Source organism: Talpa europaea, assembly GCF_964194135.1.
Source record: "Talpa europaea genome assembly, chromosome: 15".
Classification (NCBI taxonomy): Eukaryota; Metazoa; Chordata; class Mammalia; order Eulipotyphla; family Talpidae; genus Talpa; species Talpa europaea.
Window position 1 is genome coordinate 42,182,105 of NC_140083.1, and position 60,948 is coordinate 42,243,052.

The following is a 60,948-nucleotide window of genomic DNA, read 5'->3' on the forward strand; positions in this document are numbered from 1 at the left end:
GAATGATGCTCAGTTAAATAAAGTCAGGAGAAAGAAAAATATGAGAGGAGGAATATAAGGAAATCAAACAAAGGGTCAAAAAAAGGAACAGGTTTTATTCTATGTATCTTAAGATTTCAAGTCTTACATCTATGTCTTTTATCCATTTTCAGCTGATTTTCTTGTATAGTATGAGATAGTAGATTCCTAGGAGTTGAACTGCTGGATTATATGATAGATATATTTTTAATATTTTTGTGAAACTTCCATACTGTTTTACATTGGGTCTGGATCAGTCTACATTCCCACCTTAGTGTAAGAGCATTCCTTTTCCTCCACACCTTACCAACAATATTCTTTTTTTTTTTTTTAACGTGGGCCATTCTCACAGGTGTGAGATGGTATTTCATTCAGGTTTTGAGTTGCATTTCCCTGAAAATAAATGATTATAAGAATTTTTTCAAATGCCTGTTGGTTATCTGTGTGTCTACTTTGAAGCAGTGTCTCTTTAGCTCTTCTACCCATTTTTTTTTTAATGGTGTGTGTTTTTAAAGTTTCCTTGTGCTGTTGCTGAGTTATAAGACTTTCATAGATTTTGGATATTAGCCCATTGTCAGATATTTGATATGTACATATCTTTGCACGTTCAGTCTCTTTTTATTTTACTGATATTTTCCTTCACTGTGCAAAAGCTTTAGTTGGATCTAGTCCCATTTGTTTATTTTTGCATCAGTTTCCCTTGTTAGAGTTGAGTCCCCAAATACATCAATGAAGTCAATGTCATGTAGTGTTTTGTTGTTTTCTTTTGTGTATTTTGTGGTTTCAGGTCTTACATCCAAGACTTCAATCCATTTGACTTAGTTTTTGCACAGTGTGAGAGAATGGTCTAGTATCATTCCTTTGCATGTCACTACCCAGTTTTTCCAACACCATTTGTTGAAGAGCCTTATACTCCTGGGTATACTTATACTCCAACATATACTCCTTGGTCTTTTGTCACAGATTAACTGTCCATTGATATGGGTTTATTTACGGGTTTTCAATTCTATTCCATTGGGCTGTGTGTCTATTTTTATTCCAATACCGTATTTCTTCGAAAACTATAGCATTGATTCAGGGACTGTGATAATCTTGTTCTTCCTCTTTTTTGACAGGATTGTTTTGGGATCTTTTGTGTTTCCATATAAATTTCAAGAATGATTGTTCTATTTCTTTAAAACGCCATTGGAACTTTGATAGGGATTGCATTGAATCTATATAATGCCTTGGGTAGGAAGACCACTTTAATAACATTATACCTCTCCAAATATTTGTACATTGTATTTTCATTGTCTTATAATTTTCATTGTACAGTTCATTCTCCTCTTTTGTTAAGTTTATTCCTAGGTATTTAATACTTCCTGATGCAATGGGAAACGGAATTGTTTTCTTGATTTTTTCTCTTCTAGTTTTTTTTTTTTTTAAAGATTTTTTTTTTTAAATAGAGGCATGTTTTATTTATTTATTTATTTGTTTGTTTATATATGCACTGGGTACAGTCAGAAGCGCGGGAGGGTGAGAGAATTCACCAGAGGCAGAGCGGGGAGCAGAGCAGGCAGAAGGACGGAAGCACACTGCTGAGGGGAGCAGCGGGCGGCAGGAGAGGTCTGCGCACCATGTGGGACCCTCCTCTGGTGGCCGGGGAGCAGCCGGGGATCGAACCTGCGTCGCAGAGGCTGCGGGCAGCTTTGCAACCCAGCGCTCAACCGCTGCGCCACCGGGGAGGCCCACTTCTTCTAGTTTGTTTTTATAGATAGGAATGCAAGTGATTTTTATACATTGATTTTGTAACCTACCACTGCATAGTACTGACTGTTTTATTCTAATCTAACCCTTTCAGCAAGATTTAATTGCTGACCATTCCTGCTTTCTGGAACGCTCCTCTATCAGCCTCTGTGTATGGTCTCCGAGTATGGGGGCAGCTTCTCCTAGTGATTGCCACCTCCTGGTAGTGACACTTTGAGTCTGGACTCGACTTAGGGACTTGCTTCTAAATGAAGAGAAAATGGCAAAAGTGATGAATGATACTTCTGAGATTAGATTACAAATAGACTTTGTAGTCTACCTCATTACATCTTGTTTACTCTTTCATTTGATAGGAGGTGGCTGCCATGTTGTGGAAAGGTAGAGAGCAAACAGCAAAAATGCTAGCGGGGCCCACAGTGAGTGAAGAACTGGATTCTGCTGAGGAACACCGGGCGAGATTGGAAACAGACTATCTCTAGCTGAGTCTCAAGGTGACTGCAGTCCTCAATTGCAGCCCGTGAGAGGCTCTGAGTCAGAGGACTGCATGAAACTGACCTGAGCCTGGAGTCCTAATACAGAGAAGCTGAGAAAATAACTTGAAAATTATGCCACACCATGTCACTGGCTGAACTGAAAACAATGTTTTCTTCAGAAGTTTTGTATATGACTCTACTTTCCAAATAAATCAAAGTTGTGAAACAATAAGATGGACAGACTAAAACAAACAAACAAACTTTAAGGATTAATTTTTGTTTATTTATCCAAAAAGTTTATTATATTTTAAATAAAGCAAATTCTCACCAGAGAAACGACACTCTAAAGCAAGGATATTGACACACCCAACTGTGGTTCAGAGAGCCTGGTCTCATGGCCTTAGAGCACAGCCTCACAAGAAATTAACTTCTTTGTATGCGCTTTATAATTCTGGCAGTAAATATAAAAAGCTTATTGTTCATCTGAAGGGACTCTGGTGTCAACTTTTGGGAATATGACAAAATTCTTTATGTAATGTGTCTTCACTTTTTAAAAAATACTTCTTCTTATTATTATTTGCACAGAAGAACTGGGGTGTAGGCCAGAGAGAATTCACTAGACACAGAGTGGGGAGCAAAACAGGTAGATCTACTGAAATCCACTGCTGAGGGGAGCAGCAGGCGAGTCAGGAGAGGTCTGCTGTGACCTATGTGGATCCCTGGTCAGGGATCGAACTCAGCCCTGATATCGCTGAGACTTAACGCCTAGGTCATCAGGGAGACCCAGTCTTCACTTTTGTCTAAAGCAGCAATTCAGGTCAAACTTTAAAACTCTGTAGGATTTTGGCATGACAGAATAGCACCTGTGACTGTGAGGACACGGAGAAAATGAGAAGCAGTTGAAAAGACAGCGGATGCTCAACAGCTCCCCCAGCAATTTCCTCAAAATCTTTCAGTGGTGTCACATTTCACTTTGGGCAAAGCAGGACAAGTGGAAAAGTGGTTAGAAATGATCAATGAGCAAGTAATGCCAAAGAAACTGAATGGCCTGGAAAGAAACTGGGAAGCCTCCCAGTTACAGAAGAAAGTCAGTAAAATAGAGTTTGAAGGTAGAATGCAGGGCACGGAGATGAACAATGTCCCAGGCATGGCAAAATAATACATAAAAAGCCAACAGGGCCAGCCAGAAAGGACATGTGCAGGAAAAGCGGGACAATAAAAGCTTGAGTCCTGCCAGATCAAAAATTGAAAACATATTTATAATGCCTTTCTGAGGGGAGCCAGATTTTTGAATTTATTTTAAAGGCCCATGGTTATTTGGTGATGGGGTGGGAAGGTAGGATTGGGAGAATATTTAAGAAAATATATAACTGTGTAGCATTTAACTGAGAAATAAGTGCTGGAGTGATGGAAGATACCCAAAAAAATCCTAACACATTTGTACACTTTTCTTTGACAATTTTCCTCTCTCATTTAGGATTAAGATGTAATCTGATGAAGGCCCTGGAGTGTGAGTGGGTGGACGGTGAGGAGAATCTACTCAGTTAGCAATTAGGAAATATTTTTTCTCCCTATGTCACTCGGCATGGGTCAGATTTCTAGTATGTTACTAAAGAGGCTATAATGCTTCCCTTGAAGTTTCTCCATATAGTTGAGATCAGAATCCAGCTCCTCAACATTCAATGTTTTCTGATTGTCGGAGCAGGACTCAGAGGCTACCAAGAGGACTCAATATTCCATCCTGGATCTTGTCATCCAGAGGCCACGGCACCCAGGGTATGGCCAGGTTCTCTCCCCACCGGGCACAGAGAGAATTCCAGAGAGAAGAAATTAGGTGATCATGAAGGAACAGGGAAGAGATTCATACTCCCTAGAGAAGTCCAGTTCTTAGTGGAACTCCTTGAAGCATGTGTATCTAAAATAAAAAAGACTTACCTATTTGTTGTATTAATTTATTATCGATAGAATTTGAGGTTCATTAATTAGACATGTAAGCAAGAGAACCACAAAAATAAGCAAAAAGATCTATGGTGAACTAAGGAGAGGATGGAGATGAAAGAATAACTGGGGTGTAGGCCAGAGCTGTGAGGGGTAATGCATTCCCCAGACACAGAGTGAGGAGCAGAACAGGCAGATTGACTGAAATCTACTGTTGAGGGGAGCAACGGGGGAGACAGGAGAGGTCTGCTGCACCGTGTGTGTCAGCTCCCTGGCAGGGAATTGAACTCAGGCCTTAACTCAATGGTGACAGTGCTGAGACTTAACCCCTAGGGAGACCTCACTGATCTCTGTTTTCCTTGCTCATCTCCAATGTGATTCTCCACTTCCTATGTTCAATCACTTTTTAACTTTTCAAGACTCATTTTAGGGAAGTCTTCCTAATTACAAGTCCTCTAACAGATGTTTCTTGCACTTCTCCCTCACTGGACTGTGAAGTCCTACAAGGTAAGGGCCAGACCTTCATTATCTCTCCATGTTCCCAGGATTATATCCCACAAGTCTTCACTAAATAGGAAAAGGTTCAGGAAAGATGGGGTGTATAATGTGACTAAGTTAGTTTGTTGACTAGAGTGGATGAACAGTAGTGTACACAGACCCTGCGAATAACCCCCCTCTCATTTAGCAGCAGGTGAGACAATGGACTTTTAAAAAGCTTTAGAGAAATCTCATGTAAATGAAACAAAATCAACCAATTCACTTGAAGGTAAATTTTTAAAAGGAAATTTACTTCACTAGCATGGCAACTCCAGCCAGTTTTTCAGCGAACTTAAGCCAGGGACCAAATTATTTTTCTGGAAAAGAGGAAATCTTTACAATCATGTGACTGCAGACTTTGCATCCATCCTTGAAAAAATCTCTTCTAGAGAAATTCATCTAAATTTGCTCAGGAGAGTTGCAATGGCAAGTGTTGACAGAGAAGTCAGTTTTAACGCTTTGTTGGTTTCCAAAGTGAGGAACCTGCAAGTTGCTTTGTGGTGAAAAGTACTTTTAACACACACACACACACACACACACAGAGCTTTTTCACCATTCCATTCTCTACTTAGCAGACTGTTAAACTGAAAAGTACCCAAATTTCTAGGGGAAAAGAAAAAAAAAAAAAAAAAAGAACAACTTAACTCTTCAATTAGTGTTGTCGTCTCCCCCTGAGGTAGGACCCAACCACGGATGGTCGGAGAACTTGGGGACGGTTTTTCTTCCAGGCTTTGACCCTGATCCTCTGCCAGTTGCCATTAAGCCAACTCCGCCTAAGATCCACTTCTCTAGATCAAAATCTAATAGAGCCCGTCTTCAGAGTGGCTCCGAAATCAAATCTCATGAATAAGTGAATCACTAGAAACAAATTTCTTAAAAGGTATTTCAGGATAAGTTCTTTCTTTTTCCCACAAAAAAATGGGGCCGCATTAAATACACCAACAACAGAATACTTCCCACGTGTGTGACATAACAGTCTCAAGCAACACTGACTTTCTCTGCAAACTACAGTCCTTCCTTTCCGACACAGGGGACTCTGCTCACTTCCCCCGGGTGCCGGATGGTACTGGCAGAACTGACATGGGCATGGAGAGCAAGGATGGCCCAGGCCAAGCTGCGCTAAGCTAACCGCTCTCGGGATGGGAACGCCGCCTGCCCTCAAGGCGCTCGCCTCGCTGGTTTTCAGGAGCTCTGGCTCCCGGGGCAGGCCGGCTCTTGGGAGAGGGCTGCAGTCAGCCCCGCCCCGGGAAGGGGGCTACTGCGCCCGAACACAGCGCCTCGGCGCCAACCTCCTCCTCCCGCCGCGCGTCTCTCCCCAGGCCAAAGCGCAGTCCCGATTGTTGCTGGCTGCGTCTGCCACATTGTGGGCCTGGTGACATGAATGAATGGACTGGACACACCTTCCAGCCTTCTAGAGAAAAACTCCTTCTCGGATCTGCATAGCGAGCAGGAGGGACTCCCCCGGACGCCCCCAGAGCCCACGCGGTCGGGTTAGGGAAACACACAGCTTCCCCCTCCCACTCTCCTCCCATCCCTTAAAACCGCCCAACCCAAATAAATAATATCCTCCCCAGGCTGCCGGCGTCCTCGGTGCCCTCTTCTCCCCCAGCTGGTGCGCTCCAGCCCCGCGGGAGGCGGCGGCGCAGGCGGCAGCGCCGGGCCCGGAGCCGGGCGCGAGGGGCGAGGCGGGCGCGCAGCCGGCCCGGGGCGCCACATCATGCTCCCCAGCGCCGTGGCGGCCCACGCCGGTGCCTACTGGGACGTGGTGGCCTCCTCCGCGCTCCTGAACCTCCCTGCCGCGCCGGGCTTTGGCAACCTGGGCAAGAGTTTCTTGATCGAGAACTTGCTGCGGGCCGGGGGCGCCCCGCCGCACGGGCTGCAGCCGCCTGCGCCCCACGGCCCGGCGGCCGTCCTGCCCCCCACCGCTGCGGCCGCGGGCGCACAGGTTCGGCCCCTTCCGGCCAACCCGGTACCTCTCAAGCTGTGCCCGGCGGCCGAGCAGGTCAGTCCGGCCGGGGCGCCCTTCGGCACGCGGTGGGCTTTCCAAGTGCTCAGTCCCGCGGCGGACGGCGCCAGGTTGCCAGGCCGGGCTCCAGGGGACCGAGACTGTACCTTCCAGCCTTCAGCGCCAGGTGAGCCAGAACCTCCCTCGGCAGCCGCCGCGCGGCACCTCCCAGCCCGCTGGGCCCAGCATCTGCGCGCGCCGCGGTGCGCACTGCGCCCAGGGCGCCCCGGCAGCCGTGCGCCCCAGTCAGCGCTGGCCCGGGACCTGCCTAGCACAGCTCGAACTTTAGTGGCGATGCCGTTTAGGGATAAGGAGGTGATTGCTGTTCATTGCGACCCCTGCCTCCTTTCTGTCCCCCTTCTTCCACCATCTTCTTCTCTGCCCCCTTGTTTCAACAAGTGGAGAGCTACTTTTTCTGGCTTTTCGGGTGCAACCCTTGGAGGTACCTCGTGTTAGTAGCAAAGGGCAGCCCCTGACTCGGGATGTTTGGATTCTCTGTACCAGTTTCTCTCTGGGTTTCCCAGGTTCAGCATGTCTGTCCGCCGGCTCCGGTTCGGGAGGCCGCGCGGTATCAGACGGGTGGAAAGTTGTTGGCAAGGTTAGCTTCGTGCCGCCGGTTCTGAGGGCTTTTGTCTCGCCAACTGTTAATGACAGTCGCAACAGTTCAAAACGATCTTTGGAAAGGAGAGTTGCAAAGCGTCATGACTTTCCATGTTTATACTGTGAATTCCTAAGTCGGGAGGAAAAGCAAGGCCGACTTTTTCTTCTTGCTGAAATGGCTGAGTTGGCACCTGGAGTGGGAAGTTCACTGATAAATGGGAATTTTCCAAAAGAAGGGCATTTTGGATTTGTTTTAATTCCTAGAAACTTAAGCAGTGTCACTGGGATGCAGGCCGTTTAGTCAAATATTAACTGCCGAAGTGGGAGTGAAAACGGGAAGAACCTCTTAGAGACCCAGAAACTAAGATACACTTGGATTTTTTTTTTAAAAAAACTTTGTCCTTAGACGATCTTAACTAATTCTTTTAATCCCGATGGGTTTGTCCGGAATGACTAAGAAACGCTTTTTCAACAGATTCCATTGTCCCAGCAAACTGTCGGATCAACTTTTTTCTTTTTTTTTTGTTAATGGTTTTATGGAATTCAACATGTTTCGAACTTGTCCTGATCTTTCTGGTTGAAGTGGTTACTGAACAAAATGAATGGAACAAATAGAATTATATGAGCGCCTTTCTTATTCACATAGTGTAGAACCTAAACTCTGGAAAATCCTTTTTGCATCTTGGGAGAGGAACAAATACAGTTATGGCAAAATGTATGTGCTTGGAAATTTGTTCCACTCTGTTCTTTTTGACTTATTAGAAAAATTAGAAATGTATAAAGTAGACAAGAGTTAGTAAATAATGTTTCATAAAAATAACCTTTTGAAGAACATGTGGTGATTTCAATAACTTTGGAGGGCTTGGTGTTGTATTCATAGGAGTAATTTTTCAAGGATTCTTAACTTTGCAGATTTTACAGATACAGTTTAAGTAAATTTAATCAAGTGTGGGTATTTCAATAACTTCAAAATAATTTTGTATACGTACTTATTTCATCCAATATATTGTAACTGTTGAGAAAGTTTCCTAACTACATTCTTTTTATTTTCAAGAACATGTTCATTCTTGTACCCTTATTAAAGTATTAAAATGCAAAAATGATTTTTTGAATAATTAAGAGGGCATAAGAATTTACATTTCCCTTTGAAGTATTCCAATATAGTTTGAGCATCTATTTTTCCTAATAACTTATTCAGTCTTCATGGAAGATTTGATGTTCTCCTGGGTTCATTTTCATTTGAACAAATAACCTTTTTATTTTTTTGAAATCATTCTTATCAGTAGTGCATTTAATTTTTTTAAAACTAGAAAAATATTTTATGCAAATTAAGACCTGGTAAATTTGTGTTCACCAGTATGCTGCTTTAAACCAGCATTTCCATTACTTTATTTTAATAATTTGGCAAAGAATGCAGTTTTCTAAAGATTGCTCTAGTTTTACTTAAATGACAGTCTTGCCCTCCCAAAATGCTTGGATACTGTTTTATATAGAATTAAAATGAATATTCACTGTCACCTGGGGTTTAGATGAGGATGAAATAGTGACTGAGGGTCTATAGCAAGCGCAGAGGTTATGGAAAAACGACTGTTTTCTGAAATGCTAATGAACAACAGTTCTGATTCTTTAGATTCTAACTTGGGAGTGGGTCACAAAATGTGAATTTTAAGAACTTCTCATATTGACTAACTCTTTTTTTTCTCATAAGTTGTTGAGTTCACCAGTCTAAATGTTCAATAAGAAAATCAGATTTTTTTTAGAAAAGCACATTGATGAAAAACAGTATCTTTTAATTAGGTACTTTATGCGATTGCATGTGCTTAGGGGTTTTAACTTTTGTTACCCACTGTTGATTATATCTTATATTTCATTCACACCTCTTTCCTGGGTCAGTCTCTGTTCTAGGCCATTGGGACACTTGTGAACAAAACAGAGGGCATGCTCCATGCAACTGACATTCCTTGTTAGCTACTGCTTTATGGTTTATCTAGCATTTTCGTAATTGGCCATTTTTTTCTATAATTTTTCCACTTGCTGATTTTGTTCCTGTCTGATGTATCATTTTAAACATCTCTGAACTTGTCAAAGAGAAAAAAGATGCCTCAACTCCTCAGGTCCCCTAGATTAATCTCCTTTTGAATATGAGAGATTAATGAGGGATAATGAGAAAATCAATTGTATGTTATCCCAATAACAAATCAGATTGTGATTTTTGTATCTGAGTTCAATAGGGAAAGAAACTGGCTTCCCTTTCATCTTCTATGAGATGGGTCTGAGGGGCCTGATACTCCAACAGGAACGAAGATTTATAGGTTAGGGATGAAAGTATAACTGGTTCAAGTCTTGCAGGATTGTAGAGGAGAAAGGGGACACCCCACAACCATGCCCTGTCATTTGTTTATATAGGGTAGTTTGAAAATATTATTTTCAAAATCAAAGGCATTCCTCCATGTGAGAGGGCACACTGCAGTAGTAGGCAGTATTTAGATGCGCCTGCAGAGAAGGTAGCTGAAAAGGGAAAAAAATAAGGTCTTCGGTCTGCTATAGTTTTTTTAATGGAAAGAAGGTTTGCAAGTAAAGCCTTTTCAACAGAGATCTTTCCACAGAAGTTGATTTATATTCTTTGATGAATATTGTGCTAGATTAAAATACTCTTGCTTTTATAAATGAAGGTCTTGAAATGTAAAAAGCTGAACATTTGAAATCGCTAGCAGTTTATCAGTTTTATTCAAAGAAGTGGGACAAATAGACTTACTTTTTAATAGTATTTGTTATTTTCAAACGTTTTGCAAAATGTTTGACATAAAATGTTTCCTGAATACAATTTTCTTTATTGATTATTAAATTTACTCTTTGTGTTACAGAGAAAAGGGACTGGGGAGAAAAGTTTATTCTGGATTGATGAGTTGAACTGTTCATTTTTTTAAAATTAAAGTCATTTTGTCCAGTAGTCTGTGATGTGTAGTACAGAAATGCAACCAGATTCATAATACATTTTTCTGGCACCTGTTAGGATCATTTCTAACTATTTATAGTTTTTGTGCTGTCAAGTTTTCTTGTCCATCTCCCAGTCCCAGTTTTACTATTGGTTCATTTTTCCTTGACTGGGTTAAACAACTTGCACTTAAGTTTTGGGCTCGAGATGTTTTTCCTGAGATGCACTTTTGGCACTTGGGGAGGGAGAACAAGACAGAGCTGTGCTTCAAGTGTGGATTCCAGCCTTAATTTAGGAAGACTCTGTGGTTTGATTTATGAAGCCAGAGTTTGTCACTTATTTTTGCTAACTCATGCTCTAGATTTATTTTGCAAACTAAAATCACAGAATCTTGCGATGGGCTGTGCTGACCCAGAAGCAGGAAAATAAGAATGGGGTATTTATAGAAAAGGGTAATGACGGGACCCAGCCTAATGGTTTCTTGTTCAGCCCATCTCCCTTTCCCATCCTTCAGCGGAATTTGTAGATAGTATAAAATTGTATTCTTACTGCATCTGTGTATTTTTAAAAATCTCCTTAACACAGTTTTGGAATTATATATGAACACGTTAATGATTTTTCTGTAGTTCATGAGGAATCCGTTCTGCGTTAATTACTCTCGGTCCCCAAGTTAATGAACTCAAGGTTCAAGGAGTTCTTGAATTGAAGAGAGCCAACAGAACTAAGAAACCATCCCTTTACTTCTGTGCTGGTTGCATTAGCCAAGCTCCTTACAAAATAATGATGGAGTTGGAACTATATCAGGGTAGCAATTTACATGCCTTTCATTGATCCAGGCACCTGGGTCACTCCCAGTCTCTAACACATACCTCTCTGCTTGGCTTCCCCAGCAGGAATCACAATCCCTTAACATATATGGACGTTATTGAGGTTTAATAACAAAACAGGAGTGAATGCAACAGGCAAGTAGGAACATTTTAGAACTCTTCCCTGACTTTTGCTGTCGGGATTTGAGGATTATTTTAAGAGGCACAATGTTTGAACGCCCAGGAAATTGCATATGGATTTATGCAGAAAGAATACAGGATTTAGAGCGTTCAGAATTAGATACAGGAGGCCAAAGATGTCACATATTATGGACAATTTTATAGGATTGTCAACAGTGATTTTATCTATATTTTCTTGCCATAAATGTGCCTCAGATGTTGGAATCTAAGCTGTGCATTAGATTCTGCTTCTTTTCCTTCCTGTTCTTGTTACCACTGGGTGGGGGTTAGGGGAATCTCTTTTTGCTGTAAGGAGGTATTTTATGATGAGTTTTGCTACTAAACCATGATAGAAATGGTAGCAACTTAAAAGTAAAGGAAAGAACATTGGACATTGGCAATAAATTTTCATAAAACACTTTAAATACTTTGCTATGAATGTTTTTGCAGACGTCAAGTGTTACCATTTTCAAGATATTTAAACAAGTGTGCCCTTATATTAGGGTGAGGGTGAACACTTCAGTTATTCCTCACTCAACCTACTCCCACCATACTTCTGTTTATATCTTTTTTATTTCTTATTGCATCTTTCAAGGGGACTCGATTTGCAACTCTTAATTAAGACAGTATTTGTCCATTTAATTGTGAGTTCATAGAGATGGAAAAGTTCTTAATTACAGTGATTCCTTTATTCATAATAAAGGCAGACCACTTTTAAGTCAATTAAATCACTCTAAAGTTTTTCATTCAAATACGCTGGAATCAGCCAGTAAGAAAAAAGGCAGATTGTAAAAAAGAAATAATAAGATTTTTATCTAAGAATGCTTGTTAGAATCCTTATTTAAGACTTCATTAGATCATACTTCTCTTTTATACTCTCTTACTAATAAATTGGATTTTTGCCTTAACATATAATATGCTTACCAGACCCTTGTATATTTTATTCCAAAATATTTTATTTTATTGTCAGTAATGTTTCCACTTTTAATGAAATCTCTCTCTTTCATTCTTTTTAGCCTCCAGTCAATTCTTGATTTGGCAATGCTGAGTGATTCATCACTTTATATAGTTACCATAACGATTTTATTTTTAATAGCATTATTCATTTTGTCAACTTGGGAATATTTCAGGGGCACATTTTTTTTTGTGAAGCTTGTGAACAGTAAACTTAATGCACCAACATTCTCTCTGAAGTCCAAGATCAAAAAGCTGCTCTAACTTTTTAGACTTTTGTTTCAGAACCAAAGCATCCAGGAAAGGGAAAGTTAAAAAAACAGAAAATTTCAAGTCTTTATTCTGTATATTGCTGAAGACTGAATTGCCTTATTATCTGTATATATTCTAAAGGTGGATTAGGTTTTTTCTCTACTCTTTCTGTCCCTACACCACACTAACCATACATTTCTACCCGTCCTTTTTAGAGGGTCAGTATTTTTGTTCTTTAAAACTTTAAATTTAAATGTCTGAGTATGGGGCCTCCATGATGGCCGAGGGGTTAAGTCTCAGTGCTGTCACCACTGACAGTTCAGTTCCAGGCCAGGGAGCTGACACACAGGAGTGCAGCAGACCTCTCTTGCCTCTGCCACTGCTCCCTTCAGTAGTGTATTTCAGTAGATCCACCTGTTTTGCTCCCCACTCTGTCTCTGGGGATCCTCTTACTCCCGCACCTCTGGCCTATGCTCTAGTTCTTCCATGCAAAAACAAACAAACAAACAAACAAATAAATAAATTAAAATCTTATAAAATAAATCTCTGAGTGGAATATAGAAGGAGTTAGTGAGTTATTCTCTGAGAAGACTTGTGCACATTAAAAAAGAATAAAAACCATGATAGCTGGGAGGTTTATAATAGGCTAATCTAGGGTTGGAGTGAGCTTAAGTGTGCTGAACCAATTCTGTAGTGACATTGGGTGTCAGACAAGACTGATTCATCAAAGCTGGAACAGATTCACTCCTGTTAATATGTTTTCTGAAGGTGCTTTTGCGCTACAAATTGAATAGTTACAGTAGAGACTCTGTAACTTGCAAAAACCAATGTATATTTACTATCTGTCCCTTTTTAGTAAAAGTTTATTAATGCTTTCTCCAAAGCATAAATGGCAAATTGGTTAAATTTCAAAATAATATATGATTTTTCAGCTGATATGAATAGCATTTCTATCATTTTAAAGCCTATGTAATTCTAAATTTTAAGCCTGAGGTCTTTCTCTCACTGATTGTATAATCCTAAGCAATCCAGATAACTTTCATATACTCTTGAGAGGAGAACAGATGTCAGGGTCAGAATTTGACTGTAAAGCTCATTGATAAGGAACAGGGAAAGATGGGAAAGATTCTTTGTACCACTCCATCACAAGTAGCATTGCTGTTGAGAAACCATTGCAAAACTTGGGGGCTTTAAGGAGTGATTTACTAACTTCTGCCCTCAGTTTTATGGGTTGACTAGATTAAGCTGGGTGATTGTAACTTGGAATTTCATGCAAATGAAGTTAGATGTCAACTGGGGTTGCCGTCATCTGAAGGCTTGACTGGGCTGGCTGTCCACTGAGGCTGCTCGTGTCCCAGGTGCCAGGTGCCATGTGATGCTGTCTGCTGACCAGGCTCACGGCAGCATCCACATGGGGCTTCCCAGGTGTCTCGCACTTTTCTAGCATCATGGCTGGGCGCTGAAACGGAGTGTGTTCTAAGAGTACACAGTCCAAGTAACCCACTTGGTCACTGCAAACTTCAAAGGACCTCACCTTGGAAGTTCCAGAATGTCACTTCTTCCATATCCCTTGGTCAAACAAGTCAGCAAGACCAGTCTAACTTCAAGAGGAGGGGAACCAGACCCCCTCTTAATGAAAACCATGCCCGATAACTTGCAGTCTTTTACACTGTGCCATAGAGTGAGATCATTTTTGGACATAGTTCCCGATAGGTGGTCTCTGGCTGGTGTAGACCAGCGCAGGGATGGATTACACAAGGCTTGTATAGCTTCATCTTGAGCAAACAGCTATTCAAAAAGGTTTTTAGGGCATCGAGAGCTGCAGGTACTCTCTGTTATGATGTCCTCTTCTGTGGTATCAACTTTGTAATAAACAGAGCAAGGAATTTCCTCAAATTCTGGAAAGACTGTGTTAGTCTTTCCAGAGCTATAAGGAAGACTCCTTGAAGAGTGAGGCAGCAGAGGTAGGTGGTGACTATCTTTGGTGGTTGCAATCGAACTCGTGCTGCAGAGGCTGTGGATTGCTTCATAGTGCGGTGCTTAACCCCTTGCACCACCAGGGAGGCTCTGTTTGATGATTTTTCTTCTGGTCTCAGCCTGGTTTACCTCATAATCATCTGTGCACAGTCTGAAAAAAAAGCTATGTTTAGGGGCAACTCTGGCCAGCTTGATTTAACCCAAGAGTTGTGGGTCCTGGGCATCTGTATTTTAAAAAGCACTGCAGATGATTCTAATGTACATTTAGGTTTGAGAATTACCCTGCTTAGGGAAATACGCTGATTTTATCTCCTTCTAGGTGAATGTTAAGATTTGACAGGACAAAAGTGAATTTAGTGTATAGAAGTTTACATATTATTTCTTTGAAAGCAGATTCAAAATCTGTAAGTTAAGGAACACTAAAACCCAAAAATTCTTCTAGGGAGGGAAACGATTCCTCTGATCTTTTAGAATCTGTGTAGTCTCAGCTTTTGTACTCCTTGATGCTTGCAGACATGCAGTAAATATTATTTGCACTCAATTAAAAGGACAGAATCAAACACATAGACACTGCACTTGATTTATTTTCTCATGATCTTAACGTTAAGGTCTTTATTTGTTTTTTTTTTGTCTCTGAAATATTCAAGGCAACAGACAAGAAGAAAAACCACTGACTTCTGTGGTTTTCTGATGAACAGAATGCTGAAGGACAAATTGACTTAACTTGCTTTCCTTGTGATGAAAGGCAAGTTTGCATTGGATCACATAGAGGAATTACTTCCATGTTGTGTGATGAAACATCACACTTCACTAGATAATTGATATTTCCTAGATGGTTGCCATTCTTCAGAGTCTCTTGTTTTGGTCTGCTGTGTTCTAGACTGCCTGCCCAAGCGTGTATTATGTTCAGTTCAGATGTTTAGATTTCTTTATTCTCAGTGTGCATGTGTCCATCATTGAAGTACCTCATTAAAACTGTCTTTCAGAAATTACTTAATTCCCTGTTATACTTTTCCAGAGTTATTTTTTCTCCCTTTGGTTGCTGTAGTAAGACATCTTGGAATCTTTTTCATTTCTCTTCACTCTTCTTGAAGTGTGCTGCCCAATTGGCACAAAATCTCAGCAGGCTCCTGAAATTCATTTGAAGGTTTTATTAGTGGTGTTTAGTCTTCTTTCTTTGAAATGTCAACCCAAGTCAGTTAGTACTTTGGTTTGCATTGATCGTAAAATGCATGTGGTCAGATGTCATTTAGTTTCTCCATCAGTAAAGAAAAATGAAAATTATAATTTTTAATATATATATATTTTAAAGATTTATTTATTTAGTTATACAAGCACTGGGTACAGTCAGAAGCGCGGGAGGGTGAGAGAATTCACCAGAGCCAGAGCGGGGAGCAGAGCAGGCAGAAGGGCCGAAGTACACTGCTGAGGGGAGCAGCGGGCGGCAGGAGAGGTCTGCGCACCATGCGGAACCCCCCTCCAGTGGCCTGGGAGCAGCCGGGGATTGAACCGGCGCCTCAGAGGCTGCGGGCAGCTTTGCAACCCAGCGCTCAACTGCTGTGCCACAGGGGAAGCCCTAATTTTTAATATTTTTTCTAGACAAAAGAATTTGGAAAATAATTTCTATGTGACTTGTAGCATCCTTGACCTTGGAACACTTATGTTACAGAACTATATTGTTAATTAAGTTAAAAAAATCAGACTAATTCAACAGTAAGTTGGCTCTAAGCTCCCATTTTTTGTTTTAACCTTTTTTTGTGTGTGTATGTGAGTGTGTGTGTGTGTGGAACAGGAGTGTAGGCAGAGATGTGGGGGATGAGAGGATTCCCCAAAGACAGAGTAGGGAGCAGAACAGGATGAACTACTGAAATCCATTGCTGAGGAGAGTAGTGGGCAAGGCAGGGGAGGTCTGCTGTGCCCTGTGTGGGTCAGCTCCTGGGCCAGGGATGGAATTCAGGCCTTTGCAGTGAGAGCGCTGCGACTTAACCCCTAGGCCACTGGAGGTCCTCAACTCTCATCTTTTTTTTTTTTTAATAATAAATTTTATTTTTATATTCCCCATACAATTGCAACCCCCCCATTTTGACCCCAATCCATCCCCTCCCGCCCCCACCCCCCCAAAAGTGTCTATGGTTCACAGTTTTTTGTTGATTTTGATTTTCACTTTCTTATAGTTATTCATTTTCCTGGTCCCTTATTTAAGTTTTCTAGATTCCTGCTATGAGTGAGACCATCCGGTATTTTTCTTTTTCTTTCTGGCTTATTTCGCTGAGCATGTTCCCTTCCAGCGCCATCCATGTTGCTGCAAATTGCATGTGTTTATCTTTTTTGAATGCTGAGTAATATTCCATGGTGTATATGTACCACATCTTCTTGATCCAGTCATCTATTTTTGGGCATTTGGTCTGTTTCCAAAGCTTAGCTATTGTAAATAGTGCTGCTATAAACATAGGGGTGCAGGTGTTCTTTGGAATTGATGTTTCTGTGTCCTTTGGGTAAATACCTAGGAGTGGAATTGCTGGATCATATGGACGCTCTATGTTTAGTAGGTCCAGAAATCTCCACACAGCTCTCCATAGTGGTTGGACCATTTTGCACTCCCACCAACAGTGCAGGAGAGTTCCTTTTTCTCCACACCCTCGCCAACATTTGTTGTTGCTAGTTTTTTTAATATGTGCCATTCTCACTGGTGTAAGATGGTATCTCATGGTAGTTTTGATTTGCATTTCCCTGATTACAAGTGATGTTGAACATTTTTTTATATGCCTGTTGGCCTCAACTCTCATCTTAACGAAACACTCAAAGTAATCAATCCTTTGATTTTCTGTCTTCAGGTTCTCAGAACATCTGAATAAGAAGTGAAAGGATCCTGAAGTTTTCTGTGAATAAGTGATTAAGTTATTTGAATCCAGACATGCCATGATTTAGTTCCAAAAATTTCATCTTATTTGATAGCAGTTTCCCACAAACACCACAAGTTAGATTTGTTGGTGGGATGCAAAATTTGTCTTCTGATGAAGTGTTTTGCGAAGAGAACTGAACATTATGCTATAGAACTTGACAGTGTGTATATTTCCCATGGGAAAGGCCATTTATTTTTCTTTTCTGGAAAACATGAGTAAATGCATCCATTTTAGGGGGATCCCAGGCTCTTCTCTGTGCCTATACCCTCATACTTTATGGCCAGATATTGTGCTAAAATGCTTTTGTCTCTTTTGTCCTTTAAAAATATTTGCTGAGAGAAATCACAATCAGCACCACACCAGATGGGGCTCATTTGAAGTTGAATGTTCAGGTAGGAAAGCCAGTCATTGCCTGTATGGAGTAGACACACAAATATTATTTTTTAAAATATTGTTTATTAAACTTGCAATAACGTGTTGTATACACGATGAATAATAAAGTGGCTGCATGGAGACTGTGCTGATGGCCTTTGAAATGCATGTAATCCAGGATGAAATTCTCTTGTTTTCTGTCTTTCAGAGCATCTTCCAAGTAGTTTTTATGGTGTACAAATGTTTCAATACACCTGTCAACTTGTCCCTTTGTTTTTGAATCAAACTTGAGTTGCCGTTTTTGTTCATTGCTCTCAAAAGTAGGTGGCTGACCAACACAAAAAAATGTAACATATACATTTTTAATGCATCGCTTTATTTTAAATGGTTCTGTCCTAACCCTATTCACAGCCCTACAGTCACATGCTCAGCTGGATTAGCATTTGATTCTGTCAAAGTAGAGCATGGAACCAAAAAATGGAGCACTTAATTGAAATTTCACAGTGATTTCCACATAAACCAGCTCCAACAAGGTGTATTTATGTTTAGCAATCAGGATCTGACTAATCTATGTCAATATATGATTGTCAAAGAGGTGATTTTAAATGGTAAGAAATTCTACACAATAGAACTCTCAGCCTGGTCATGTCACACGCCGTTGTTTGGCCAAATTAAGTGTTGTTACTGTAGATAGCCTATCATTTTGATTACAGATTTACTATGTCCAGATAGGATAATAAAAATTAAAATATAACAAGCTATTCAATAAAAAGACTTTTCTGGTTAAATTCAACACTAAGATTGTGTCTCTCAGAACCGCATTCATACAAATGAATGTAATTGATCACTTGTCTTCAAGTGAGCCAGCTATCTTTCTAGTCTTTATTTTTCCATTTTTAGGGCTGAAGTAGAAGACTGAGAAAAATATTTTGGTTAAAATAGAAAAATTTATACTTTGTATATATTTGGCATTGTTATTTTAATAGTATCACTAGTGTACACTTTTATTTTCTATATTGAGCAAAATAATTTTTTGCATTTTCAGCTATTATGGTGTTTAAGTAAGTAAATGCAATAGAGTTGTATCTTTGTCTTTTACCTCGATTTTCAAAATGTCAAATAACACAATAGCCATAACTTAATTATTTATGGAGCGTTTATTTTGGAGGTGAAGTAAGTTAGCTAACAGAAATACCTAAGAATAAATATAATGAGGTAGCTTTCATGCATAAAACATATTTCCATACTTAATGTACTTCATATATTCATAAAAATAATGGGATATGTAACTCTGACTAAATCATGCCAAATTTTTGTAATATAAGATATTATGTTGGTTTTATCGTTAATATCAGGACAACAGATGTAGCAATGAAAACAATTCTTTAAATTTCATAGAAACTTTTGACAACCAAAGTGGGTCTCTTTTCCGTCCTTTGCTTAGTTGGCATATTTTCAAAACAAACATTTCATTTTTTGAAAATAAATCTACATTTGAAGAAACAAAGTATAAATATCAACAGCCTTCATCGTATTACAGAAAAAAGCTTACATTTTTTATTAATTTGCAATTTGAAGGCATTAAGGATCCTCAGACTATAGAATTCTTACAGGACAATACACTTATTTTGCTATAGCCTTCAAAGATAGTGTTGCAAATAAATACATGCCCGTCAGTTGCTTAAAGTACAAGTCAGAAATTACTGTGTCTTGAAAAATATATGTATTCATAGCAATAATAGTCACTATTATAACTTAGAAAATAACAGTATTTCCAATGAATAGGAAAGGGAAAGTAATAGCAATGTTTATTTTCACTTCACCGTCCAGATTGTAAGCTCAGCTGTTAGGGTTTGAAAAGCTGGAAAAATCTCATTCTTTACTTAGGGATAACTTTTCTGTTTCTTAGTTTTGCCAACCATTTGTTTACTTACTGAATTTTTTTTTTTTGACTCTTTAGAAAGAACCAGGTAATCAGCTGGGTGTGCAATAGTAAAAGTAAGTTGCCCAGCTTCAGGAAATCTCACCCATTTTCTATTGTGTTAAACACCATCATTTTAAAGGATATGGTATATTTAAGACACATAACCAAAGCCTGGTATATAGTTAGTGCTCAATAAAGAATAACTATTATTAATGATCTGTGATCTCTCTTTGTTACTGTTCATCTGCTGAGGGATGAAGTTTAAAATGTCTCATTTGTAAGAGTAATGATAAATACTCCAAGTATATGTATTGAAAACTTAATTAACAGTGGTTCCGTAATATAAGTATCCCACAATAAAGGATGGCTACATGTCATGGAGAAATTATTACCAAAATTCTTCTGTCTAGAAAATAATAAAAAAATGTGTAATTTTCATTTTTATTTACTGATGGAGACTCTAAATGGTATCAGACTGTATTCATTTTATGATCAGTGCAAATCAACATTTCCAAGAAGGAAGACAAAAATGTCTGACTGGCATAGTTGAATAAAATGAGCAAAACAGTTATTTAGTAATTTGCTATATTTTTAAAAACTGCAGGTTAACTAGATTTCTCTTGCAATCAAATGTTATTACTATTCTCAAACACTTTGAATGTGTAAATGTGTTCAGAAACACCACCTTTTATTATGGGATTGTGCAGAAGACTACTTGTTACATGTTTTGAGTCCTACTCCCTAGAATATCTTGCAAAGAACCTTCTGAAAAATAGAGGAATATAGTCTCTTAACAATTAAACTGAAGCACATCACTTTCAGAGTGTTTCTTGGTAAGTCTAGTGGCTAGAACTGTGCTATTCAATATGATAGCCACTAGCCACATGAGTATTCCAATTTAAAATTATTTATTTTTTTAGATTTATTTTGTTTATGCATAGAAGAACTGGGGTGTAGGCCAGAGGTGGGGGTGGGGGGCTGTGAGAGGATTCATCAGAGACAGAGTGGGGAGCAGAACAGGCAGATCTACTGAAATCCACCGCTGAGAGGAGCAGCAGGTAAGACAGGAGAGGTCTGCTACGCCATGTGGATCAGCTCCCTGGCCAGGGATGGATCTCAGGCCTCAGCAGTGACAGTGCTGACACTTAACCCCTGTGCCACCAGGGAGGCCCCTTTAAAATAATTTAAAATAAAATTCAGTTACCTGTGCTTGCTCAGTGGCTATACCTGATTGCAAGACACCATTCTCGGAGGAGCAGATACGGGACTTTTCCAATTCTCAATCTTCTAGTAATGTATTATAAATATGTTAAGTGGTCAGAAATATAATGACACATTTCTGCATAGAAAACAGAAAACAATACATTATGACTTTCTGACAGCCCAGTATTAATCATGATTATGATTGTATCATCATAGATTTAAAGAAACAAAGAATAAATATGGACATAGTGTGCAACTCAGCCACCTTCATACAAATGAATGTCATTAATCTCTTGTCTTCCTATGACAAATATAATGCAAATGCAAACTGATGAATATCTTCATCATGATTGTGATTGTAAAATCCTCAAATGACCACAAAGAACAAGCACTTGTTTGGTTTTGATAACTCGAGTCCACCCAATCTCCCAACTCTAGATTAAATTTGTCAAATTCCTTGACAGATAAACCCTGCCTAAAATGACTTAAATTTCAGTATCGTTATAAGAATGGAAGCCAAGGCCCAGAAAACCAAGTCCTTTCCCTGAATGACTTTGGGAACCCAGAGTTCTGGAGATAGTATTTAAGAAATGTCTAATGGATGGATCAATGCTCTTTCCGCAGCACCCTCCAAGCCTTTCTTCCTGAGTGCCCCTCCGTTCTACTCCGCGTGCTGCGGTGGGTCCTGCCGGCGTCCTGCATCCCCCACTGCTTTTCCAAGTAAGTTTTTATGCTTCATCAGCAATGCCTCAGTTATTCTGTAAACCAAAGCAGCAGGACTTAATGTGCTCTGGAAAACTAATTGGTAATGCAATGGCAAGGAGCTAATTCCTCACTAAAAATCACAGCGATCCTATTCAGGGGGTTTGCAGAGATTTATCAAACCGGTGCACACTAAGCAATTGTGAGTGACTCCTAAAGGCATTGAAATTGGGGCTGACACACCAGGGAAAGCCACTTGTTTTCCACTGGCTATAAAAGATCTCAGAGGGACCGGTTTGGCTCTTTCTGAAATGTGTAGCCATCCTCATTTAAAGAAGAAAAAGGAGGGAGGACGAAAAAGCAGTGCTGTGTAAAATTTCCATTCCATTTCAAACATGAGGCCCAAAGTCAGTAGGTCCCTGCAGAAAATAATGAAAAATCGGCAGGGTTGTTACAGGAGGTAAATACCTCCCTTTACGATCTTGAAGAAAAGCAGGAGAACTTTTAATCCACATGCTACACCATTTTCATAGTGTTTGGGGGATGAAATAAAAACAACTTTCAAAGACTTGTAGAGCGTGGATATACTTTCACATGCCAAGAAAAGGTCTAGCTTTGTTCTCCTAACCTTGAGAATCGACAGGCGGAGAATTCGAGTTTATGATGGAGAAATCAGCGGAGGGCCGCATTTATTTCAGCAGCCCAAGAGAAAACATTTGTTCAGGTTAACAGGTGTCAGGTGAAGGTGAAATGGGAGGTAGGCAACAGTTTTGAGCTTCACCACGGATTCAGACTTGCTGCCTCCCTGTGTGTGTTTTATGAATGTTTCAGGACAGCAGTTACTCCTGACAAGTGAGGCAGCAAATGCTGGACGTTTAATGAGCTGGGAGCTTCTGAACGTCTCTTTAGGGGGCTGATACTTTCCCACAGAGCACTTTGCACGGCGAGGGGCTGGTCACAATGGGTGACAGACCCGTGACCAATTGTCACTTTCTCTCGACTCATCCACACGCGACCCCGCCTGATTTTTCACTATGCGGATGACCTTTAGGCACCATTTCACATGGAAAAGGCCCGGGCAAGGGTCAGCTGCCCTTTTGTATGGTCATAAAGCAAGCCCCTGTGTGTCTGTCTTTTCTCCTGTCTCACATTCCAAGTGCGTTTCTGGACACCATTTAAAGCACTTGACTGAAAAATAAAGCAATGAATGAAACTGACTTTTATAGACTCATTCTAGCTCATCTTCCCATATAACCCTGTCCACCTGAAAAGGGTTTAGTGGATGATCTGAGTGTATACAGGGACTTGCTGAATACATAGGGCCCATTATCAACTGTGGGGATTGTTTATTAACCAGGGCTGATACACTAGTATTTTGGAAGTGACCTATTAATTGTCCATTTAACTAGAATGTATTGAATTCCAATAGGAATATAGAAACCATGACTAAACCTTTTACTCGCTCCTTCAAGGTGGTCTCCCATGAAGGCAATTGAAAAACAGTTGTGCAAATTAAGGGGACATTTATCACCATATATTAGAGTATCAGGAAAAAAACTGCTGGAGGAAAGACTTAAGTTCCCAATATCAGATTCTATACATAGTGGGATCCCTGTAGAATTCAATTCTTTTTTTTTTTTTTAAAGATTCATCTATTTATGCATACCAGAGCTGGGGTACAGGCCAGAGGTGCAGGGGTGAGGGTGTGAGAGGATTCACCAGAGACAGAGTGGGGAAGAGAACAGGCAGATTGACCAAAGTACACTGCTGAGGGGAGCAGTGGGCACAACAGAAGAGGTCTATAGCTTCCGGGCTGGAGATTGAACTCGTGCTGCAGAGGCTGTGGACAGCTTCGTAGGTTGCATCCCAACCCCTGAGCCACCGGGGAGGCCCCTAGAATTCAATTCTTAATGTTGTATTCAAGGAGCAGAGAGGAAAATGGATCCTACAACTAGTTGTTGGTTTTTTTTTTTTTCCACCTTTTTTCACCTTGACAATAATACCCACCTTTGGCCTTAGAAAGTTTCTAGCAATGAGGTTTAGGTAAATGTAAATGGAGAAACATAAACCTTTCCTAATGGGTAGCCACTTACGTGCATCTGAGCGTTTATAGTCTCTAAGTCATGTAAGCACTGTAATCCCTGGGTCGGTTTAATAAATGGAATGCATGAAAGTAATCCTAAGTTATTTTTAAGATAACTTTGTCTTTTTTTTTAAATATTTATTTATTTATTTATACAAGCACTGGGTACAGTCAGAAGCACGGGAGGGTGAGAGAATTCACCAGAGCCAGAGCAGGAAACAGAACAGGCAGACTGACGATACACTGCTAAGGGGAGCAGCAGGTGGCAGGAGAGGTCTGCACGCCATGTGGGACCCTCGCCCAGCTGCTGGGGATCGAACTGGCGCTGCAGAGGCTGCGGGCAGCCTCGCAACCCAACGCTCAACCACTGCGCCACCAGGGAGGCACAACTTTGTCTTCTTGATGGCTTGAAATATTACTTTAACCAGGGCTCTGTTTTTTTTTTTTTTTTTAAGATTTACTTTATTTATGCATGCATGCAAGAACTGGGGTGCAGGCCGAGGTGCAGGGGGTGTGAGGACTCACCAGAGACAGAATGTGGAGCAGAATGGGCAGATCTACTGAAATCCACTGTTGAGGGGAGCAGCGGACAAGACAGGAGAGGTCTGCTGTGCCCTATGTGGGTCAGCTCCCTAGCTGGGGATGGAACTCTTGCCACAGTGGCTGGCAACAGCTTGCTAGCGCTGAGAGTTTAACCCCTGCACCACCAGGGAGGCCCAACCAAGGCTCCTTTTCTTCCTACTTTATGCCTGCATCTCAGTCCTTCCTCGAGGCTGATAAAGTCCTGTTTATCTTTTTTACTTAATAAAACACACAGGGGGCCTCCCTGGTGGTGCAAGGGGTTAAGCGTCAACACTACGAAGCAGTCTTTAGCCACTACAGCACAAGGTTGATCCCCTGTCAGGGAGGTGACCCACATGGTGCAGCAGACCTCTCCTGTCTTACTCCCTGCTCCCCTCAGCAATGGATTTCAGTCAGTCTGCCTGTTCTGCGCTGCCCCTCTGTCTCCGTTGAAATCACTCACCCTCTGCACCTTTGAACTGTACCCTAGTTCTTGTAAGCATATATAAATAAATCTTAAAAAAAATAAAACACACAAGGGAAAATTGATGCAGTTCTTTCAGAGGGAGGGGATACTGCCCTTGGTTTGTCTCCATTTCTTCTTTTTTAATGATAGATTGATTTAATTTAATTTTTTTAATTTTATACATTTTTTACATCATTTTTCATTTTTGTATGTCTCTATTTCTACAGTTGCCCTTTACAACAGTTTAGAGATGCCACAGTATTTTTTATAAACTTTGATGTTTCATATTATCAGTGGTAAATATGAAATCCATTTATTATTTTCTTGTTTATGATGTTTACTGAATTGGTGACAAAAAAAATGAATGGTGGGATTGTGCTTTTGATAAAGGGTCTTACAGACATAACCATGAACCCAGGAACTGCTAATAAAGCTTACATGTGCCCAGTAATCCTTTTTATTTAAAGCACTAGACTTTCTTTCTTTTTTTAATAATGAGAAGGCTTTCAACGCCAAGCATTTAAATTCATTTCCACTGTACAAAATAAGGAAAAAAAAAAAACTGTCACAGTCATCTTGTGGTAAGTTTCAGCTTGGGCAGCCAAAATGAAGGGCCTTAAGAACAATTTTAATAAGCAATGAAATCAGTGGCACTCATAATTTCACAGTATTAACTTCATCTGCCCAAAAGTGTGGGATCAGATCAACACGGCCATAGCTATGCAGATGCAATATCATTTTCATTCTCTTAACATCATATGTTTGAAATTGATTTAGTTTTTCTTGTTAAACTTTTAAAGAGATTGACTTGTTTTGCAATATGGAAACAATCGTTCATCCGGGGCACTTCTCACATACAGTAAATAGTTTAATAGGCTATTTAAGCACAACCCTTCCAGTCGGGAAAAATTAAAAAGCAGTAGTGTCTCCCCTCCCCCAAAGCAGTGCAAGGAAAATCTTTGCTATTACATCCATAAGGTTCATTTCACAATAACATATTTGTCAGATAAAGTCAAGTGGAATGTTGTGGAAATTGTGCCATGAACTTAAAAACATACTCAAAAAAGGAGTCTTTAATAGGTAGACTAGCTAACTGAATTAATAGTTATTTTGGTTTGTCTTGGAGTACCCAACTTGAATTTGACCTTTGGAGAATCTTATGCAGTAAAAAACAAAGTTTAAATTTCAGCAGCATTATAAAAATATGAACAAGGAAATATTTGTCTGGAACAAACAGTTCCGCCTTTTTTCGGGGGAGATGCAGTTAGGTTCTATATTGTAAGGTCACTTTCCTCTCTTTCCTTTCCCTAAGTTGTTACCACCTAAAGAGGATGTATTATGATCTCCAAATTCGAATTTAGGATTTTGTTGAAGGCAGCAGGGAAGGCATTTTACTATTGTGCACGCAGGCTAGTCCGTGGAGGGCCACGTCCAAGATGGATAGTGCTCTGATTAGTATTCTCGCCACCTGATCTGGCTGTGCTGTCTTTTGCTGCTCTCGGCTGGAGTGGTGCAGGCGCCGAGGAAATGGACCGAGACCTATGGAAGTCCACCAAAGGCAGCATAAAAGTTTCTTTTATAGGGATTTCCCTTCAGAGGAATGCGGCATTTTGTCGTGATGGAGAAAGAAGCCCAGCTCTTTGGTTGAAATCTTAATCAGTTTGTGCAGTAAGTTGAGCCTGGGTGCTGACTTCCCAGCAGTGGAGGGAGGGGTGTCCCCTAGATAAATGACATTCAGCCCACCAGGGGGAATGTTTAAAGGAGATTCAAAGACAATAGATTTTCCAAGCTGATGGCTCTATTCAGCAGTTCTGGAGAGGCAATGAAAGGGTTTGTGTGACATTCCTGGAGTGGAGTATCCCTGTCCCCTACTAAGAAATCCCAGGCAGGTGATGGGGAAGGGATCCATCCTGGTAGGGTCCCTAATCTTGTTGACAGCCCTTGCCTAAGGGGTCTAAGAGGGCAGCAGATAAAGTTCTGATTATAGATTATAGTTCTGATTATAGTACCCAAATACAGATTTAGAGGAGGGAGAGAACCGGCTCTGTAGAACAAAGTAGGAAAGGATTGTACTGTTCACTCAGTGTTTCTAACCAACTGAGCTAACCGGCCAGGGCTCACTCAGTGTTTCTGCAGAATGGCATGAGGATGTTGGATTAAATAGAAATAGAATATCCAGAATAAGGGAGATCAGAGTCCTTCTGGACTTTTGTGGTTTTGCAGTTCTGGAGACTTACTTTCTTCTTTTTTAAAAAGAAGATTTATTTTTTATTTATGCATTCAAGAACTGGGGTGTAGGTCAGAGGTGCGGGACAGGGGTGGCGTGAGAGGATTCGCGAGAGACAGAGTGGGGAGCAAAACAGATGGATTGAATGAAATCCACTGCTTAGGGGAGCAGCGGGTGAGACAGGAGAAATCTGCTGCGCCATGTGGGTCAGCTCCCTGGCCAGAAATCGAACTCAGGCAGCAGAAGCTGAAAATAGCTTGATAGCACTGAGGCTTTAACCCCTGTGCCACCAGGGAGGCCCCAGAGATCTACTTTCAAAGATAGATTGAATAAACTTAAATAAGAAAACCAGGCCAGGAGGTAGGCAACACTTAAGATGGTAAAACGTTTAAGTGACTATCCTGGAATTTTTGAAGAAATTGAGTGTCTTTCACTCAGAGGAATAATAGAACATTATAGTTATCTTCAAGTTGTATTGACAGATTCAATGTAGATATAGAAGATGGAGTCGGGACCAATGAATAAAATTTAGTGGCAGTTGAATTTGGACTCAATATAAGGGAGAAAGTCTTAGAAAATCAAGCTGTATCCTCATGAAGTAATATCATATAACAGTCCCCAAAACTAGATGATCTAGAGATTGGAATTGACTTCTAGTGTAAACAGAGGGAGTCAGGCAAATATTTTTATTCCCTTTCTAAATCACAGAAATTGCATCAATTACACATGCAGCTCCACAATTGAAAATAACAATTGAGAAATCCCTGGAAGATAGGAGAGGAGGCGGTGGCTGTTGGGAGTGATTACAGAAAAAGCTGAGCTACAAGGGCCTCTCTGGTGGCACAAGGGGTTAAGTCTCAGCATTATCAAGCTATCTTTAGCCACTGTGACATGAATTACATCCCCTGCCAGGGAGCTTCCCGCATGGTGCAGCAGCTCTCTCCTGTCTCACCTGCTGCTCCCCTCAGCAGTGGAGTTCAGTAGATTCTCCTGTTCTGCTCCCCATTCTGTCTCTGGGGGATCCTCTCACCCCCCGCACCTCTGGCTACACCCCAGTTCTTGAATGCATAAATAGATAAAATCAATCTTAAAAAATGGAAAAGGAAAAGCTGAGCTACAGACAAGACCAGCCCATGTTGGAGGAAACTGAGTCTAGGAAGGAGAGAAATAGAGTCCAAGTTTGAAATAACTTCCTTTTGAGGAAATAGTTTATGGAGATGGATGACATCTTAGCTGGCCTGTTTATGAGGCCTGGTTTAAACTAGTGCCTTCCTGTCTCTTCTTATCTGAGAAGCTTATCATTGACTCTATATAAAATGATGAGCAAACTCTGTTTCTGAAAGGCTTGTTGGTAACCTCTGACTTGAGACATAGCACATTAATCTTTTGCTTTTAAGATTTGTTTATTTATGCATAGAAGAACTGGGGTGCAGGCCAGAGATGCAGGGTTGGGTGGGGGGGGGGTGAGAGAATTCCCCAGAGACAGAGTGGAGAGAAGAACAGGTGGATCTACTGAGATCCACTGCTGAGGGGAGCAACGGCTGAGACAGGAGAGGTCTGCTGCGCCATGTGAGTCAGCTCCCTGGCCAGGGATCAAACTCAGGCTATAGCAGTGATAGTGCTGAGACTTAACCTCTAGGCCACCAGGGAGACCCTGGGACAGCTTCTTGGAGGTGCCCGAGGACATGGCTTCTTGAAAAGGAGCAGGATATGTGTATTGAAAGCAGCACTCGGAGAAATAAGAAAGCTACAAGGCAAGAAAGAAGAAGATATTGTCATTGTTGTAGCTTGTCTTTGTCCTTCGGGTGTACTGGGGCTTGTGATTAGGTGCAGAAACCTCCTGGGCCAGACCCAGGAGGTAACTCTCTGAACCTCACAGCCCTTCCAGGTCTCCCCATCAGAGGTTGAGGCCTTGTTTGGGACCATGACCCCCAAATATTAGCAGTTACCACACTGGTAATATTTATTTATTTATTTATGCATACAAGAACTGGGGTGTAGGCCAGAGGTAGGGCCGTTGAGAGGGTTCACCAGAGACAGAGTTGGGAGCGGAACAGGCCGATCGACTGAAATCCACTGCAGCAGAGGTCTGCTGTGCCATATGGGTCAGCTCCCTGGCAGGGATCAAACTCAAGTCACGGTGATGAAAGTACTGAGACTAAATCCTAGGCCACCAGGAAGGCCCTGTATTTTTTTCTTGTCTGAGTTTACAGGTCCATGAATTTATTTTGCATTTCTATATGGATGTAATTCTTATTAGTTCAGAGAATATCAGGCTTTCCAAAATGCTGAATTGCTCAGCTCATCCTTGAAAGGTTTCTCTCTATGAGACCTGTCATCACCTAAGTTTGTTTCAGTCACCCCAGCTCTGATCTGCCTTCCCAGCTCATCTATTCCTTGTGTTCCTCCCATTCAAACTGGAAGTACTGAGTTGGTGAGATTCCTCACCCAGTGAATACATTTGCAAATGCCAGTCCCGTGGCTCTGCCTGCCTTTGTCTAGATGACCGGTGAGAAAAATCACTATTGTTTGAGCTGCTTCTCTCAACATCTACTCTCTGGATCTTCAGGAATATGTGGCTTCTTGTGTGGTGCTGAAATGCTTGCAGTGCTGTGGTCTACCCATCTTTCTCTCTCTGAACTGTGGCTCTCTGTGTAAGAAAACTTGGACTGTTTCTTATCAACTGTGTACTCTGGGAGGATGAACTGAATTAATCTTGCATTGTCTCTCAGCGATAATTATCCAGATTATCCTCAAACACTTCCAACAATGTTTGCTTATTTTCCTTAGCAAATAGAATGAGACTTAAAATGCACAGTGAAGATGAATGATTTGTCCATAACAGCTAGGCTACAGCAATTGCTTAGCTTAATGTTTGCTTTTGCCTTTTTGGTCCTTTTTCTTTGCATTTTTATTGAATTGCAAGCATACAATGTATCTTATATATCATGTGTATTTTAATATATTTTCTTTGCTGTTGCCACAGCTTTAATGATTCATTAACATTTTGCCAAATAGATAAAACATAATTTGCTCATGTATTTTTTTGCCTTTGGATATTTCATTTTTTCCCCTAATTTTTGATACATACAGCTTTGATAAAGGTAGCATGTACTATTTACAAATTTAGAATGCCAGAGCCAGGAAAAATCAAAACTTGCAGGAAATCATAGATCTGAGGCATATAGCAGGGGAGGGGGAGGGAGAGCCGGTCAAAACAGGGGAGGGAAGAGCCTAAGGGACTATGTGATGGGTCAAGGTGCTATGGTGGTGGGAGAAATAAAGAGACTACACTTGAAGGGAGAAACCAATAACTGTACAATAAATGAACAACAGTGTAAGAAAATAAAAAAAATAATATTAAAAAAGAATGCCGCAATCAAACTATGAAGCAAGCAGTACATCCCGAAGTTTCAGCACACCCTTGCCAGGTTCTCCCAGGTATCCAGGCTCCCGTACTAATCCAGGGCAGGGTGGAGAAGGCTGTAGTCACAGACAGGGGCTCTAGCTGTGTTAATAAATGTTTCTCCCTCCCCATTCTTGACCAGTCATGCCTGAGTAAAGAATCACTGTGGTGCAGAGGAAGGAGCCAAGAATTTGGATTCAGAAGTCTTTGCTCCCAGCTGAGCTCTGTGTCCTTGCGTAGCTTTGCAATTAGATGCCCCCTCCCCTAGTCTACTCCCTCCTCTGCGTAGCTTTGGACCTTAACTGCCCTGCATACCTCTTTATCTGTAGGGCATTTCTGTGGCATATGATTATTGTGAGAATCAAATGATATACAACAAGGGGAAATAAAGTGGATTTGTGGATCCTTACTGTGGTCTAGGCACTAAAATTTTCTTGTTCAGTTCCAACAAATCCTTGGAGCACTGATCCCAAAACTCAGAGACGGTGTAACTTGTTCCAAGTCACATAGGTAAGTGGCGAGGTGCAGATCCAGGTCTTCCATACTCCAGAGTCCTTTGTCTTGAGGCTTCATCATCACAACACAGGAGTCTCTGCTCTGAAATAATGCAGAAGGGCCAATTTTCTATACCATGGAGAGTTCAGAGAAGAATTTAGAAAAAGAAAGAGATTCAGAAATTTTTTTTTTATCATTGGCTAATATTCCATCAAACTGCTTAATCTTTCATCAGTAGTAACTCCAATTGCAAAACCTGACTTCATGATAAGAGCTTTAAAACAAGCTATGAGACAGGCAAAAATAAGTGATGCTGTATATGGAGAAATAACCAAGATTGGGCCTCCCTAGTAGCGCAAGGGGTTAAGCACCACACTGTGAAGCTATCCGCAGCCTCTGTAGCACAGTCGATCCCTGGCCAGCCAGGGAGCAACCCACATGGCACAGCAGACCTCTCCTGACTCGCCTGCTGCTCCCCTCAGCAGTGGATTTCAGTCAATCTGCCTGTTCTGTTCCCCACTCTGTCTCTGGTGAATTCTCTTACACCCACACCTCTGGCCTGTACCCCAGTTCTTGTATGCATAAATAAATAAATTTTTATTAAAAAAAAAGAAACAACCAAGATCTCATGAGAGGATGAAGGGTGAGGACATCAGTGAAAGTAGACTTTGTAAAATTTGGGCTTGATTACATCCCAAGGGCTATGGCATTTTTTCTTAAATTTATTTTTTTATTGAAGTAGCATTGGTTTACATCATTGTTAGTATTATGCAAGTATAGGATCTTCTCCTTCAGGTGTAAGTTACCTTAGCAAACCCACCACCAAAGCAACCACAGTCCTCCACCACAGTCCATTGTGCTAGCTCCCCAGCCTGTCCTCACCCCTCCCCCTCTGATGTCTCAGTTCTATGGTCAGGTTTCAAGTGTTGTTTTTTTATCTCCCCCTTTGTTTGGTTACTCTGTATTCCACATATAAGTGACACCCCCTGGTATTTAACTTTCTCTTCCTAGATTAGTTCACTTAGCTCATTACCTTCCATCTCCAACCATGTTGTCACAAATGGTATGAGTTTATCTTTTTGATTGCTGAGTAGTATTCTATTGTGTATATAGACCACATCTTCTTGATCCTCTTCTCTTTTTTGGAGGCACTTAGGTTGTTTTTCTGTGGCATTTATAAGGCGATGTGAATATTACAATACTGGGAGGATAAACACTACAGCTCCCTGACCCATCACCACAGTCTCTTGTGCTATTCCCTCCCCTGTTTTGACTTGCTGTCCCTCCCTCTCCCCTGCTATATGCCTCAGATCTATGATTGCCTGCAACTTTTGTCTTTTTCCTGGTTCTGGCATTCTAAATTTGTAAATAATACATGCTACCATTATCACAGCTGTATGTATCAAAAATTAGGGGAAAAAATGAAATATCCAAAGGCAAAAAAATACATGAGCAAATTATGTTTTATCAATTTGGTGAAATGTTAATGTGAGGCTGAACTGGAATGAAGACCAGGTGACTAGTGGGGAAGTGTTGATAATCTTTTAGACAAATCTGAAAGAGAGCTATCATATTTTAGGATGATTGACAAGATTTATTCATTTGTTAACATTTTCTTTCTAAAATACAAGTCACATGTTGTATTTTGTAGCATTAAGAGCATTTGTTTTGGAATCAGTCTTCCTGTTTTTTTTTTTTTAATTTCTCTCATTTTTATTTATTTTTATTTTTTTATTATAAATTTTATTTTTATATTCCCCATACAATTGCAACCCCCTTATTTTGACCCCAATCCCTCCCCTCCCAGCCCCCCACCCCCCATAGAGTGTCTCTGGTTCATAGTTGTTTGTTGATTTTGATTTTTACTTTCTTATAGTTATTCTTTTTCCTGGTCCCTTATTTAAGTTTTCTAGATTCCTGCTATGAGTGAGCCCATCCAGTATTTTTCTTTTTCTTTCTGGCTTATTTCGCTGAGCATGATCCCTTCCAGCGCCATCCATGTTGCTGCAAATTGCATGTGTTTATCTTTTTTTGAATGCTGAGTAATATTCCATGGTGCATATGTACCACATCTTCTTGATCCAGTCATCTATTTTTGGGCATTTGGGTTGTTTCCAAAGCTTAGCTATTGTAAATAGTGCTGCTATAAACATAGGGGTGCAGGTGCTCTTTGGAATTGATGTTTCTCTGTCCTTTTTATTTCATCCAATCTTGCCACCCAACCTAGGCCATAAATGCTACTAGTATTCTCCCCACTGTACAAATGAATAAAATTAAAGCTCAGTCAGCTTAAGTAACTTTGTCCAAGGTTTGATTTAAAAAAAAAAAAAAAAACCAGGAAGATTTTTTTTTTTTTGAAATCAAACCTTGGACAAAGTTACTTAAGCTCCCTGAGCTTTAATTTTATTCATTTGTACAGTGGGGAGAATACTAGTAGCATTTATGGCCTAGGTTGGGTGGCAAGATTACATGAAATAATGCATATTGTGGCTTAACACAAAGAATAACAGTAACAAGTAACTGGTCCATGTGTGTTTGTTGCTATCATATCACACCCTGATAACCATCTTCCCTACTGCCGGGATAATTTCCCAAACCCCTTTAGTCCTCTATGACCTGGCATCATCCCACTCCATAATCTTCATACCACAGGTATTGAACAGAGTGCTAGACTTATTTTTATTATACATGTTTTAAAAATAAATGAATGAATAGATAATGGAGGAATTAGGAAAAAAATGAAGTGCTTAAACCACCTCACTCCTTGCTCTGCACTGGGGCTCTGTGATCTGGAAATGTGTACTTTCCAAAGTAGCAAACCACGTTGGGTGGATGACCTGTGTACCTCTCATGTAGAGAAATGAGCTATCTGGGCCTACGGAAGGTGGTGGGCGCTCACCTGGGAAAGCGGGAACCCTTCCCTCCCTAACACAAGCTTCTTTCTTTTTTTTAAGATTTATTTATTTTTGCATACAAGAGCTGGGGTACAGGCCAGAGATATTGGGGGGGGGTGAGAGGATTCACCAGAGGCAGAGTGGGGAACAGAACAGGCAGACTGACTGAAATACACTGCTGGGGGGAGCAGCGGGCGAGTCAGGAGAGGTCTGCTGTGCCATGTGGGTAGCTCCCTGGCCCTGGCCGGCTGGGGATTGAACTTGTGCTGCAGAGGCTGCGGATTGCTTCAAAGTGTGGTGCTTAACACCTTGCACCACCAGGTAGGCCCCCTAACATAAGCTTCTGTGTCTTATTTCCCCCTAGGAGAAGAGAGCACGCTGCCCCTCCTTTCACCAGACTCTCATTCCAAAGCTCGGAGGGGTATTTTGAGAAGAGCTGTCTTTTCTGAGGACCAGAGGAAGGCTCTGGAGAGAATGTTCCAGAAGCAGAAATACATCAGCAAAACAGACCGAAAGAAACTTGCCATCACCTTGGGACTAAAGGAATCGCAGGTACTAATAGCAGAAAGATGTCTGAGGGTCCTGATTTCTAACAGGATGTTTCTAACAGGATGTCATGAATTGCAATCATTTGGCAAATTGTACTAGGCAGGGTGCTGGGCCCTCCCTGCAGCGTGGTTGAAATGGTTTTCTTATTTTTTTAGTAGGTGGAAATATATGTCACAATTCCTACTTAGATATATTTACTGAGGGGTCTAGGTTTTTACCATTGGACTAATTCTTCCCAGATGAAGAGAAACACTTAGGAGATGGCCTTTATATCATTCAATTTTTGTTTTGTATGCAGAGAGAGAGCAGGTCACATAATTCCTTATACATCAAGAATCAATTTTCCTGTCTTTCTTTCATTGCCAATCCAAAATCAGGGCAGGAATGAGTGAGTCATTAGCTCTCATAATAAAATTTCATTATTTTACACTACGGTTCAGTATTTTCATGTTTGTTAGAATTTTTACTTGTACATTCGTATTTTATATAACTTTGTTTTTTTTTAAAGATTTATTTATTTTTAAGATTTATTTATTTATGCATACAAGAGTTGGGGTACAGGCCAGAGATGCGGGGGGTGGGGTGTGTGAGAGTATTCACCTGAGACAGAGTGGGGAACAGAACAGGCAGACTAACCGAAATACACTGCTGAGGGGAGCAGCAGGCGAGATAGGAGAGGTCTGCTTGGCGTGTGGGTTGCTCCCTGGTTGGCCAGGGATCAAACTCCTGCTGCAGAGGCTGCGGATTGCTTCATAGTGCTTAACCCCTTGCACCACCAGGGAGGCCCCTTGTATACTTCTAAAATTTTCCATTTCTTCCCTCCCGAGATCATTCATAGCATTTGCCTCTGCTTTAAATTTTTTTTTTTTATATAGATCCCCTTTGTAGTGAGGACCCTTCAGTTTCTTCCACTAGCCCAACAAGCTTAACAAGTTGGGACTATTATGAACAGTCCAATTCCTTGTAGGCGCTAAGAAGGTCAGAGAGCTTGAGGTACCTCTTTCAAGTCACATAGGAGAAAGAAAGGGCTGATATGCTTCTCCACTCTTCTTTACTGCCTCCACATCTGTGTCACCCAGTCTACGACCAAAAGGCAAGCACAGTTTCTTCACGCGTCTCTCGGCTCCATGTGCCTCCTCCAGGTCTCCTCCTGGCTCTCCATCCTGCTTCCTCCATATTTTATATAACTTTGATTGATTTTCTGGCCTTGCAGGAAGTCCAGAATATGCAATTAAAGACTGACTTGCTACGAATAGTTGATAATATAAGGTAGTAGCATTTTGATTATTAGAATCACCACATAAAATAAGCACTCTGTTGTCCCCTTTCTATTGGTAAGGAACCATAGATAAGTAAACCGAGGTCTACTGTCATATGGCAAAGCTGCTTGGAACTGGGCTCCCTTCCAGGCATCTAGAGTCAGGGGTCCGAGCCCCTTAACTTGGAGCCGGTGCCCACAGCTGTCCACATATTCAAAGCACAAGAGCACTTGACTCAGGGAGGTGGTGGCAGCTGAAATGCGCCAGGTACTCCTTTCAGGGTGCAGGGTTACATCTGCCTGGCTTATTTTGAGGATTTGTCTTAACCATCATTTTCTTCTGTTCTTCCCTCAATAAAAATGATCTGGTTTCTGGCTTTGGTCTTTAGGAAACCAGTTATTATTGGATGAAACTCTCCTTACTCTTGCTTACTTTCATTAAGGATATATCCTCGCCACTCCCATATTTTTTAAAATTTTATTTATTTTTACGTGGAAGAACTGGGGTGTAGGCCAGAGGTGCAGGGGTGACAGGATTTGCCAGAGACACAGTGTGGAGCAGAACAGGTGGATCTACTGAATCCACTGCTAAGGGGTTAGCGGGCCAGACAGGAGAGGTCTGCTGCGCCCTATATGGGTCAGCTCCCTGGCTGGGATCGAAGTCAGGCCATTGTAGTGATAGTGCTGAGACTTAAGCCCTAGGCCACCAGGGAGGCCCCACTCCCAACTTTTTTGAGTCATCGGAAGCACTGTAGGGTGTGGCCAGCTTCTCACTCAGAAACAAGGACAAATATCAGACTTGTGTGTGTGTCACAGAGCAGTTTTATACGTATGACAGAAATATCGGTAGCTATACCATGTTTGTCTGTTATTTCCAAGACCCTGTGCTGTTTCACAGTAAGAGAAAATAGTGATAAATACTAATTAAGGTACACTCCTTGCACCCCAGGAGTTTACACAGCCATTTGGAAAACAAAGCAAGAACTTATGAACAGTTAGATAATAGGAGAAAGTAATATAGGAGACATCCCTTAGCAGGTTAGATATACTGCCAAATAATCAAGTGGTCTCTCTGGAGCCTAGAAGGGACAGCCTGTGTGACTGGCCCTTGTGGGAGTCCAGCAGTGGACTGTCTGACCCTCAGAGGAATATTTGGTCTGAGTAAGGACCGTTTGGGAATTCAGTAGCCTGGTCTACATCTGATTGGTATAATAGAAAGCTCCAGAGTAAGAGGGGAGAAAATATGCAAGTTTAGGGGCTTCTAGCTGAGTCAGAATTTGAGGTAAATGTTAAAAGATGGAAGTGGCTAGCTTTGGTCTGATGGTGCCCTGAGAAACTGAGATAGTACATACTGGCTTCTTAAAAATAGGATTGAAAAGAAAACTTAAGAACATATTAAAGAAAATATTTGTGAGGTGCTGTTAATTATCTCTCCTCCCCAGAGAAAACCAACTCTTTTCCTATTTGTGTGTTCTCTTCCAGCTGTGGCCCACTGACACATATTTTTTATCGTTGATTATATTATTTTTAAAATTCAAGTCCTTCAGGAGTGGATGCTTTTTATCTTACTGAATTTGGTGGGCTATCTCAGAAGTAATGTAATATTTCCTTATTTGCATATATGCATCTACTTAGACAATTATGTTAATTATAGTACCTATTATGATAAATTCAAACAAAGGGAAATAAGTAAAGTTAAAATGCAAACTCATCTACTCCTCTCCTAACCCATCTTCTGGTTACTACTGTCATTTATCAATGACTCTTGTCTAAATTTGTTTAAATATAACACATTATTTTTAAATTAATTTTTACATGTGTTGTATATGCATCAATTTATAATGCAGAACCTGAATAAGTGACAACAATGTGCCTCAATAGTTGATGTCATTTATTGTTACAATGACCTCATAAAGTAATTTGTTTGAGTAGCCCTAGTTTACGAATGAAAAAACGAGACCTAAATTGTATATATACATTAGGGCCTCCCTGGTGGCCTAGGGGTTGAAGTCTTAGTGCTATCACCTCTCTGGCCTGAGTTTGATCCCTGGTCAGGGAGCTGACCCACATGGCGCAGCAGACTTCTCCTGTCTCCCCGCAGAAGTAGATTTCAGTCAGTCTGCCTCTTCTGCTCCCCACTCTGTTTCTAGTGAGTACTCTCAACCCTGCACCTCTGGCCTACACCCCAGTTCTTCTAGGCAAAAAAAAAAAAACCTCTTAAAAAATACATAAAATTTTATGCATACATTAAATAAAAACAAGATCATACCTACATAAATCTTTTTTTTTTTTAAAGATTTATTTATTTATGCACACAAGAGCTGGGATACAAGCCAGAGTTTTGGAGGGTGAGAGGATTCACCAGAGACAGAGTGGCAACAGAACAGGCAGATTGACTGAAATACACTGCTGAGGGGAGCAGTAGGCGAGACAGGAGAGACAGGAGAGGTCTGCTGCGCCATGTGGGTCACCTCTCTGGCTGGGGATCGAACTTGTGCTGTAGTGGCTGTGTTCAGTTCATAGGTTATGTCATAACCCCTTGTGCCACCAGGGAGACCCCTGCATAAATCTTGACTTCTCTGAAGGACAGTACAAATCTCTTGGACAACCAAGACGCAGATGAATCAGGAGCATGTTAACCACTGGGCCAGAAAGCCCCACAAGCCCTTCTAGTCACTACCTGATCCTAATGAGGTTGTCCGTGCTCCTGACTTCAAACAGTGTAGATTAGTTTTGCCTGTGTTTGTACCTTATGCATAGGTTACCTTATGCATAGGATACTTCAGTACATATTATTTGATCTATGACTTCTTTTACTTAGCATTCTGTTTGTGGGGTTCATTCATGCTGTTGCGTGTAGCAGTAGCTCCTCTGTACTCATTGTTGTATAGTATTCCATTCTTGGCATGCTGCAGTTGACCCTTTCTACTTCTGATAGGCATTTGTTGTTCCTGGTTTTGGGCTGTTATGAATAATGCTGCTGATCATCAATGTCATTTTGCCTTCCCCTCCACCCCATTCAAATGCCATGGGATCTGTTTTTTCATGTCAATGCATACATGTCTGCTTCATTCTTCAGTCTCTTCTGAGAGACCATCAGATGCATATATGATATAATATATATATGACATGATATAAAATATATATGAATCTAGTTCATCTAGCCATCGTCAGCTTTACTTCTAATTTTCACTATTAGATATCTTTATCCACTTTAAAAACATTTCTGCAAAAATAGGGAACGAGAGGTGGGATTTATATGTTCAAGATTATATACATTTTAAACTCTGAAAGATTAAAAAATTCTCCTTCAAATATAATTTTGTATTAAGATATTGGATGACATCAAATTTCTTACTCCATGATTTTTAACTTTTAAAAATGTTGCCAACCTCACTGGCAATGCTATGTGTTATTTTTTTGATCTGAATTTTCCTAATTACTAGTACTTAAGGATCTTTTAATTGTTTTTCTGACAATTTTTAATCTGTGAATTGGTCTGTTCATGCTTGCACCTCATGTCTTTTTAGTGATATGTAGCAATTATTTCAACTGTTGATAGAAATATTCAGTATATTATGCTTCATAACATTTCCCTCTTACAGCGGTTGAAATGTTTTTTTTACAAGTTTGGGTTTTTAAATTGAGTTAATATTGGGTTTATATCATTATTTGTGTGTTTAGAAGTATAGGATTGCCCATTTCAGGTGTTATTACTACACTATACCTACCACCAAAATACCCATAGTCTACCCCCATAGTTCCTGCCCCTTCTCCCCTTCCCCTTGTGGTAATCACAGTTCTATAATCAGTTTTCTAAGTTTTGTTGTTAATTTAGCTTTTTTTTTTAAAGTTTTGATAAATATACATATCACAAAATTTACTATTATAACCGTCTTTTAAGTGTATAATTTATTTAGTTGCATTAAATTCCCTTCCATTGTTGTCCACCCATCACCACCCCCTGGCTCCAAAATTTTTTTCATCTTGCAAAACTGAAACAATTCTTCCCTCCTGTTTCTCCCATTTTACATTCTGCCTCTGTGAATTTGCATGCTTGTTAGTACCTCATGAATGTATTGGCCATTTTGTGCCTGACTTTTTTCACTTAGCATAATGTCTTCAAATATATCCATGTTGTACCATGTATCAAAAACTACTCCTTATTTTTAAGGGCTGAACAAAATTCCATTGCATGTATAGATCACATTTTGTTTTCCGTATATCCATCAGTGGACACTTGGATTTTGTATCATTCTTTGGCTGTTGTGACTAATACTGCTATAAACATGGTGTGCAATTCTTTTGGGTAGTTTGTGAATTTTCCCTATGTTTATTGTATTTTTATGTAACCAGCTCTGTTCAACTTTTGCTTTATCACCTCAGTATTTTTTTTCTTGTTTAAGAAAACATTCCTCTCCCTGAGACTATCATGATAATCACTTATATTTTCTTCTTGAACTTTCATAGTTTTGCTTTTTTGTTTAGCTGCTTAATCCATTAATCAATCTTATTTGTTGAGAGATTGAATGTTTTATGTTTCCCCCAAATATTGTACATTTGTACCAACACCATTGATTGTGAAGAGTTTTGTGATTGTCTTTTCTTTTCTTTTTTTAAAGATTTATTTATTTATGCATACAAGAGCTGGGGTACAGGCCAGAGATGCATGGTGGATGAGAGGATTCACCAGAGACAGAGTGGGGAACAGAACAGGCAGATTAACTGAAATACACTGCTGAGGGGAGCAGCAGGCGAGTGAGGAGAGGTCTGCTGTGCCATGTGGGTTGCTCCCTGGCTGGCTGGGGATCGATCTCGTGCTGCAGAGGCTGCGGATCGCTTCATAGTACGGTGCTTAACCCCTTGCACCACCAGGGAGGCCCCTGTGATTGTTTTTTCATTGAGATACCATTTAACAAATATTCCCAGATATGCAGAAAAACTAAGGGATAAAGAAAACAACATATGATGAATCTCTAATGGGAACAATATTTATCATAGTGAAAACCCATTTAAATACATGGCAGGGTTTCTGGGAGTAAATGCCCACTGCAAATAAAAACTGGGTTTATGAATGAGATCAAATGCCCTGATATGTACACTTTGGTCCTGTTTTCTCCTGAAAAACCTTAATCACAGGATTGTAGCTTAGATGGAAGTCTTGGAATCAGTTACCTGGCCAAGGTTTCATTTTTGGCTATTTTGAACATTGCCAATCAAGTTGACAAAAAGAAGAAATTGTTCTGCCAATCAGAAGAGATAATCTCAGGTAGAATTCTTTCCTTGCAGGAATACTTGGATGATACACTTTAATACTTATTTCTTTAGGCAAAAATTTTCTAGTTTTTGTTTTAAAAATTGAAATCAACTTAGTTGTTCATGAAAGGATGCAATGTACTGAACAGGAAAACAAAGTGATTGGCTTTTAAGAGATTAGGAAAGTCTACTGGAATCTTTTCTGCTTAGGCATGTGTAGGTAAAGGAGGAGGTTAATAATAAAGAGAGGCTCCAGTGAGATGAGGTAGAAGAAAGGTTTGGCTCAAATTTGGAACTACCATCATAAGAATTTTTGGCATAATTTTTTTTTCAATTATTTATTGAGCTTCATTTTTCAAGTTTAATAAATTTGTGGAGTAATTAAAATAGGAAACTTATAATCTACAGTTATCAAAACATAATATGTAGGGGGTGGGTGAGGGGTAAGAGGGAAAAATGGACAATGGTGGTTGTGGACAATGGGTGATTTGGTGTGGGTGCACAATAGTGGCAATCTGAGATGGGGGCAATCTCTCATGTTAAAATTTAGGGCTTTCCTGGTGGTGCAGGGGTTAAAGCCTCAGTGCTATCAAGCTATCACCAGCCACTGCACCATGAGTTCAATCCCTGGCCAGGGAGCTGACCCATATGGCGCAGCAGACCTCTCCTATCTCACCGCTGCTCCTCTCAGCAGTATGTTTCAGTCAGTCTGCCTGTTCTGCCCCCCACTCTGTCTCTGGGGAATCTTCTTACCTCCGTACCTCTGGCCTATACCCCAGTTCTTGTATGCATAAATAAATAAAAAATAATTCTTAAAAAGAATAATTAAAAAATAAAATATATTCTTAATTTAGTATCAAAAAGCTCCTGATGAGGCCTGCAAGTCTCTGAGAGCCTGGACTTGGGAGTCAGACAGTGGCGGGCATTTTCTAAGAGGTTCTGTTTTACTGGCAAAGCCACCTCAAATTGGTTTATCTTTCTGAGCTTCAGTTTACTTACTTGTGAAGTGAGAACTTCCTATAGTCATTGTGAGGATCAAATTAATAACCCAGGTAGATGCATGACTGACCTCTGAATGGGATGTAACCAATTTACTGCAGTCATGTGAGTGTGGGATATTATGCTAAAGTAATTTCTCATATATATATATATATTTAAATTTTTTTAATTTAAATTTTATTTTTATGTTCCCCATACAATTACAACCCCCTTATTTTGACTCCAATCTCTCCTTTCCTCACCCCCCATCCCCCATAGAGTGTCTCTGGTTCATAGCTGTTTGTTGATTTTGATTTTTACTTTCTTATAGTTATTCTTTTTCCTGGTCCCTTATTTAAGTTTTCTAGATTCCTGCTACGAGTGAGCCCATCCGGTATTTTTCTTTTTCTTTCTGGCTTATTTCGCTGAGCATGATCCCTTCCAACTCCATCCATGTTGCTGCAAATTGCATGTGCTTATCTTTTTTGAATGCTGAGTAATATTCCATGGTATATATGTACCACATCTTTTTGATCCAGTCATCTATTTTTGGGCATATGGGTTGTTTCCAAAGCTTAGCTATTGTAAACAGTGCTGCTATAAACATAGCGGTGCAGGTGCTCTTTGAAATTGATGTTTCTGTGTCCTTTGGGTAAATACCTAGGAGTGGAATTGCTGGATCATATGGAAGCTCTATATTTAGTAGGTCAAGAAATATCCACACAACTCTCCATAGTGGTTGGACCAGTTTGCAATCTCACCAACAGTGCAGAAGAGTTCCTTTTTCTCCACACCCTCGCAAAACATTGGTAGTTGCTAGTTTTTTAATATGTGCCATTCTCACTGGTGTAAGATGGTATCTCATGGTAGTTTTGATTTGCATTTCCCTGATTACAAGTGATGTTGAACATTTTTTCATATGCCTGTTGGCCATTTCTCATATATTTTTTAAGAAACTCATGCAAACAAGGCACAAGGACTTTGCCAATGGAATAAACGATCATTTTGTCCACTCATTTTTATCAATAGGTGAAAATTTGGTTTCAGAACAGAAGGATGAAATGGCGGAACTCCAAAGAAAAGGAAGTGCTTTCCAACAGGTGTATCCAAGAAGTAGGCCTTCAAGAGGACCCACTCGTGCGACCTGCTCTGGGTTTCCCTTCTCCGTGTCCTTCTCTCTGGGAAATCTCCCAACAGCAGTCAAGTCCAAGATGGAGAGAGAATTCGCCAGAACCTTCAGAGAGACTAATCCAGGGGAGTTCAGAGGCAACATCTGCTGAAGCTGATTTACTACCAGGTGCCTTGTATTCATGTCCTGATGAAGAAGTGGGAGGAAAGGGTTTACTTACAGGGGCTGTTTGAATGGAAGGATTCCTCTGCAATAATTTAAAAAAAACCTCTGAACTAATTTTTGGACTCTAAAGCCAGCTAGCTTGTGCTTCATCAGTGCCTAAAACCTAACACCTTTGGGGGGATGCCTGAACTAATGCTTTAGGAAACCTTCTCCAGTGTTCTCTTATTTGGGACCCAGACACATAATTTGTCAGTTGACTAGAATCTACCAGTAGGTACAGTGGAACTGAAAAAAATGAAAATAATAGTTGGTTCAGTCCTTGCTCCAAGTATGAGTATGTATGTGTTTCTATCTCTCTGTGTGTGTGTGTGTGTGTGTGTGTGTGTAAGTATTCATCAAAATGCATTAGTGGAAATTAGTTCCTCTTTAAATATTACATTGAATATTGCATTGAGTGAACTTTCACCTTTTATATAAAGAAAAATAAACCACTGACCAAATGTTATTAATTTTTGAAAATAATGGAAAAATTTGTCCAAATTTTCATACATTGTATTTCTTAAAACTCTATTTTCTTGTTTCCTTCTCTACCACCTATGAATGAATTTGAACAACTCAATTCAGCAACCTTAATCAAATGAGCTACTGTTACAGAAATACACTGAAAGTATATATTTAAATTAAATAAACAAGTCAGAAGAAATTCTGAGTGCAACTGTTAGTATCTTAATTGTCCTGTCTTTGGACTTGATTAGGCTATAAGGAAGTTACCCATTTAATTGATGGTTTCTTCTCTGTAAGTGTGGGTCTTTTTAGACAAGGTTTGAGAACTAAAATGCCTATAAGGGCCTGATGGGTAAATAGAGGGCATGACCCACCTGAAGACATTTAATAATTTTTAAGATACTGTGTTGGCCAAATAAAGTTTCTGTGCCAAGCAGTTTCTGACCTCTGGCCAAGATTAAAGAAGTGTCACAGTTCTTAAAATGGTCCCAAATGGACTTCAAAACACAGTAATGATGGAATCTATAGTAATTTCTGCTTGCACTACTAGTAATATAGTCAATTTTCCACTTAGGTGGTATACCTTATATATATTAGGTTATTTTTATGTATTAACAAACACCACACAGATGTTTTCTGGTTTTTGACTACCCTGACATAGTATTATCATAAAATTGCATTTCTGGTAACAATTTGCTGAGTTAATCTAGAAATTTTTATTCCTGGTCCAAGAAAAAAATATGTTTCACTTTGAAGGAAATGAAGCAGAAAAAGGAAATGATGTGGTTTTGAATTAGGTTATTATTAATCTATGGACAAGAAACATTAGAAGTTCATGCTGTGGAATTTTGTTCGAAAGCTACGTAAAGAAAGTGGCTTCTAATTTGCTTATGTTCTTAGCTGTAGACTTTGAGGGTTTAGGGTTAGAAAAGGTGCCATTCTCAGAAGTGACAGTTTTAGCCAGGAAATTATTTTGTATAAATGGAATTTGAATTGCTAGCCTGTATCTTTATCATGAAATCCTAAAAATCATCTCAGAAGTTTGTCGAAGTGCCTTCCTTGTGGGGAATAGTGGCAGGGATCAATTGATATTAATTCAAATTTTAAAACCTGTCTGAAAATGATTAATAGTACATGGTTTCTTTTCTTTGTGTAATGTTAACCTCATTTACATCTTTGGGTCCTTTCTGAGTGCTGGAGACTGTGATTGGATTATCTCATTTAATCTGCTTGACAGTAACCTTTATGAGGGAGGAGTTATTACTTCCAGGATTTCTATGACCCCCACAGCACCTGAGGCTGTGGTTAGGTTAGGGCAATTATCCAAGACTAGGACATTAACAAATGGACTCTGGCCCTGGCATTCAAGTTTCAAATCTTGAAATCTCACCCCCCATTTGGGAGCACATTACCACTTTGGAATGTATTTTTCCTCTAAAGGATTCACTGTCCCAGAGATGTTTAAGAGATTGTAGTGAGATTTATTAAAGCAATTCAGAAGCACATTGTACTTACAATGTCTTACTTAGAGAATGGTTTTCCCTTTAGTATTCTCTCTATTTTATTTTAAAGTTCAGGTAAAGAATTGCAAAGTATAGAGAGAATAGTTCCATAGGATTTAATTGTGAGGTGGAAAAGTATTTTTTGATCACACCCTGCTAAAGCCATGAAATGCTTACCAGTGGTCACTGTTTCTTGAGAATAACTTAAAAACCAAATGGCCTATTTCACAGCTACTTGATTATCCAGGTTGTAGAATAAAGATAAGTACTTCCTTGAATGTTCTTCCCCAAGGGCTCTGACACCAGGAGAGGCTTCCTTTAAGTTTAGCCTGATGTGCAAATATACAGATCAGTCTTTTAATTGATTTCCACTCGGCGATGTGTTGAGGTTGCCAAGAGTACACTTTGGGTGGATATGTTAGGTGTACTCAGGAAACACACACACACAAACATGTACACACACTGTACACAGACATGCTTATTTGTGCCTTCACTCACCTGGTTTGGTGGAGAGAACCACTGAACTCATTATCCAAGGGTTTCTCTTCTTCAATTTCTGCTCTGCTCTCCCTCCTCCAGCTACAGTGTACACATGTGGGTTTTCCAGACTCCTTTTGTCTATGTGATCACATAGTAGTATATGCAGACTCTTTTTGTCCATGTGATCACATTGTAGTATATTGTCTGCTTTTGTAAGTACCAGACCCATAGATGCTTAGGAGTATTTAACATGTTAAGAAAATTGTTAAATGGATCACAAGTAGATTAGAAGAAAACAAATGGTGAGCATCATCCCCTAAGCTTTTAGAAAGATAAATATTTTATAAAGGTAAATATAAAGGGTAGGAAGTATATACAGTTGGGATTGAACACTTAGTTCTAGAGACAGCGAAAGTCATGCTCACTGCTGTCTAAAGGATAACTCTTTCCTTTTTAATAAGATAATTTGAACAACCCAATGATTAAGTACAGTGGTTCTCAAACTTTAAAAAAAAATCCATATGCATGAATATGACATCCCTTTCACCTGTTGGGGGGTGTGTGTTCTGATGTGGGTGTTAAATTTCATCCACGTTTCTCAGCATCCACACCTTGCACTTCACCTCTAAGAATTGTTATATACATGTTTTTCACTTTTCCAAATATTAAATCATCATTAGTTATGCTGTCCAAGCCAGATATGTTCTTTCTCCCCCTTCTTCATACATTCTTTGAAAAGCTCCAACCTCTGCCACTTGTCCCATTGCTCATCCTTTGATGACCAGTGATTTCATCAAGCTCTTGGTCATTAATACAAGACTGATTCCACTGGGTCTGTAAGCTTGTGAGACACAACACAGTCATATTAAAACCCACAGAAATATTTTTTTTCTTTCTAGATTTCACCCTCTTCTTGGACACTGTGTGAGATACTGTCCTAGACTCTAAACAAGTATGAGGGAGAATTTAGCCTCAAGAAGCTTAAAATTTAGTCTTCTTGTTAAACACCTGAAATATTCCATACCAGTGACTGGATCCAGTGTCTTTGGGGATAAGTAATTTTCTAACATTCTCTAAAATATCATCTCTTGGGCCTCCCTGGTGGCACAAGGGTTTAAGCACCACACTATGAAGCAATCCGCAGCCTCTGCAGCACAAGTTTGATCTCTGGCCCACCAGGGAGCAACCCACATGATGCAGCAGACCTCTCTTGTCTCTCCCGCTGCTCCCCTCAGCAGTGTATTTCAGTCAGTCTGCCTGTTCTGTTCCCCACTCTGTCTCTGGTGAATCCTGTCACCCCCGTATCTCTGGCCTGTACCCCAGCTTTTGTATGCATAAATAAATAAATCTTAAAAAAAATAAAATATCATCTCTTTATTTGTAGTGGAAGGGTTATTAAGTACTCTCATCTTCAGAAAAATACTTTTATGGGAATGGGAGTTGCTAGTTTTCTGTGCTCTCTTTCCTCCATTCAGGCTACCACAGTCACAAGAGGAGTTAGATAGAGTCCCAAGGAAAAACTCAGCAACTCTTTTTGGTTCAGAATGTGCCTTACTCTTCACTTTGCTCTTTCCACCTTTTTAGCTTCAGATGAACCTATATAGCTGGTGGGTGAGAGAAAAAAATAAAGCAAAGAACGTAAAGTGGGAGAGAATCTGAGTGATGAAGATTCTTGACTGTATAAGGAAAATCTTGCTGAATTAATTTATATCCTTTATAAACCATTCCTGAAATAAGCAGCTACCTTAAGGATGAAATACTAGCCCCCCAGAGATGGTTCTTAGCTTCTAGCTATTAGTTGGGTTCCATTCCATTATTATTTTTGGTTGTAAAAGTTTTACATGCTCATTATAAAGAACCATTTGAAAATAGAGCTAACACAGAAAAATTAATGTGTAATGCCACCATCTGGAGATAGCTAATTTAACTTGTGAAAAATGTTCATTTTGAATGTATGTATATATAAATGTGTCTCAACAAATTTGAATCATAATGTATATTCAGTTTATCCTTTTTTTCCCCCCTCAACTTTATACAAAGAACATTTCCCCGTGCCATTAAAAATTCTTTGAAACTATGATGGCTATGTAATATTTCATGGTAACTTTTATTTCTTGAGGCGGACAGGGGGTGGAACAAGGAGAATGACAGGTCATGGAAAGAATGACAGTGGGTCCCTGAACTATCAGATATACTGAAGAAAAACAATCTGATGTGTATTATTTTAATTAAATGAAATCTGAGCAAAGGCAAAACTTAGAATGAAAACTGGGGAAGTTTGGAACCTCCTTGGTGGCTCAGAGGTTGAGTCTCAGTGCTATCATCGCAATGGCCTGAGGTCGATCCCCAGCCAGGGAGTTGACCCACAGGGCACAGCAGACCTCTCCTGTCTTGCCTGCTGCTCCCCATAGCAGTGTATTTTAGTCAGTCTGCCTGTCTGCTTCCCACTCTGTTTCTGGTGAATCCTCTCACCCCCGCACCTCTGGCCTGCACTCCTGTTTTTCCACAAACACACAAAATAAGTAAATAAAAAAAAAAGAAAATTGGCGAAGTTTGGCCTTATGTTTTTGTTGCGTTGAAAATGATTGAATAACAAACAAGGCAAATAGAGAGCTTCATCCAAAAACTACCATGAAGTTTATATAAAAACATACCCCATCTATTAAAAATCCAAGGAGTGACCATACTTGAATTTCACTATATAACCAGCAGCAAACTTACTGGAATAGGGTAACAGTCCAGTTCACTGAGTGTGCTTTCAGTAACACTGATAGGTTACCCAGATTTTCTGAGTATGTGTTCTTTTCCCACAACATAGGCAGAGGTTAAGCAAAGTGGTGGTATCTGGGATCTGCTTTGTATATGGAGTCTAGAATATTCAAGGGCTCACAACTATGCATATTCTCTCAAAATTGCTTGGATGACAAAATGATGGAAAGTTTCCTTTGGGATCAGAAGATTCCATGGTTAAAAGGCATGGAGGAAACCCAAAGCAGAACTATCAATCACTTGATGCTATTTGAGGATTAAATATTTAGGACTTTAGGCATGCCAAATTTGAATCAAACACAGTGATATAATAAATTCATATCTAGTATTTTTATTTTGAATTTTCATTGTAGTGTCCTAGAGCTGCCTTAACAGATGAACACAAACCCGGTTGCTTAAAACAACAGAAATTGGTACTCTCACAGGTGTGGGAGGCCAGACATACAAAATGAAGATCTCAGATCTGTGCTCCCTTTAAAGATCTTCAAAGCTGCCTCCTCCAAATTCTAGTTTACTAGGAGTTCTTTGGCTTGGGGCTGTGTGACTCTTAATTTCTACTTACAGATTTCCAAGGTGCTTCCATATCTCTACTGTCCCTCTGCCTTTCTCATAGGAACACCTGTCATTGAGTTTAGAGCCACCTCAGAGTTTGGACACTTCACTTAATTTCATCTGCCCTTTTCTCAAATAAATTCATATTTATGTGTCAAGGGATTATGGTACGGACTTAACTTTTTAGGACCACTCTTTAACTCATAACATTATTCTACAACATCATAGTCAAAGATCTAGAACAAACAAAATAGACTTAGCGGTCCTCAGAATAGAATTTGACATATTTCTTTCATTTAAGCTTTTGTACCAACTAAACAATGCATGACTTACAAGAATATTTGAGGCAGAGTATTTTTTTTTTGCAAAAATTGCCTCTATTTTGGATTTCTTTCTACACTGGGAAAATTTAAGAAAACGCAACACTAATTTTTAAAGACCTCACATGGATTCCAGATGTTGACCATTTAATCTAAGAAGGTGTTTCCTTATTATACAAATGTGGTGTACATCAAAAAATTGGCATTGTTTAATTTATGACTCACACGTGAACCATTGTTTTTTGTGACGGAGTTATTTTAAGTGATTCATAAACTAAACATTGCCAATATTTTGGACACGGATCATATTTGTATAATGAGGAAACACCTTTTTGCTTTAAATGGTCAACATCTGGAATCCATGTGGGAATTTCTTTGAAATTTTAAATAAACACAAATTAGCATGGAATATGTTTGCTCAGAGACACAGCTAGCTGGTAATCAAAAGACAGAGTGAACTTGCTATGACTTTAGGGTTAAGAAAATGAGGATATTGTTGATAGAAACATCCAATAATGTTTATGCAGCACGATTTTGAGGATGGGGTACATGGAGGTGTGGAGTGAAATATAACATGGCCCTTGTTGAGTCAAGGATCAAAATCAGCTCAAGTGTATTCTCTTTGTAGGAGTATAATTTAACAAAATGTTGGGCTTCCCTGGTGGTGCAAGGGGTTAAGCACCGCATTATGAAGCAATCCACAGCCTCTGCAGCACGAGTTAGATCCCCAGCCAGCCAGGGAGCAACCCACATGGTGCAGCAGACCTCTCCTGACTCGCCCACTGCTCCCTTCAGCAACGTATTTCAGTCAGTCTGTTTGTTCTGTTCCCCACTCTGTCTCTGGTGAATCCTGTCAACCCCGTATCTCTGGCCTGTACCCCAGCTCTTGGATGTATAAATAAATAAATCTTTTAAAAAAATAAATTAACAAAATCTTTCTGGCGGGTAATTTGGTAACATAAATGACCTGTTAAATAAACATACCCTTTGACCAGATAACTCCACTTACTGGACCTTATGTTGAGGAAATAGTCAGAAATGTGCACTTTAATATTTAAGTATGGGCATCATAACATATCACACTTTATTATTTTTTTTATTTATTTTAACAACAAAACATTTAATTATTTTTTTTTCTTTTTTTTTTTTTTTTCCCCATTCTGACCACAATCCCTCCCCTCCCGGCCCCCACCCCCCAAAAAGTGTCTCTGGTTCATAGTTTTTTGTTGATTTTGATTTTCACTTTCTTATAGTTATTCATTTTCCTGGTCCCTTATTTAAGTTTTCTAGATTCCTGCTATGAGTGAGCCCATCCGGTATTTTTCTTTTTCTTTTTGGCTTATTTCGCTGAGCATGATCCCTTCCAGCGCCATCCATGTTGCTGCAAATTGCATGTGTTTATCTTTTTTGAATGCTGAGTAATATTCCATGGTGTATATGTACATCTTTTTGATCCAGTCATCTATTTTTGGGCATTTGGGCTGTTTCCAAAGCTTAGCTATTGTAAATAGTGCTGCTATAAACATAGGGGTGCAGGTGTTCTTTGGAATTGATGTTTCTGTATCACACTTTATTTTTACAGTAGTTTTAGGTTCACAGAAAAATTGAACAGCAGGTACAGAAATGTCCTGAGTAGTTTCTTTCCCCACAGGCTTTTCCCCCTATCAATATTTCCTACCAGAGTGGTATGTATGTTACATTTCAAGAAACTATTGGATTCATCATTATCACCCAAAGTTCATAGTTCACTTTTGTGTTATGCATTCTATGGGTTTTGAATAATGTATGATACAGTGACATGTATCCAACATTATATTTTCATAGAGTATACTTTCACTGGTCCCAAATCCCTCTCCTAATATATTTTGATAGTAGGAGTGAATTAAATCAATTTTAGCAAATGTATATAATAAAATCCTATGCAGCTATTTAAAAGAATATTTTAATATAATGATGCTATTCAATATATAAAAATAGTGAGGATTTGGTGTTCAGAGGGAAAACAGATTACAAGACAGAATGTTAATATGCTTGTGTGTGTGCATGCTCAGGTTAGAAGAACAAATTATATACCCATATATTAACTGCAGCTGTGTCTGGGTGGTGGGATTAATGTTTGCTTTTTTCCCCCTTGTCCTTGATTTTTCCAAATTCATATTACTTATAAAATTAGAAGACACCTTGAATTGGATGTCCCACAGATCTATTAAATTCAAATGAGCTCTTCTTTTCTCTCCAATCTTTACCAGTATTTCCTTCTTTCTTGAAATGGAAAAACAAGATAACCAGGTCCTGAATTTAATAACCTGAGAGTTAGCTGGACTCCGCCCCCTCTTCTCTCTATTGCCTTGGGGGCTTTGCTCCTGTCTTTTCATTCTGCATAAAACATTCTAACATTGCATGCCCACCCCTTCCCTTGCCCAGTTGGACACACACTTTAAATTTCTTTTTTAATATCATTGTTCATTTTTGTATACTGTTTGATTTCCTAAGCATTATTTCCTCCATTAATAATTCTGAACATAGAATTCTGAGTTAAACATTCTTTTTGTTTTAATGCAGATTTTCTATTTCCACTTTTATAAAATTGCAAGTGTTTCTCCACACTGGTTTGCCTGATGGTGTTTTTTTATATTTATTCAGACTTGTTTAGAATATATGTTCATGCTCAAATTTTGTAATTTCTTCTCTTGTGTTTTGAAAACAATGTGGGAAGCAGATTTCTTTTTTTTATTTTTTTAAATATTTATTTATTCACACAAAAACTGGGGTATAGGCCAGAGGTGTGGGGAATGAGAGGATTCACCAAGGACAGAGTGGGGAGCAGAACAGGCAGACTGAGTGACATACACTGCTGAGGGGAGCAGCGGGTGAGTCAGGAGAGGTCTGCTGTGCCATGTGAGTAGTTCCCTGGCTGGGGGTTGAACACATGCTGCAGTGGTTGCTAACAGGTTCATAGGTTGCGTCTTAACCCCTTGCACCACCAGGGAGACCCCAGGAAGCAGATTTCTATGCATGTATTCATTTGTTCATTCATTCATCCATCTTTTTCCCTTAACAAATATCTACCAAGTGTGTACCATATGCCAGGAACTCTTGTGGTACCTGTGATTTATCAGTGAAATAACAGATGCAAAACTTTGCCCTTAAATGTGGGTCTGCTTCTCCTAAGCATCCTGTTCGGCCACCATTTTGTTACCGACAGTTCTAAATCCTAAGCAAGGTCAAAATGACCTGCTCAGTTAGGTACAGGAGCCTAGCCCTGCAAGGTGCATTTCAAATCAAACAAGAGCACAAAGCTGGGAAGGCTATGCATCACGAGATATGATCTGGAACACAGGTGGGGGCTGGGTGAAGGGATGCTGATGACTGATGCATAACAGGTACTTTGGACCTATACATCACAAGGTATGATGGAGAAAGCCCGGAGGTGCCGAGGACTGATGTATAACAAAGGACCCCAGAAGCTGAGCCTTGTTGATAAGATTAAAATCATGGCTGGGGAACTAGGGCATGATCTCAATGACAATACCAGTCATTAAGCAGATAAGAAGTGCCTGGATGGCAGACTTACAACCCCTGAACTTCTACATTCTTCCCCTTTCTTTAATCTCCTTCCCCTTTCCTTTTTCTCCTCCCCCTTATGCTGTATATCAATAAAAAGGCTGGGATCTGGCTCTTCAGCAGCATCCTGTGTTATGCAGCCTGCTCCACAACTCCCGTTTATTTATCAGTGTGGTGTTGCCTGATGTAACATTTAAAGGTGTACATTCTGGTGGAGGAATAAAGATAACAAATAGTAAGTGTAGGGTATCTGTCAATTGAGAGAATGCAAAAATTGAATAAGGGCATGGGGGAAAGTCATACAAGAGAGCTGGGGGCAGTTTCAGTTGTAAACAAAGGAGTTGGGAAGGCTACACTCAAGATGCTGTCTGAGCAAAAACTTGAAGTGGGGAAATTGTTTATGTAGTTGTCCAGGGAAAGAGCATTCAAGGCAGTGAAACAGGAAGTCCCTGGTGTTCAGATTCAGAATCATCTGGTCGTGTGATCTGGGTAAGGTTTGGAATCTACACTTTGAAGTCTCCCAAGTGGCAGTGCTACATCAAATGGGTGACCCAGCCTATGGAAGACACAGCTCTAAATAAGAATCAGTGTAAAAAAGAAGCTGGATGAGGTCTACTTGAAGTAAAAACTATAAAGGCTAGTGAAGTTCCAGTTAACATCTGAGAATTGGGTGAGGCTAGTTAGAAATATTGAGATATTAGTAAGACTACAACTTGGTATTTCCCTGGATTAGTAGTTTTTGTTGTTCTCTGCTGGGTTTTCCCATAAAGCACATAGACTGAATTTTTTTTTTTAATTGTATTGATTTATAATACTATATAAATTTTACAGGTACATCTTCACCCCTGTGTGTGTAGAGCCTCACCTCATCCACCACTAGAGTTCTAGTGCCCTTCCTACTACCAGGTTGATGCCCTTTACCCGTCCCTCACAACCCCATCTCTTCTTCCTTTGGTAGCCACTCTATTTTTCATGGGCTTAGAATTATTTTTGTTGTGATTTGTTAGCTCATTTGGTTTGGTTCATTTCATATTCCATATATGGGAGGGGGCATTCTATAACTGTTCCTCACTTTGTGACTTTTTTAAAAAAGATTTATTTATTTATGCATATAAGAACCAGGCTAGAGGTGTAGGGGGTGAGAGGATTCACCAGAGACAGAATGGGAAACAGGCAGACTGACTGAAACACACTGCTGAGTGGAGCAGCGGGTAAGAAGGGAGAGGTCTGCTGTACCATGTGGGCAGTTTCTTGTCATGCTGCAGAGGCTGTGGACAGCCTCACAGTGCTGTGCTCAACCCCCTGTGCCCACTAGAGAGGCCCACTTTTTGACTTAGCATAGTTAGTCTAGGTTTTATTCATGTTGTCACAAATGACAAGAGTTCATCCTTTTTAGTAGCTGAGTAATAGTCCACCAAGTGTATATCACATCTGCTTTATCCAGTCATCTGTGTGAGAACATTTAGGTGGTTTCCATGTCTTAGCTATTGTTAATAATGCTGCTAGGAACACAGAGGTACATACATCTTTTCCAATTGGTGTTATCATAGTCTTTGGATCAATACCTAGGAGAGGTATTTCTAGGACACATGGCTTTTCATTTTTAGGATTTTAAGGAATCTCCACATCATTTTCCATAGGGGCTGCCCCCACTTTTATTCCCACCAACAGTGAATGAGAGTTCCTTTGAATAACGTATTTAGCTGCTGTGGAAGAGGCAGGAAAGGTAGTAGACAGAGAAAGTCAGAACTCAGAGAAGGGTTGATTCTATCCCTAAGTCTTTTAATTAAAAATAAGCTCTAATAGGGGGCCTCCCGGGTGGCACAGTGGTTGAGTGCTGGGCTGCGAAGCTGCCTGCAGCCTCTGCAGCGCTGGTTCGATCTCTGGCCACCGGCGAGGGTCCCACATGGCGCACAGACCTCTCCTGCCGTGCCCGCTGCTCCCCTCAGCAGTGTATTACATCAGTCTGTCTGTTCTGCTCCCTGCTCTAGCTCTGGTGAATTCTCTCACCCTCCTGTGCTTCTGACTGTACCCAGTGCTTGTATAAATAAATAAATCTTTAAAAAAAAAAGCTCTTATAGATGATTTGTATTGCACAGTTTAGTCACTTTCATTAACCATGATTACATGTCAGGCACTGCATTGGGTGGCAGGGAATCAATACAAGAGGAGCTACAAACCTCAACAAACCTACGAGATTTATGGTTCCCTTTAGATATATTCCCTAGAATTTCAAAAAAGTCTTTCTGCAACTGGGAGATCTGAGACCAAAGTTTTTGAAGAAACAGATTTTTAGATGATTGCACTTCTCATAGGGAAGGATGGTGATGAGGCACCCATCCTTCTGTCTGTCACAAGAGTAACAGCAATGGGTTTCATTTGAAGGGGGAGACCCTAAAGGCCAGACCACCATGCTTATCTTGGGAAGTGACTGAGGTGGCTTGGGAATCTGAGCAATGCACTGCAGTCGACCCTTCTAAATAGCAGTAATCCTCCGGACATTTATGATGTCTAGGGACATTTTTGGTAGTCATGTTTGGGACTGTGAAAGTGGCATCTTACGGATAGAGGCCAGGGATAATTCCAAACATCCTCCATTGCTCAGGGAAGTGCCAACAACAAGGAATTATCTGGTCTACTTGTCAATACAAAACTTGAGAAATTCTCCTCTGGATAAAGACCTGATGCATATACACACAAAACTGTTAACTCACTTTCAGGGATGTTGGGATTTCTGAAGCTATCAGTAAATCTTAATGCATTGATCTCAGGTCAAAACTTTGCTGAATGGTTCTGTGTAGCCCCATAGAAGGTGAAAGAGAGCCTCCTCTGACCTTTATTTCAAACCACTGAATTAAATTTTAGAGTAGTATCAAAAGTGTGTTTAATGGTTTACATTCTTTGAAATAAAGCACACGCTTTTACAAAAACTTTCCACTTTATTTTCAAACCCAATGTATATTTCAAGCCAAACATGCTACAGATGTTTTTGCTTCACATACATTCGCTGCTCTGTATGGGCCATTTCACATTAGCAAGTGGAGGGAGTCTTCTTTTTAGTAAGTCTCCAAAGGGTCATTTAATTTTTAAAGGTAGGAGATTGGATTTTTCCATTAGGAAATTCACGGGTTCAAGTCATGTTCAAGTACACAGTCCTATTAGTATTTGGCAAAAATATGTAATCTCTTCCTTATTTTATCATGCTTATCCAAAATGCAAGTGCTTGGAGAATGACTTAAGTGATGGCTAAATAGATCTTTGTTCTGTTATATTGGCAGTAAAATTTAGACTTTAAGCCTCTTTGTAACTGTTGCTTCATTAAAGCAGTTAAAAATCCCAGGAAATTGTGTAAAGTTCTTTGATGAACAAGTGTGCTAATAACTTTCATAAAAATCTCACGATTTGGAATTTATAAAAACTTTCTGTTGTAGTCTGGGGATTCTTTTAAAAGTAGATGATATCAACTCTGAATATATGTTAAAAGGCATGTTTTAGTGATCATTTAATTATATGTCCTGACTTTAGAAGTGTTTTATAAAATAGATGGTATTTACTATTTATTATCTGGGACTGAAAAGCAGACAGATTTAGGGGGAAAAACACTCCAACTTATTGAGCAATCTTTACATTTTTAATGCCACTGAACAACATAACTGCTGCTCTTAATGCTTTTAACTTTAATCTGCATGTGTGTTTGATTGAACATGTAGGCATATTATTTGAAGCCTTTTTCTCTTGCAATAGGGAGCTTAAAGTGTTAGGAATGATCATGATTGCAATTAAAAGTGTTCTCTGAGTACATTAATGTCTGAGAAGTGAAAACAGAGTACTGAGGCAATTAGGCAGGGTTTCATCTGCTCAATTATTCATTCAACAACTATTTACTGTTTTAGGCTCTGAACTAGAAATCTGGGGTAATATCAAGTCAATTGAACAGGGATCATCTCTTTAATGAGCTCGTGATTCAGGGTGAATAAAAAGGCAGGTCTTTCAGTCATTCACCAAATGTTTATTGAGCACTTACTATGTATGTTTCAGGTAGAGTTCAAAGTCATGGAAAACCATCAGCAAACAAAACCACCAGAAATCCTACTTTTATTGAGCTTACCCTGAGTGAGGAAATTAGTAGAAATATTTGGCAAATGAATAATAGGAAATAGACTTCCTGCAGAAGATTATAAGCAATAATATTAATGATAATATCCCATCTACCTATTGAGCCTCTCTTGCATGTGCCAGATACTTTGGTAGACTCATTTAATTCTTCAGCCTCCAGTGAACTAGAAATTATATTTTGATTTTACAAGTGAGTAAACAAAGGCTCAAAGGAACTATATAATTTATTCAAGATCATAAGATGTATTATTGAGTAAATTTGAATAGAAATCTATGATTATCTCCAGACTAAGCTACCTGTGCCGTTTTATGTAGGTATTAAGGAGCTATCAAAGATTCTTTAGCAGTGCTTTAGGGATTTAATTTTGCAGCATATCTAGCCTGAATAGCATGGAAGGAAGGAGAACTATTGTACCCTCACTGCTACCAAATATTTTTTAAATAACTATCTGCAAAAGAGTTGTCTGATTATGGCACAAATACAGTTTGTTTTCTACATGTTGGTGCTTGAGTATATTTAATTTTGAGATGGGGTTTTATCTCTAGCAGTTGAGAACCTTTACTACTCCAGTGACCATGACATTCATTTCTTTTTTATAATTTACTACCCCTTGACTATAAATACTAAGTTGGTGAGTCCAAAACTTACTGAATTCAAACAATTTGGAATACACAGACAAAACTGCAAAAAATCAATTTAATATCTTGGAAAACTCTTAGCTAACTATTTACTTCATATTTCAAGAGAAAATGCCACATCTCAAGACTCCCAAGTGAGGCAGACCATTGTAGTTTGGGTTTTTGAGGCCACTTTAGTCCAAATTTTCAGTGGAAATTCAGTTAATTCAGATATATTTAAAGTTTGATAGAAATAGAAGAACTAAGTTTGTGAGAAGTAGCTCAGGATGTCTAGGTTGTGAATCACAGAATATCTTCATGCAAGACAAATAATAAAAATAACTCATGAATCAAAACCCCGGTGGAAATTTCAGAAACTGTGAAAGCCTGATACAGGATCAGGCTAAGATACTATATCCACAAATTGATAATATTCTTGGATGAAGCAGAAGATAGAGACAGCAATGGGGAATGAACCGTGTTTGCATAAAATTGTTGCCTCAGACACACAGCAGGGTGATCTTTAAGTAAACCCTTTCAGAATACTGTTATAGGTATGCAGAATTGAACAAATAGCCCAGGGTCCTTGTAGGATCGAGTGATCACCACAAAGTTCAAGAATATTTCCATGAAATCAGAGGCCATGGATTTGTAAGTGACAGTGGTTGGTCACCAAAGTTTTCTTATTTGTCCTGTATAAAGAGGCTAGGTTTCCTCCACTTATCATCAGTAGCCAGAGTTGGCAATATCTGCTTAGTACTAATGACATCTATCCAATTTACTTTCTCTTGTCTATTCAATCATCCCCAGACTATGCTACATGCCAAAGACATCTTGTTCTTAAATTAATCACAACAGCCATTACATGTGGAGCCCTAGTTGCTACCAGATATTGCACTGGAGACCCGTAACATTTTCCAATCCACACATCAACCATGAAAAGTTGATACTCTTATACCAGTTTTATAGATGAGTTACCCAAGGTTTAGATGTGCTAGGAAAGTTCTCCTAAATCACACAAGTGTTAAATTTCAGAGGTGAAATTTGAAACAGGACTATTGAACTTTAAAGTTCATGTTTCACTTTGTTATTTTCCAAGTTAAAAACAGTGGTTAACTTTCCATTAATTCCAAGATAAACAAAATTCTAGAGTATATCAGAACTCCTGGATCGGGGTACTTAACCCTGAGTGTCTATTTCCTTTGAGTATCATTATTTTGTACAAGAAACAAACTACTGGTATATTTCATTTTATAGCCTGAACTTATACATTCTTATCCTATGCCTTGAATACTTTAAAATTATTCCCAACCCTTAGTCTAAATTCAAGCATGATTAAGAAATTTTCCCTGAGAACTGTCTCTTGATGTTATTTATTTCACATTTTAATTGATGGTATATTTTTGCCACTCAGTTTCTTAGTTTAGTCAGGCCTTATAATTTCTTCTTCAGGTGACTCAGAATTTGAACTTCACTTAGAGAGTTTCTTTCTGGCAGTAGAGTTTTGATTTTTTTTTTTTTCATAAATTTATTTATTTATTTATGCAAGCACTGGGTACAGTCAGAAGCGCGGGAGGGTGAGAGAATTCACCAGAGCCAGAGTGGAGGGTAGAACAGGCAGAAGGACGGAAGTACACTGCTGAGGGGAGCAGCGGGTGGCAGGAGAGGTCTGTGCGCCATGTGGGACCTGTGGGACCCTCCTCCGGTGGCCGGGGAGCAGCCGGGGAGCAGCCGGGGAGCAGCCGGGGAGCAGCCGGGGATTGAACCGGTGCTGCAGAAGCTGTGGGCAGCTTCGCAACCCAGCGCTCAACTGCTGCGCCACCTGGGAGGCCCTCTGGCAGTAGAGTTTTAAAAGAGATTTGATCTCCTATATCTACTTAGAGACAGATAATTCAGGGCCTGAGTTTATTTACTGTCTGTAGTTATTGTTTCCCCAATTTTAACAATTTTATTGAGGTCAACTGACATATAAATGACATTTGTTTAAAATGTACAAAATAGGGAGGTTTCCTGGTAGTGCAAGTGGTTAAGATGCAGCACTATGTAGCTAGCCATAGCCACTGCAGCACGAGTTCAATCCCCGGCCAGGGAGGTGACCCACATGACACAGCAGACCTTTGCTGACTTGCCGGCTGTTCCCCTCAGCAGTGTATTTCGGTACATCTGCCTGTTCTACTCCCATGCTGTCTCTGGTGAATCATTTCACCCTCCGTATCTCTGGCCTGTACCCTCTCTCTTGTATGCATAAATAAATAAATCTAAAAAAAAGTGTACAAAATAAGTTCTGACACAGTTATTCAGCCATGAAAACATAACCACCATCAAGATAATTAAAATATATATCACCCCCAAAGTCTCCTAATGTCACTTTGCAATCCCCTTTCCAGTCTCTTTCTTTTCTTTCTATATCCCACCCCTAAACAATCACTGCTCCGCTTCCCTTCAATTTGAATTTCCATTTCCCAGAATTTTATGCAAATGAAATAATGGAATATGTATCTTCAGTCTGACTTCAGTCAATAAATATAATTATTTTGTGATTATTCATATTGTAGCAAATCAGTAGTTTATTCTTTTATATAGTTGTGTAATATTCCACTACATGGCTATACTGCAGTTTTTTTATTCTACTATATGTGTATCTACTACATGCGTTTGGGTTGTTTCCATTTTGAGCAATGGCAAAGGTGCTAAAATAATTTTGCACAAAAATTCATATGGATAGTTTAATTTTTCTTGAGTGCCATGGAGCACATTGTCTGGCTCACAAAACTTCTGTTCACCATTGAACTGGAAGTTCTATTTTATCAATAGAGTAATAAAAATAAATAAAAGGCATCTAGATTTTAGGGAAGTAAAATGATCTTTGTTTACAAAAGATATGAACATTTATGTAGAATATGAAATTAAATGTACAAAATTCTACTGGACTTACTAAGTTAGGTTGGTAAGGATTCAGGACACAAGATCAATAAACAAAAATTAATTGTATTTCCACACACTAGTATCAAATAATCAGAAATTTGAGATTTTAAAAATACCATCTATAATAGTATCTACAATTATTAAATACTTAGGGATAAAGCTGATAAGATATGTAAAAGACTTGAACACTGAAAACTGCAAAACATTACTGAGAAAATTAAATAAAACCTCAATAAATGGAAAATATATGATACAAATAGATATTATAACTGATGTCACAGATATATAAAGAATCATAGGGATGACTAGGAATAACTAGATGCCAACAAATTAGAGAAACTAGATAAAATGGCTAAATTCCTAGAAGCTTACAAACTACCAAGACTGAATCACAAATAAATAGAAAATCTAAGCAAATAAATAAGGAGTAAGATTATTGAATTGATCATCAAAAAACTCCCCCAAAAAGAAAAGCCTAGCTCAGATGGATTCACTGGTGAATCCATTCAACAGTTACAGAAGAATTAATACCATTTCGTAAATTCTTCCAAAAATAGAAAAGAAGGGAACACTTCCAAACCTCATTTTAGGAGGCCAAAATTACCC

At 39.6% G+C, this 60,948-nt stretch overlaps 1 protein-coding gene across 1 annotated transcript; it reads left to right on the forward strand.

The window, feature by feature from the left end:
• Window positions 1–6,429: 6,429 nt before the first annotated feature.
• On the forward strand, window positions 6,430–43,060 carry DBX2 (developing brain homeobox 2; the record flags this gene model as incomplete). Its single annotated transcript, XM_084256463.1, has 4 exons — window positions 6,430–6,844; window positions 21,448–21,543; window positions 34,022–34,209; window positions 42,728–43,060. 4 exons carry the CDS (start codon window positions 6,430–6,432, stop codon window positions 43,058–43,060), a joined length of 1,032 nt encoding a protein of 343 aa, XP_084112589.1.
• Between the last annotated feature and the right edge of the window lie 17,888 nt (window positions 43,061–60,948).